Genomic DNA, 58,004 nt, shown 5'->3' on the forward strand with positions numbered 1-58,004 from the left:
GGCGGTGCCGGTGCCATGTGCTCACAGACGCACCTGAGGCTCCGCTGTGGAGGGTGTGAGGCGCAGACGTGGTCCCCGTGTTCCGCTGCTTGTTTCCCGGTCCCGTACTCCTCCTCCGCTCCGCTCAGTTTCGGGTTACAAAAAGCCCAAACCATCCCGCAGAAGTAGATGAAAAACGTGCCCATGACCATGACCATGAGCGCGTAGGACTCGATCATGGCTTTGTTGACTGGAGATGTCATCTCTGAAGAATGCGCAGGAACAATAACCGGGTTTCCAAAGTGTGTTCAGGAGGGAGGGAGGAACTGTGAGACTGGCAGCATCACACATGTGGGCTGGGTCACTTCAGTACCCTCTTCAGCCAGATGGAGACACTCTGGAAAATAGTTATCTTCTCTGTCGTCTAACTATCTAAGACCAGTATGATATCTGTGTGAGAAACAAATGTAGCTTCAATAAACCGAATTTGATTTAATAAAATAAAAAATTGTTATTAAATTTGGAGGATAATTCTAATAAAACCCAAATGGTTGATTGGGTAAATTTGAAGAGGTCACTTCTGGAGAAAAGACATATATGCAGCATGAAGTCAGTCAACTGAACCCCTACATAAAGATCACAAAATTGTGGGAGGAGCCACCTATTAGCTGTTTTTGAGGGCCTCCTCTCACCTTAGGGCACCAAGCTATTGTCTGCTTTGTTTAAGCCCCTACATTCAATATTCCTTAGCATTTTTGGACCAAGAACGTTTATATAATTTAATATCACATGATTTTCCAGAATGACCACAGATTCCTGAATGATAATGAAGTAAAACCAGCAGGAACTGCTGAAGACAATCATCTTTTCAATTAACTTAATTGAAACTTTGTGGACTTTTAATTGAGACCGTTCTGGGCAGAATTTAGAAAAACGGATTAAGTTGAATTTCATTATTAGGGAATTCTGCACAGCCACTTCGTATAGTACAACTGTATGGACTCTTTTAAACATGTGTTATTTAAGGTTAAATCGCGATCCTGTTTTTAGGATTTAGTTGTATTTATGTGTGAGTAAGAAGGTAATGAAACTGTACATTGGTTTCTGTGGAGGTAGCTGGGAGAGCACCTTCACCTTCACCTGGAGGATCAGTCAGCGCAGGTGAGAGCTGTTAGCTGATTGAGCCTCAGGTTTAAAAGGCAGCAGTGGAGCTGCCTCAAAAAAGAAACTCAGACACTCAAGATGGGAGACACACAGAACACGGAAGAACACGCACAGGAGAAACACTAGTGCTGAGCTAGTCCCTTTAAGTTGAAGTTTGTTTGTTTGTTTGTTTGTTTGTTCACGTGTGTGTTTTGGCGCTTGTCCAGGCTTGTCTTAGACCTGCTCTTAGTTATGCTGCAATAGGTCTAGAAGGTCGGGGGACACATGACACTCTGAGCTTCTCTTTCCTCTTCTCAACTGTTATCACATCAAAGAAATTCATATCTCGTCGTTGCATATTACTGACTTGACTTCTTCCCCGGAGTCCCTTTGCCTTATCGTCTGCAGATCCAGGGCCGCAGCTGTGGCCACATCATGGATTAAGATCTGTGGATCGCGTATCAGAGATCGTAATGGTGGCTCCAGTATGACAGATTCTGTATCATGCTGGCTGATCGTGATAATAATGGCGGATCCTTTATCGTGTTGGCATCTGATAATGGGGGTGGACCACGATCGAGGTGGCAGCTGATGATGGATCCTAATGGCGGCAGTGGACAATGACTGTGGACTATAGTGGCATCCGATCTTGATGGTGGATCATGATCTTGCTGGCTGCTGACCGTAGACTATGATTGCAGTAGGACTGCTCGATACATAGTATTTCTCCTCAGACACCATTACTGACAATAATCCATCAATTCATTGACCTTCAGTTATGCTTCAAAATGTTTACCCTTATCAATGCTGCTAAAACCTTTATCTTGATGATGTTCTCCTTTTACACTTGACATCTATTGCACTTCTGTCCGTCCTGGGAGAGGGATCCCTCACATGTGGCTCTCTCTGAGGTTTCTACGTTCTTTTTACCCTGTTAAATGGGTTTTTTAGTAGTTTTTCCTTACTCTTGTTGAGGGTTAAGGGCAGAGGATGTCACACCCTGTTAAAGCCCTATGAGACAAATTGTGATTTGTGAATATGGGCTATACAACAAAAATTTGATTGATGATAATAAAAGATGCTAAAACCTGAATGGTTCGTCTCTGGCTGCTGTGGTGAGAGCCCCGTGGCATGGTCTACTGCCACAGTATCTTCCAAACAGATCAGACTGACGGTGAGTGACTGTGACAGTATTTAAACAGGTTGTTTAAGAAGCCATGAGTCAGTTGTTCTCCAGGTCAGTGTTCACTAACAGACCCATCAGCAACTGGTAGGGCTTCCCTTTTAAGGTCAAACACCAGCAGCCACAACTCCCAAAATACCAGCAATGATCAATGAGTCAGGCTTAATGCCTTTTTTAGGAGATAAATATATTAACCTAAGTTTTAAAATCTAACATTGCTGGGTGGGACATAACTGATTCTAAAAACTTTAACATCCTTTGTGAATTTTGTGAAGATGCTGAGAATTTTCCAATTTTATTCACTTATCTGAACAGTAAGTCTTCTACTAGATACACTTTATTCCTTGAAAAACAGCCATTGTTTAGCAATATCACTATACAGCAAGAAGGCTCTGTGTTTCGAATCCCGGTTTCCCAGCCAGGGGTCCTTCTGTGTGGAGTTTGCAGGTTCTCCCCAATGCCTGCATGGGTTTTCTCGGGCTTCCTCCCACAGCTTAAACATGCAGATTGGGGGTTAGATTGAATGGAGACTCTAAATGAACCGTAGGTGTGAATGTGAGGATATCTGTCTCTGTATGTTGGCCCTGCGATACACTGGCGACCTGTGATGGGTGTACCCGCCCATTGCCCCAATATCAGCTGGGATTAGCTCCAGCCTCCCCAGGACCCTTACAGGATAATTGGTATATGGTTGGATGGATAAGCATTAATACAAATCAAAAGTGAGAAGAACTGACATTATTTTGAGTAGCCTGCAGTATAAAAGTGAATGGGTTTTCCTGTTAATAATTAAATTTGCCAACAACCTTGATTCTTCAACTTTCAAACCTGCAATTAATAAGAACTTCAAGGGCTACTTGGATGTGTTTAGATGTGTCATTTTACAGTTTACATGTTAGAGAGCTACATCGAATACTATCATGTCCCTACAGTGAGGGAAATCATCAGCATGTGCCCTTACATGTTATGGAGAAAACACCAAGCCCGTACCCAGTTCAGTCCTGTTGTTCAAGTTGTATGGTTAGAGGATAATAGTTTTCATCATGTGTAATTTCTTAGACACACTGTGCTACATTGCACATCGTTTTTATTTCATATTTGAAATATAAACTTTAACCACTCTATTGAATGTAGCATCTATCAGAGTTAATTTATTTTTAATATAGCAAGGCCCTAACAGTACAGAATACTGTACAACCTTCAGTTAAATGAGCATAAAGAAAACATGTATTTCTTTAATCCATTAAATATTTCTAAGGCTTGGCCAGAGTAGAGGTGATAAGAGAATACTTTTCTTCTTTCTTTTTCTTATTTTTAACTACTATCCAAAACAAAGCGACAGAACATGTAGCCGTACACCCTACTTCTTTATCAAGCACTTCTTTTTTCCTAAAGGTAAACAATGCCTTTAACTGTGTATTTTTATGTGAAGAGAACATGGAAGGATACAGGCACTGTATACACAAAACAAAGTTATTTCCATGTACTTTATTATGTTCCTACAAGCTACACCATGCACCACTCTGGCCCTATAAAAATGACAAAAATAAAACTGCCCTACTCCATTCTTTATATCTTCATTTCCATTATTGGTAGAGACCTCAAATATTCACATAAAATAATGAAAACTTGTATTGGTGGAAAAAAGTGGTTTGTGATATCCTCAATATCACACTTTTGCATCTTTCACTTTTTCCCCACAATGTGGTATTATAGGGACAAGGCCTAGTGTGTGCCTGATTTTAAAAAAAATTCTCAAGGTTAATGAATTATTGTGTGAGAAAACAAAGATATCACAATGTTAAAGACAGAAAGAAAAATCCCTGGACACGCCCACTGATCTGGATGCACACCAAATGTGAATGGGTTCTTTCCTGACCCTACAGCATCCTTTAAGTTAAGAATAGGTATAATACTTTTCAATATATTAGTGCCAAAACATGGCTTCCCAAACATGATACTTTTGAGTTAATGCAACATTTTAACAATATCAAGGGCCAAAACATATAAAACCATGACCATACGAAAATATTTGACTCTTTCAAATAAATGTTTGCCTTTACCAAGCTCTGACCACTTTTCACGCTGTCCGAATAACCCAACTATCAGCCTGTTTTCACTGCTGAGTAGAGTGCGTTTGCTATGGATCAGGTTTTGTTACCCCAAGGAGTGGTGCAAGTGTGAAATGTTCACATGCAGGGTTTAAAAAGAGCCTGGGGCTCAGTGCAGTGTGAATACTTTATATATGTGTGAATACAACATATATAAATGTCAGGACCTGGTCACAACAGTCTGCCCATACAGTTTGTCCCTGTTAGATTTTGACTGTAATTCCTAAATTATATGTTGACCTTTGCTCTGATCATGTCTTCCAAGTTAAATTACAACACAGCAGCTAACAGATGCACCTGCGGTGTTAGAGGTTACTAATGTATAATGTCTGGATAAAACATGGAGGAAGGACTCGTTAAGCTCTATTTGTTTTTAAAGCTGATAAAGTGGTGGTGCAGCAGTAACAGAGTCTGGGGACGTTTCCACGAGGAGTCAACACAACAGTGTGTAAGATAATTACCATGCTTTTCCTTCACAGAGGCTAGCAACAGCATTGAGAACGGCATTGTGGGAACAGTAGTTTTTCTGTTGGCGTGTCCCCCATCGACGCCCATTGTTTGCTCGCTTTCAAAGAACTACATGCCCCAGCCGCGCAAACCCCCGAGGTCCCGGATGTCTATCGCGCCGGAAGAGAAGAAGGTCCTTTTCCCAGCCATCTTGTGGCTTCATCTAGCGAAGTGTTCGCACCAAGCCTCGTAGAATCGGAGGAAAATCCTGCTGAAGGGGCGCCATCATGCCCGGACAAATGCAAGAAGGTTTTGGCTGTCCCATAACCAATCGGTTCGACCAGTTATTTGACGACGAGTCGGATCCGTTTGAGCTTCTGAAGCAGGCCGAAGCGAAGAAGAAGGAGGCTGCTGCTCTCCCTGGTGCCGCCAAGACCGCAGCCCAGGCTGCCAAGCACCCGAAGAAAGAAACCCAGAAAGAAAGAAAGGTCCCGCTTACTGACAAGAAAGAGGAGACCCAGGCCCCCGTCCCGCTCAAAAAAGATGGTAAGCCCGGTTTCATCGTTTAAGCTCCCGGTCAGGCTGTGTCTGAAAGGGTGTTTAGCTAACAGGCTATGGTGCTCGTTTCCTAGCTAGCGACGGTTCGTAAGCCCCCGTGACATGAGGTCCGCATGGCTGCTTTTGTGTCCCTGTGCGCTGTCATTTATGCGAACAATGACATTTTTACTAAAGTGTGTGGAGCTGGAGGCTGTGCACCTCCAGCTATTCACCGAGAATCGGTTTACGGGCCGACTTGTTTTGGCTCGTCTCCCCATCGGCCTTGTTGAGCAGGTGGAACCCGAAAGCCTCGGTATCCGGAAAAAGTGGCCTTTCCATGCATTCATGTTAAAGTGCCGCAGGGTCGTGAGTGTCTGAGGCCACTTAGTGCTAGATCAGGCCCATAGCTGCTGTTATTTACTGATATTTTATTACGTTTTGATATAAAATAAATAAATGCATTAAAAGTATGTTCGTGCTAAATCCAACTTAATTGGTTATAACTTCAACGTAGATCAATGTTGAACCGCTGTTTTATTGTAATGGCGGTGGATGAGCCGGTGGTTTTGTCTCACTCGGAGCCGAGCTCTCTCACGGTGATGAACCTCGTGGTGACCGTGTGGGGCGTGTTGAAGCTCCGTCTCCGAACTGCCACTTCCCATTGGCGCACATTACACGCTCGTGCATGCGCTTGACCTGCTTCTGCGCATTTAATTTCGTATTTGTGATTTTAGCAGATATCCTCTATGTATATTGTGTCAACATTCAATCTACCACCTTGGCTGTGAAAATGGAGGCCAAGTTTCTGCCCTGATGTGCCAACGTGTGTGCACCATGTTGAATTTACTTCACGCAGAAGTGGAGCATCCAGTGTTAGGTGGAGATCTGTTCTCAGACAGTTAAATGGCCATTATCAGCAGGTCACGCTGCCAAGTGGGCTCATATCTGTTTGCTGGGGAGAAGATGAGACAGGTGCGCCGACTACGGTGCACCCAGCTGCCACTGTGTTCTGCAGGGTGTCTATTTTGGTAGCTGGTGGTTTAGGCCAGGGGTGGGATTGGGTCAGTCACAGTCGACCATGTGCTACACAGGTCGGGGGTTAAAGACTATGACAGTGTTAATTCCATTCAGTGACTCTGTGATTCAGGTGGTCAACACCCGTTGAAACAAAGTGGGAGATGAGTGAACATGCAGGAAACACCTCAGTCCCCATCAAGTTAAATCACAACCATCTGCAAAGTTTCTACCTTACAATTGGTAACACATTTTGTGAACTTGATGGAGACTGAAGTTTTTACTGTTTTAATATTAGGATAACACTGCTGACCAGAAAAAAGTTGTAGGGTATTTAAAAATAGTATTAAAAAAAAATGTACACGTCATTAATCAAAGAAATGGATTTTACCAGTTGATTTAAAAAAAATAAAAAAAACACATTCATTGAAAGTGTGCTCAATTTAGACAGAACAATAACAGTGTCTTCTTTCTCATGTCTGATGCTCAGCTGTGGGTCCTGATCTATCGATCCCATCGGTCCTCTAACCCCACTGTTGTGGTCAATCCTAGGTGCCGGCATGAGGAGAATGGGCCGCAAGCCAGAGGGCGACGGCCCCAGACCCCAGGGTGGCCAGGGCGGCCAAGGCGGCCAAGGTGGCCAAGGCGGCCAGGGCGAAGGGCGTCCCCCCACAGACAGACGGCCTGTGGACAGGCGGCCCCCTCGTCGGTTTGAAAGACCCGCTGGAGAAGGTGGCGAGAAGACTGAGGGTGGCGAATTCTCAGTTGAGAAGTGAGTTCAATTGAACAGTAATTTTGTTTGCATCAGGTTCAGGACGACAACCCCCCCATGTGTGCAAAATGTTAGACTTTTTTCAATGTGTTTAAAGGTCCAGTGTAAGATTTAGGAGAAAGGGATCTGTTGACAGAAATTTAATATAAAATAATCCTAGTGATGTTTTCACGAGTGTTTCATCTAAATTATACAAATTGTTTTATTTACACTAGAATGGGCCCTTTTTATTGAAATACTTTATATTTACATCACGGGGGGGTCCTCTCTATGGAGGCCGCCATGTTTCTTGTAGTAGCCCAGACTGGACAAACTAAACACCCTTTCAGTTTTTATGAAAACTGAAGGTTACCACAGGTTCTCTTTCATGTTTGGAAGGGGAGGATGAGGAGGTGAGGGTTATTCAGCTGCTACATGCATCTTCACCACTTTATGTCACTAAATTCTACCCACTGCAACTTTAAATATGTCTCATCAACTTTTGAGCGAATCACAGCAACACAAAGTAAACTAAAGTACTGTTCAGGTCCTAATAATTTCAGATTAGTGATGGTGTTTATTGTTAATGTGTAAAGTGAGTGCGGGCTGCTCCTGCAAAATGAACACAGGGGAAACCCTGGGGAGTGTTTTCTTACACCCTCCAAGGGTGTGTGTGGGGGGGGCGGGCGCGAGTATGGACAGCAACTGTTTAAGGCGTTGTTTGCAATGATAAGGCTTAGTATGTTTGGCCCCGACTGCTGCATGCAAATTAACTTGATCAGTTTACTTTTTAAGATCGATGCAACAAAAAAAATGAAGTCCAAATCTAAATTTAGACTATCTATAGACAGAAGCCACTATCACTTTGTTTTTCTTTAAATGTCATTTAAGGCAGCTAAAAGAAATTCATATTTTGTTAGTCTTCTTAACTCCCCCCAGCTGAATTTATGAAAATAGGCTGACTTAAAGATAGCCCTGCTTTAGAGCTAAGCTTGTGACAAGCAAAGAAACTTGTACTTTGCCAAAGAGTAGACTGATATTCATCATCTGTCTCTTTAGACCAATCGGTGACAGGCCAATGAGAGGACGTGGTGGTCCTGGCGGCGGCAGAGGGGCCCGTGGAGGCAGAGGACGCGGCATGGCTCGCAGCGATGGCTTTGACTCCCGGGGCAAGCGTGAATTCGATAGACACAGTGGCAGTGACAAAACGTAAGTACTTTTTTAGAATTAAAAAAACGAATTTCACCCATGGTCCGTTAAAGATCTTTGTATGTTTTTATTCAGTACACGTGTAATGATCGTGGCTAAAGCAAATGTTGTTTCAGTAGTCTGAAGGGTGAGGAGAAGCGTGGTGGAAGTGGATCTCACAACTGGGGCACCGTCAAGGATGAGCTCAAGTAAGTGTCTGTATTTACAATGACAAACTTTGCATTATGAGAGATGAGGGAGTTTTAGAATACGTGCACACACACTCCAATGGTGACCATACATATATAACACTTCTGTGTTAGTTTCTCCTCATGTTGTGTTTTTAGAGAACACTTGGTGACGTAATGCTAGTCAGGGAACAGGAGTCACATTTGGAGATGGGTTGTGGGCGTGTTTTTTTTGTATCGGGTGACTTTTTTTCGATTTCATCAGTTTGAGTGCATGAGTTCATCATGCTATATCATCTTAGTATTCACACTGTATCCTGGTTCAAAATAGTGGCAGACAATTTGAGTAAGTATTATTCCAAATACACATACTGTTTATTGGACACAACTTGTAAAATGTATTGTTTGATCTGTGATATTTGAAAATTGCTCAATTCGACCATATTGTAAACACTACATGTGCACAACAGGCATCATGAACCGCAACAAGTTTCAAACTTCACTCCTGGACTCAATAAGCTTAGTGTTTTTGGTAAATATTTTTGAAATGTTGACTTTTGACCATGATTTTTTTTTTCTCCCCTTAAGTGTGCTTGACCAATCAACCAACACTGAAGAGACCCCTGAAGGAGAGGAGCATCCACCGGCTGACTCTGAGAACAAGTATGAATTTTCTTGTTTTATTTATCTTGTTATAAATTACAAGAATCATTTGGAGATTTTGGTTTTGCTGTAGTCTACAATATAACAGAGGGATGTGCAGATAAACCTAAATTTATAATAACATAAGTTAAGTTGAAAGGTTATGTTAAGACTACTAGTAACACTCAACTCTTTGTGTCTCGTTTTTGTTGAAGGGAGAATGAGGTAGAGGAGGTCAAGGAAGAAGGGCCCAAGGAGATGACTCTGGACGAATGGAAAGCCGTGCAAGACAAGGAGCGGGCCAAGGTGGAATTCAACATCCGTGAGGCCAACGAGGGAGCTCAATGGACCAGAGGGTTTGTGCTGCACAAGTCCAAAGCAGAGGTGAGTCAACAACATAGCTGCGAGAAAACTTAACTTTTTATTTTGGTTAACATAAAAAGCCAAGATTTGTCATGTCTGATCGACCTTGATGATGATTGATTATTAGGTTATTTATGTCGAATAAAATAAACATTTCTTTGTTTCTAAGGCAGTAAAAACATTTTGTTTTAATTGCTATCAAAAAGAAACCGACTCATTCTATTAACCCATTAAGACTTAAGCTCCAAATAAAATCACTCGTAAACATAAGAACTGTGTGAAGACACACTTGAAAATCTGAGGGTTTTCTGAAGAGCTGACAAAATTACCAACGTTCACAAAATCCAAAATTCCCGCCCTCTGAATCAGAAAAACACCTTTGATGGCTTAACATTTGAGTTTAATTGTAAATCATTACCTTTCCAATTTTTTGTGAACATAAAAGCTAAATAAACCTGAAAAACTCACCAAGATCCCCCACCCTACCTCCTTCCCAAACATACAAGCTAAGCGTGCTAACAAACTACTTTTCCCATAATGCATTCTTCCTTTCCTGTGAGAATTTCATTGAATCGGGATGTATTTCATCAGTCACATTTCCTAAAAACAATGACACCATGGATGAGATGCACCCAAACATAGCTCCCTGTCTTGAAGATGCATATGTTACATCCAGACTGAATTGTTAAGGAAATCCCTTTAGTTTGTAATCTACCACCCCCTCTTCCTCCAGAGAAGTCCCTTAAACTTTAAAAGTGTTGCACCAGTTTCCTGTGTGACACTGAGGTGTCCAGGGTTAACACAAACATCACTAACTGAATTAGTTGCAAAATACAAGTGCAAAATGTCCCTGAACACTACATGCCCCAAACTCTTCTCCAACGACAGCTGCCTGACATCATTGTGAATAATTTCTTTAATATTGATACAATAAACAAATAGTCTCATTAATACCGACTTATAGTTTTTCACATCTCTATATATGCAGTAAATAAACTTCTGTTTCTCCTTCATTACTTTTTTTCATTCGATATGCAGAACAATCAGTCAATAGACAAATTATTTAGTCCACTTGTTTATTCTGGACATAACATAAATACTGTGGCTCAAGTGAGCTCAGGCTCCCTGAGCCTGTGTGGTAGGAAGATGAGGTTAACGATTGTTGCAGTCAGGAAATGCAGACTTTTTTAATTGAATGTTTTTCTTTTTCTACTTTGTTACATTTTTTCTTTCATCTAAAACGTAATCTGTTGATTAAAAACAAAATGGCTCGTATGTTTTAGAAATAACATCTTGCATTTCACCATCACAGGTTAAGAAGGAGGATGTGATTGAAACCCCTAAGGTTGAGGAGCCTAAGGTAAAAAGTTCTGCTTCTGTTGCACAGTATCTGACATCAAATGACACTTACAAATTAAATAAGGCAAAGCTGTAAAATGATATTAAACTGTTTCAATCAATTTTGTAGCCTCAGCTGGAGGATGAGCACCACTTCCGTAAGCCAGCCAATGACATTACGTCCCAGCTGGAGATCAACTTCGGAGATCTGGGCCGTCCGAGCCGTGGACGCGGGGGACCACGTGGTGGCCGGGGAGGTCGAGGCCGCGGTGAAATCCCTAGGCCGGTCCGCACAGTAAGGACTGACAAGGTAGATACCTCTACAGTTTACTACAGCCCTGTTAAAATGTGGTCATTGTACCTGTTAAGATTAAAAGCCTGATGGATTCTTGCTACTATAACTAACTCTTTCTTGTGTTTGCTTTTCCTTAGCCGTCATCTGTGTCTGTGCCCAACGTGGACGACCCAGAGGCCTTCCCAGCCCTGGCTTAAGCCCTGGCTGCTGCCCTCAGGCCTACAGGAGCCTCCTGAGCACCTCCACTACGAGGCTTGCATGTTCCTGGATCCTTCAGCAAAGTGAAATGATGGAGACGACTGTCATTAACTATGGCACTCAATGTGAGGACTGAGTTTTACCCAATAAAAACAAAACGAAGATGGAAAAAAAAAAAAGTAAGGAGAAAAAAAAAAGTAAAAAAAAAAAATGAAAAGGACTTCTTGCTACTCCGGAGCAACTTATTGGTAGAGGTTTTGTACTTGGAAACAAAGTAGCAGGGATGTTTTCATACAGTATTTTTTTCAGAGGTTATGCATTGTCCATTGATACATTTTTGTAATTGCTGCTTGAAAATATGCATTTTCAAAATGTAAGCATAAGAAGAGTATCTTTTAGCTTGGTGTGTGCCATTGCTTGCTTTCTTGCTTTGAAATAGGCACCGCAGAGCTCCAACCCAAGCTCCTCGGCTCTGCCACACCAGGTATTATTGATGAAGTTACAGCTTCATTCATTGAGATTTAAGGATTTTGTTTTTCTTTAGCACTGGGGTATTGTTTTATATTTTATACAGGAGGTCTATTCTTTTATGATCTTAGGCCTGTAAATCTTGACTATTTTCATAAATTCTTTCAGAGACTGTATTTCACATGGTGCACATAAGACACTGCATTGACGAAATGGCGCCTAAATCTGTATTAAAGTTCTCTTTTTTTTTTTTCAAAAATATTTTTAAGGAGGAACGTTAGGTCATTTTGGAGGAACACATTGGTCATTACTTTGCTAAATTTACATAGATCCTGAGACTTTTGTCAAGTGGATTTATTTGAAGCTGCAGGTTGTTCCATGTGATTTACTCGTATTTGGGGTGCTGTTCACAATCGAGTGTCTCTTCCTCCTCGCACATTTCACCTCTGATTACTCACCATGTGGAAGTCAATCAAAAGTTTTCTTCAAAGTGATTCAGAGAGGAAGTGTCTTGATGCAGCCGTAGCCTCCCTCAGGCCTCCTGACTGTTTACACACTCCACTCGAGCATCCTTCCACAGATGTAAACTCAGCCCAGCGTTCGTTTGTTTCGGCAATCTGTTCTGTGCTGATATTTTCCTCCACTGTTGACTCGCCCTGTAGCTCTCACAGTGGCACCACTGCATAATTGCTCTGAAAGAAATACAGTCGTTCATTGTGTGGAACAACTGAAGTGCTCTACAAATGTGTGAATTCTAGCCCTGCTATTAGAGACCTCTGTCGGTAAATAAAGATGGTCGATAAATTTTTTGCAGCGTCCCTTATTTACCCTGTCCACAGACAAAATGATGTCACAGATGTACTGTTTGCATTGCTCTGCTTGTTGCCAGGTGTATCTCCATACATTCTCCAATATAAGTTAGCTGTGTTTTGAGAAGGAAACTGTAGAGCAGGTATGTGAAATGGTCAACTTTCACCTCCGAATTTTATTTTAAATGTGTCAAAGTTCAACAGGACCTTATGGCCTGTTGCCTGCTGCCAACACAAACTCTTAAAACCCACCCTGACGTTCAGTCCGCTGTTCTAGTCCTGTATCATACCAGGGAACGACAATTCAAAAATTGTTCAAACTAGAATGCTGCACCAAATGTCAGACATTCATAGATGTCAGCTCCCTAAATGTGCCTGATTTTTATTTTTTTCTTCAAAATTCATGAATTGTTCCCTGGTTAATCTTGTTCACAAAACAGACGGGTGAAAAGCTCCTCGGCAGAGATGACAAACTCCATCTAAATACAAACAAGTGCAAAGGATTAAACGTTTTATTTTCAGGGACAAATCAGACTAAGGCTGCACAAGTAAATTAACAAATCAAAAGTTTCTATAAAAGTAAAAATTATATCTAAACATGGTGATTGGTTGAAAATATTTTAAGGGCAGTTCTGAATATGACTGATCCTCCTGTTTCTAGTATGTTGATGAAAATGTAAAGAAAAAGACTTTACACATCCTATTAGTTTTTTCTAGTAACTTTCAATTCAAGCAGGCAGAAATGTATTAGTGGTATTAGTCTATAGCCATTCTGAAAAAAAAAGGATAATGCATACAATTTGAACTTAAGCACATTTAAGTCAATGATTCCTGCTTAGTTTAGCGCTAGACTGTTTGTTTTACAGTTCTGATTACAACAAGTAAAGAGGTAGTTCATGTATGTCCCAGTGTGATCCAAACAACACACTGAAACTTTTATTGTGTCCTTCATTATCTTCCCACCAGAGAGTTCTGGTTTCACATTAGCTGTCCTGAAAGAAGTCACTACAGAAGTCAATTTTCACCGCGTCCAGAGTTAACTTTCCTCCGAAGCCCATGGGCCCGCTGAAGAGGTGGTGACTGGGGAAGAAACCCAGCATCTCCTCCTCCTCCTCTTCTTCCTGATCCTCCTCTTCCTGATCCTCCTCCATATCTCCCAGACCGTGTGATGAGATGTAGTCGACAGTTGTGCTCTGGGTGTGGTCGGAGCTGTCAGAATCCTGGGAGAGGCTCTTGATGTAGGTGGTCGCAGGGTACGGTGGCGTGACGTCTAAGCTCAGGCTGATCTGAGGAGGGAGTTGCGAGGATGCATTTGTAGATGTGGAGATGTCACCGCTCTGCCTGGGCAGCTCCTCAATATCGACCAGGATCGGCTCTTCCTCCTCCTCGGTTGTACTGGAGTTACTGCGCTGCTGCTGGAGGTTCATCTTGCCCTGTTGGGAGGAAGATACAGGCTCAAACCAGGAACAATGAGCCGCAATGTAGCTCAAATCTTTTTCTTCTTATACATAAATACCTTTTCATGGGTACACTCTTTTGCCCACTTGCTGTTTGCAGGATCTGGGACAACATCGAGCATGAGGCACTGGCAAAACACCCAGAACCTGAGAGGGAACGTGGGAAACTGCTCAACAAGATAGCATGGAAACTTGTTCTAGCAAAATGATCATTTATTGTTCATGATGCATCATTTCAATGAGGCTTTCATGGAGCTGCTGTCGCTAACTTACTTCTGGTTTACTGCTGAAAAATGGCACAGGCACACTATAACCACAATCAGGGAGATGGCACCAAACACAAGGACGTTGGTCAGTAGAGTTCCCTCTGCAATCATGAGAGAAACACAGGGAGAAGATTTGAAGTCGCAGCATGTACATTTATCTCCTCTAGTACAGTCAGTCAAGAAAAGCAAGGAAAAAGTGTCTACATCATATGTCCTTGGACAAATCTTGTCTTAATGTGTTTCCATAAGAACTATCATTGAAAGAAATTCTGCTGGAGTCTTAAAGACAAATAGTTAATTATTAATTAAGTCAATGAACATATTTACACATATTTCCCCAAATTGGCACGTGTGCTTACGCTGGATTAGGAACTTCATTTGTTGACCCACAGGCCCCTCTCCCTCAGCGGTGGACGCAGTCATCCACAGGCTGTAGATGGAAGGAGACAGGGGCTGGATCACATATGTCCTGTCCGATGCTGGTATGGAGTCTGAAATACAAACGTGTACACATACAGCAGAGGAGCAATTTAAAGGAGGCTTATCCTGCTCATATTCAGGTTCATAATTTATTTTGGGTTATTACTTGCAGAGATCTACATGCTCTAATGTTCAGAAAACATACATTTCCTCATTCTGTTCATTGCTGCAGCTCCTTTTTTCCAAAACACAGGTTTAAAGTCCCTGTCCTCTCTTTAGCAAAAATAAAAGATTACAGGTTTCCCCTTTCCTGACACATCTCCCTCTACCTCTTAAAATGTTTACACAGTCCCTAACAGCCACAGATAAAACAATTCCTACATTGCTGCTGGTGTCCACTGCTGTTCTCTAAATAGATGGTGTAGTTGGTGATACAGCCCCTCCGCTTGCTCCTGGGAAGCTCCGTCCAGGTCACCTTCACTATTTGTCCCTCGACTGTCTCTTGGAACGAAGGACCAACTTCTGGGGCTGCAACCAACAAACACAACAGCATGGAGGAGTCTGTTAACTTCTGTTCATAACACTGCAGTTTCTACCTGTTAGAATAGTACAACTACCATTACTAAAAGTAATAATAAGCATTATGATGATATTTTGATTCAGTAAATAAGTAAATGATAGTAAAATAATACTAATCATGTATGTATAGCTCCTCTCTGATCCTACCTGACTCCAAAGTTGTGACACCTGAAAACATCATCCTGGTCACTGAGCTGTCGCTATAGAAAACATACACTGCCCCCTCGTAGCATTCAAATGGCTTAATACCTGCATAAAGAAAAATAAAGGAAAACAATATCATTAAATCATTTATGGAAATAAAAAATGACCAAAAACAGATTAATCAAATTTTATTGGTATAGCACATATTCACAAATCGTAATTTGTCTCATAGGGCTTAACAAGGTGTGACATCCTCTGCCCTTAACCCTCAACAAGAGTAGTAGAGGAAAAACTACCAAAAGACCCTTTTAACAGTGGAAAAAACGTTGACACCTCAGAGAGGGCCACATGTGAGGGATCCCTCTCCCAGGACGGACAGAAGTGCTATAGATGCCACGTGTAACCAGCCAACAAACAAAACATTCAGCCTCACATTCACACCTATCGTCAATTTAGTCTGTAATTAACTCCAATCTTAACCCAGACACCAACATGTCTAAAATAATGGTACATCGCTGCCTTTGCTCCCTTGTGTTAATCCATCTGTGTCTATTGTACCATCACATGTTCTACCTGTGATGACTGCATGGTCGTCACTGCCGCCCAGTCGGACCCATCTGAGTTCCTCCAGCTTCTGACCCTCTGGGTGCCACTCAACCACATAGGACGCTGGTAACAGTGCAGTTTCAGGCTCCCTCCAGGAGATGGTGACATTGTGGTTGCCAGTGGTTACTTGCACATCCTGAGAGGACTTGGCTGAGACAAGAGGAGCACAAGTGAATACAACACTGTTCAGTTTTAGTAATGCACAAGCCTGCTTAAACAAGCTGGCTGACACAAGTTTAGCTATTTCTACCTTTTGTGTGATGTGCTGTGATTGTAGCAGGAGGCGACAACCCTTTGGAGTTGCGAGCCCACACAGTCACTTCGCAGTTAGCACAAGTTGGGACAGAATAATTCCTGGCATCCCGGCTGAAGTTAGTGACAAGGTCCAGTCCAGAATCTGGACGGTAAACTCTGACTCTGTACCCTAGGATCTTCCCTCTTGCGATGGAAATGTGCGGCTCCTGCAACCAGAAAAACGTTTAAAGGTAAACCAATGAGTATATCCACATATATTTGTGGTTTTATTGAAAGAAAAGGAAAAGATTTTGTGGCAAACTGCAGGCGCTTCAACATGTGCCTGGGATATGGCTGTAAGTACAGGATGCTCAAAATCAACACGCTGCAGGTTTAGTGTGTAAGACACATCATTTCTGTTCAGCTCCTGGTTTCTTGTAAACTGAAACTGGTGTCTGTACTCAGGTTTCACTTACCTTTCACAGTCTTTATGTGATATTAAATGAATGTAGTTGTGTGTATTTGTGGTTGAGGGTGGGGATGTACGAGTGTGTGTGTGTGTGTGTGTGTGTGTTTGTTTGTGAGGGTGTCACACATCAGAAGTGGTCAAGAGTTGACCTTTAGTTTATGCAGAACATAGTAGTGAAGTAGAAAAGATCGGGATGTGTTTCTATGGCTACAACACTGCACCACACACGCACACAGATAGCGTGAGAATGAGGAGAGGGAACGCATGGAGATGATGAAAAAGCACATCGGTGTTTTGTGGTCACTGTCATGACAGTCTACATAAAAAAAACTGTCATGACTTACCTTCCAGTAAACTCTCAGGGATTTTAAGTCAAACGCAGACTCAGCGTACCATACGTCCAACTCTTTTGCAGGAGCTGAAACAATAAAAAATCACAGTGTCACATAAAAGATTAATATTAGCTGTAGCTCAAAATAGGAATTCTTTGAAAGTGACACATATAATCTGTGCAGGTCTGACACAGATGATAAACACTTCCAAGAAATCTCGTACATAACGTTCTTTCCATTAAAATGACACATAACAGCAAATATTAAGAGCATTTTGTCAAGAATATTTTTACCTCCGCCATCGGTTGGTTTGTTGGCAGGATTATACAAAAACTACTGGGTGGATTTACATGAAACTTGGTGGAAGGATGGGGCATGAGACAAAAAATATGTCATAAAATGTTGGCGCCGATCCAAACATGGTGGCAGTTTAAGTAATTTTTCTAATCACTTTCTTTAACATTTCTTTAATAAAGTGGGCATTTTTTAAAATATTTTAACCAATTTCTCAAAGGAATAATTAATCGATCTTGATTTGGTTAAATTAAAGGACTGATATTCATGAGTGTGTGAAATTTGGTTTGAAATTCAACTGACTGAATTCATCCTGTAACCGACTCCTGCTACAGAAAGCAAAAGTCATTTTCCTCTGTTAGAGCACTGACCTTACACAGGCGACACCAGTGAACATGTGACATGTGATCTCTCAGTAGGGAAGTTAAAGTCCCTCCACCCTGTATTTGTGCACATTATGGAGGAAGTTGTGAGCTGTGAGCACTTCACCTCTCTGGACTGCTGACGCTTTAACATGCTTATACAATTAGACGGGTGGTAAAAATAATAAATGATGTTCAACAACCAGAATGTGGATTTCGTAACCACACATTGGAAATATTTACATTAATGCCAACTGTTTTCCAAAGCAGATTATTTATTTCCTTCCAGTCAGGATTTTAAGTATGGAAATTTAATTACAGTACAAAGACTTAAAGATTGCTTAAGATAAAATCCACCACATTGAAGCCTTAAAGGCACATGGATCCCAGTTGGGAATGGTGACCTTTGTGTTCGCTACCCAGTGGCAATGTTATTTTAGTAAAAAATAGTGCTTTACATTCAACCTTGTTATTGCCCAGCTCAGTGAACATAATAACATTGTTTAATTACTTTGATATTTCACAATTTTATATCAAAGCATATTCTATAAGTCCACTCCACATGATGAGATGATTATATTTGCGGCTGTAAAACATGAGAAAATATGGGTCTTTTATCGGGTTTGACCAAACTTCTCTCTCACCAACCCCTACCAAATCTCAAATAAACAGTCTGTTCCACTTTGGAGTCTTAATTGAACGTAAACCTTGTTGAAATACTCAAACTCAGTTTGCAGCAAAGGGAAGAGTTTTTACTTTAATTCTTTACAAGATGTTTGGTTTGAATACAGGAGAAATGGGGAAGTATGTATTTGAAGGAAATGATTAATTGAATTTGTTTAATCACTTGTGTGGTTTTAAAAAGGACTTTAGCAGCTTAAACTCAGCCATCCTGCCGGGGGGATGACTGACAAACAAATGTAATTTAGCTCATTAATTTAGTGAATAGTGGAACAAAAAAATAATTGTCCCCCCTTTATGAACCCCAATTTAGAAAAAACCTAGATCTGCCACTGCTCAGGGAAGCTGACAAGATTCTGTGTTTAGTGATGACAGCGGGAACTTTCTCCAACTTATCTGCTCCCCTTTTCCAGTTAAGGCTCAGGACAACGAAGATCACAGTCCTCTTCACTTCTGTGCTCGTTTTAGCATCTGTCTAGCCCTAACCCTAACCCTAACAACTTCTCGTCTATTCCCTGTGACTCAGTTTGACCTGACACAGAAAAAGACTCAACTACAGTAATCATAATTTATTCTATTATTTGGGTCTTGTATTTATACTGTTGTATGCACTTTTGCAACTGTGCATATTTTTGTCTTATCACTTGCTCTCAACACACAACCCAGTGAGGATTGTGTCAGTGGTGTATCCTGCAGGCAGACAGTGATGAGCTGATAACTGCCTCAAACCACAGAGATACTGTAAATACTTTCACATCTTTAGACAGAATTCGTGCTGCTTTCATTCAGTAAGAGCAGTAATACCCACACGTTGGATCAGGTAGGAACAGTTCACTTACCCTCCTCCTGAGTCCTGCTGGAAGTGTTTGTGCTCCACTGACTCCACAAGCCGGTGCTGAATCTGGATCGGGCTCTGAAATGGTACAAACTGTAGGGCTCCAGAGAGGAGATGGACCAAGCCTGAACTGTACTCATCTGCACGCTCTGTAAATGAAAAAGAATCACTCATCCATGATCATACTCACGAGTTTTACTTGTGGGAAAATGCCATGTAGTTAAGTCTAGTCTGATTTATTTATACTAGTGCAGTGCCCGTACCCCTTTAGGTTTAAGAAGAGAAGGAGGGATTGAAAGGAGTTTGTGTGAGGAAGACCTTGTGACCTGGGGGCAGAGTAGGGGAACAGTGAGGCAGATCTATGATCACATTGTGAGAACACCTCAGCGCGTTTTGGATGTTTCACTGAGAGTTCGCCTCTGAGCCTATCGGCCTGACACTCATATCTGTTTATTGGTTTGAATCAGACCTACGAGATACGATCGTGCAACGTCGACTTCAAAGGTTTTAAGTAACCGACTGTCATATCTCCTGCAACATCTCATCTCTGAAGTGTTAAAGACGTCTTACTTGATCTGGGTAAGATGTCCATGTCTGTTCTGCTGCTTTGTACTGGATCTGCAGGTGCTGAGTCCTCACAGGCTGCTCCACTGTGAAAACGCACTCCCGGGAGGAGCACTCTGGTTGACCAAGAACAGGAGGTGACGGCGTTGCTGCTCAGATCAACACAGACACCAGAGAGGTCAGATATACTGTCAACACGATGGACACACAAGATCAGTTGTCCTCTTAACTGTAAAAAATCTTATTCTACTGAAACATTTCACAAATTGAAAGGAGGATTATGATTATGAAACAGCATAAACCTTTTGGTTTAGAGTATAAAAGAACTACAAACTTTCAGTCACACTCTCATCATCATTTCATGCCTTGAAACTGTCATTACACGTAAAAGAATTGCACGCTCTTCCTGCAGAAAGTACCAGGTACACACAAAGTGAAGGAGCTCAGCCATGGGTCTTACCGATGTCAGTGAGGGTGTAGTCAACGGTGGCAGACACCACAGGGCCCAGTTCATTGTGGGCTTGAACCCACACGTAGATGAACTGCACAGACCTGAGGACAGTGAACCTAACGGACAGTGAACCAGTTCCCTTACTGGAGACATTGTGTCGCTCTGGTTCACTCGTGTGATTTCCTGCTACAGTTCTCAGCCTGAAAACACAACAAAGCCAACTTTCAATTGACAGTATAAGCAAGGTCATTTTATTATGGGATGTTTTGGTGACATGTTAAATTCAAGTTTCCTTTTTTTTTCAAACTCACCACAGCTCTGTTTTGTCTCTAAGATAAGTGTGCCTTCCTCTGTTCCAAGTGCAGAGCACATCTCCACTTTTATTATTTAAGACCTTGTAGATGCACGACAGGTTTTTAGGACGATCTGGTACATCTGAAGGATGAAGAAGACGAAGAGGAGTTGAATAGATCTTAAATACTGAGGTTTTTAACATTTGAAATTGAAAAACCACAGTATCTATGTGCAAAGCATTACAATGTATGGGATGGAAATATGCCTCAGTTTCAGCCTTGGTTGACTGAGTCTGTTACATGTAGAGAGAATTATGCAATGATGGACAATCTTCATACATTTCCTGATACCAGTCACATTGCTCAGTCTAACTTGATTCATGTCCAGCAACAAAACGACCAAGCCTTCATCCTTAGATGCTTGTGTTAAGAGATGTTTTGTAATTTATTTCTTTAGTTAGTTAGTTAGTTAGTCTAAGTGTGACATGATTTGGGTTTCTTTTGTTTGTCTTTTGGTATGACAGAGAATTACGGCCATTTAAATGTAAAAAATATCTGAGATTACGAGAATAATGTTGTAATATTATAAGAAAAAAGTCAGTATTTTAGGCTACATGTCATTAAAGAATACATTTGTATATATGCAGCCTGTGTTAAAATGCATAGCAACTTGTTAATTCACAACTAACAAAATATATTTTACATCCGCACCAAATTATCATCAAGTATCAGGACTTGGAAAAGATTGTGCAAGAAACTAGGAAGTTCTATCTATGTTCTATTCAAAGGGAAATCTTCTCCAGAAATAATGAGATTGTTTCAAGATTTTAGATTCATAAAGAGTGGAACCCATGCTAACTTGAATAAGCATGGATTATTATTTCTTATTTACTTAAAAATACTTTTCTTTTTTAATCTTAATGTTATGACTTTTTTCTCGTATTACTGTCTTCTCAATTACAACTTTATTCTCAAATTCTCATGAAGTTTTTCTTCATATTCCCCTAATACTCCTTCCTATATGGCATGTTTTTGGCAAGTGTAGGAATTAATTGTTTGCACACAAGTTCTCATTCCCACACATTAGAAATATACATTTGGGAAGCATTAATAATATGACCAGTTACTAATGAAAACAGTAAGTAACAGAAGTAGATATAATGCAAGAATGTGCTATTCTATAAAGTTACAAGTTTCATTGCTTTTCATTGCAGGTTAAGTCTTTTGAAATGGTGGGTGTGTTGTTACTGGATTGTACTTGTTGTATGTATAAAAAGAAAGAATAATCAACTTGTCGCAGTCGGCTAAAAGTATTTGCTGCGCTCGGTCTTCAACATGTGAACAGTGTGAACTCTAAATAAAGAAGAGAAAGCAGAACCAGCTCGAGTTGCTTGAAATGGATTGTAACACCCTGAGATGAAAGTCAACAAGCTGCTGGCTACTGTTGAACTGACATTATAATGCAGTACATGGATTGTACGCTTGGACAGTAGTCCTATTTGAAATACAATAATCTTAAATCTTCCATTAAAATGTGCATTAACACAGTTTGCAGTGAGATAAAAGTTTCAGAAACAGATGTTGCTTCTCTTCATACTCACACCCAGTGAAGATGTCCAGTCCACAGGGGTCCAATGTAGGAGAACAGTTACACTGACAGCTGTATGTCCTGTTCTTTGTTATGTTCACCACCTTAAAATATATGGTTGTAGAATTCAGCTCAGTGTGTTTTTGTGGTGTGGACGGGTGGCCACTGTACATGGATCCCCTGCACTTGCAGTTAAAGGTGCAGTACACCTTAAAACTGGTGTCTCGCTGCACCACGGCTCCAGCGCTGGACCAGATGGTGCAGGACTTCTCACCTAAAAGCAGAAATACCGACTTAGATAGACTGATATTACGTGTCCATAATGTCTTACATCTAATAAGATAGTTAGAGGAATTTAACAGATTAATTATCTGTTGAGTTTAAAGCAGATGTGGTAATGTGGACCTGCATATTTGTCTCTATTTAATCAAACTTTCATCTCCAAATCATAATCAAATCAAAGAAAATATAAATAATGTATCTTACATGCCAACACAGATGTTGGTAATGTGTCCATAGAGAAGTCTGAGCTTACCCATGCAAAGCTGCACCACCAGCAGTGCAGCGGCGATGAGGACGAAGCATGTTTGAGACATGGTGTGTTGTCAGAAACTGTCCAAATTAAAAAAGTGCACACATGCATTAGGTCAGTCATGGTTTTGAAATAAAGCAAATCTGGTGATAATATGAAGGATTAATGATTCTCATTATAAGCAAGAGTTAATATATCCCCATGTATTTTCTATTCATATTAAATAACAGTATTTAAGCAGAGGTTCGAGGACAGACACCAGATTAAATTGCAAATGTCTTCAATCAATATTGAAGAGTAATTAAAAGTAAGTTTCAAAAAACTCAAATCACTCACCGAGACATCACATCCCAGTAAGACATCGACCATGTCCTCTGAGCCTCATCCAGCTTTGTCCGCCATCGTGAGGCGCTCAAAAACATCTGTCTTCACAGCTGCACGTCATGACTGATGTAGTAAAGTGGCAGCAGAGGAGGCGCTGCCATTGGCCCCGCCTCTGGTGTGAAACACTTCAGTCACAGTTCATCAGTGAAGTCTGACACACACACACAAACACACACACACACAAACACACACACACAAACACAAACGTAGCCTATACTTTTCTTGCATTTTTTCTTTTATTGTTGACATATATTTGACATTAGATCATGCAGGTTATACTATATCTTCTTAGCACCTATGGTTACAGCTACAATGTACACAAATCAACACCACACACAATGCAGATGCAAGTGTGGTCTTAAAATCCCATTCAGAGGATGAGAGAACTGAACATGATATAACTCCTCAGATTGGTTGTTTTAAAAATGAACCCGTCAAAGTTACAACAACACAGCAACCCCTCAGATTAATCTTCATCGTTATAATTTCCACGCACCAAAGTCTCTCACTCCGTCAGTCACATCCACACGTGCTGCAGAGGGGGACTATCCCCTGTCGCTGTACCATACTTGTTCACAATGCAAGGCTCAGTAAGAGCTGTTCGACCTAAAACATTTGCAAAGTGAGAGATTTCTTACTGCTTAAGTGTGCTGACAAAGGAGAGACCTTCCTGAAAATTTGATTGCCAATGAGGAAGTGAGATAACTCTCAGGAAGTCTGAAAATAAAGGTGTTAACTGCAGATGGTGCTTGTGTGAGTAGAAGCATAAACATCAGAAGCAGATTGTTCGAACCTCACACAGAGACTAGGTAACAGACAAAACCCCAACTGACGTTTTCGAGTAATTTCACACTTCACTGTTGTCTCGTATTAGACACAGCAGAGGTCACCAACACTCTCAATCTGAAACAGAGAAACATCTTCAGCAGTTAATACGGGACTTGGCACTGACATGTGCATGATGATTAGTTATCATTTCATATTATATAATTTATTAAGGTTCAGTAAATTATAAAGATTACTTTCCTAATGGGGAGGTGGTATGAAGAGAGCAGTGGTGGAGGAAGAGCTCAAAGATTTAACTTCAGTAAAAGAACAAATAAATACACAAAAATGTACCAAAGTAAAATTATCACATTAACTTTTCTACTTGAGTAAAAGTAAGTATGTACGTACTTTTAAAGTATTAAAACTGAATCTTGTTGCAGAGTGTAACTTATTCCCTAATGCAAATATCATTATGCCTTAGCCTCTGCCTTTTCCAAATACATTGTAGATGTGTCACCAGTGATGCTTCCGCTGCAGGTTTGCTTTGCTCTCGTTGCTCACTTTTAAAAATATAAAATACAATGCGAAAAATGTAACGCAATGCTATGTAAAGATGGAAAGTACCGAAATTTGCTGATATATGTAGTGGAGTAAAAGGGAAAAGTAACTGACAATAAATCTACTTAAGTAAAGTACAGGTACATAAAAAATGTAGTACATTGGGAACGTAAATATACTATAGTATATATTATATTATATCCCACCACCAGACAGAGCAGGTTGTGATAGATGGATAAATGTTTTTCATTCATTTTTCAAGTGATCATGTGATCATGAACCCGAGGAGAACTTGTTGTTTTGATCTTTTGACGAAGGTCGAGGAAAAGTCAGAGACTGACAAAATATATTACAATTCTTCCTGAGTGGAGCATGAACATTTGCATTAAATTCCATCTCAGGATGTCGTGACCACAAAAGTCACAGATCATCAAAATCCTCAGGGTACATCATCTGAGAACAATGAATGTTAAACAATACAAACAAACACACAAACAAAGAGACCCATCAACATCGCCATCCATAAGGCCATGCTGCTAACACCACTGAAAGAATTATTACTCTTAGTAGCACATTTAGTAACTCTTCATTGTGTGTGTGTGTGTGTGTGTGTGTGTGTGTGTGTGTGTGTGTGTGTGTGTGTGTGTGTGTGTGTGTGTGTGTGTGTGTGTGTGTGTGTGTGTTTATGTGCCCTGTTTGTGCCGGGCCTGTGTGCCCCTATACTATGCACCATAACCATCCACACATGCTTTCTATTATATGCTCTTGTTTCTCCCTTCAGGCTGAAACATCTGTGATACAGATGTTTCAGCCTGAAGGGGTGTGTGTGTGTTTGTATGTACTTTTTGGGGTTGTTTTTATGTGAAGCACTTTATGTTATTTTGTTTGTATCAAAAGTGTTATATAAAGTATTCTTTGTAAAAGATGGTACAAACATAACCACAGCCAAACATTTATCATAAGGGCCATTAATCAAGCTCAGTTTATACAAGTTTATCATTAAATAACTAGCTTTTAACAGTTACAGATGATTGTTTTCCAGTGATCTCACAAAGTCACACATCTCAGGAGAAGTGGTGCTTGGGTAATGCTTTCTTGAACGTCAGTTTGGTGCAGATTGTCCTGTCTGTGTCGTCCCCACGTTCCAGCTACCTCTATGTGTCACAGAGTGTAGTAACCTGAGGGAAGTAACCTCCACTCAGCATCATCTCAGCTGTATTCTGGGACAAACAAGTGTCTGCCATGTCAGGAGTCTGTACGTCACCCTGGTGTAACTTCAGGGAGGGACAGTCCACTTCAGCCTCGCTCTCAGTCCCCCTCCTCCCCGTCGAGAAGCCTCTACTCAAGACATCTGTTGCTTCAGGAGTTTTAGGCCTCAAAATGCCACCAACAGAGCTGAGAGTCGGTTCCAGAGGTGAATCAGAGAAATCCATCTCCACACTAGAAAGCAAGCCTCCGAGTAATCCTCCGATTTCACTTAAACATACTTCCTCCTCGACATTGGCTGGTATGTACTTTGGCTCCTCTTCCACTTCCAGAATAGCAATATGAGGTTTGTAGCTAACATGTTCCATCTGCCTTTCAACAAGCATCGTCCCAGTATCAGATGGTAGTGAAGGTGTCTCCGCTGTGGTTTGTCCTAATCCAAAGTGGAATCCTTCTACATGGATGGCGGGATACACGTTGTCCCTCTCCTCCCAGGAAATCATACTGATGGGCGACAGCAGAGGGTCACTGTCGCTGGAAACGAAGGACAGTTCACCTCTGTCCTGCTGGAGACCAAAATAACAAAGCATAGTTAGATTTGATTGGCTTATCCAATGGGTTTAATATACAGCAAATGTGGTGGACAAATATACGATGGCCCCAAAGTGCAAATCATGTCAAATCACAAAACACAATGGTATATAAGAAAACATTATGGCAGTAACGCATAAAGAAAAGGTAGATAGGCTAACAATTGACAAGGCTCATGGCTGATTACAAATTCGACTCGAAACTGCATCATTTACAGCATGTTTATAGCCTATATGTCCTCTGATATCCTCTTTCGGAGCTGCGTTCACGCATGGATCACAGAGGACAATTAGGCTAAAAACAGGGTGTAAATGACACCGTTTCAGTCGGATTTGAATGTCGGGGCTTACGGTCACTTGGATGACACCACAGGAGCAGTATAGAGGCACGTTGTGTTTTCACTGTTGTTTTTTTTACGTTTGAAGAATCGGTCACCAATTACTTTAATTGTATTGAATTTGGCTGCAACACTGGCAACCCCTAAAACTGTTTTGTGGACTCAAACACTTCACTCACCCCTCCATCGGCATAGTGGTGAGTAGATCATTTTCACTTTCTTTAACATTGTGAGATGTGGGATTGTGAGGCATTTTTCAACATTTTTGTTGATTTCTCAGAGAATAATTTTGGGATCTTCATGAGGAAAATCAGACATGTTTAGGACACTGATATGTAGGAGTGTTTGCAATGTGGTGTAGATCCAAATAAGAATCTGGATCTAGTGAATTTGAATGTGGTTTTATAAAGGGACTGTTTGGCCTTGCAGTCCTTGCATGCACTCTACTGGGTGCCATTTTTATTTCCAATTGTGTTTTGGGATTTATTGTTTGTGATTTGCACTTCAGGGCCACCGTACAACACACTGTGTGAAGTTTTTTCACTTCCAGCCGATCCCAAAGTTTTTACCAACACAATGCAGCTGGATGTTGTCAAAGTGAAAGCAGGACCTAATAACTCACATCACCTTCTATTACAGCACAGAGTGGTAGACCTCAACAAACTCAAGAGTTAGTTGGTGTTAATATGTTTAAAACATTCTAATAACGTATAATTGTGCTGTTGTTGTTGGTGATAGTTGCAGATTCTAGCTGTTGCAGTGAAAACAGTTCACACAGAAAGAGGGAAGCATGAAGGTGAACACAGTTGTTTACCTCCAGTAGTCTGATGGCATTACTGTTTTCTGGTTTTGGTAAGTTTTCAACAAGCCAGGCAGGTCCCCAGGAAATACACCTCTGTTTGATCCTGACACAGAAAGACAGATAATCTTAACAGGACTGATGAAGACAGTTCAGTATTAGCTGCAGTCAAAGGGTACGTTTACAGAATTAAAACACAAAACGTCTTATCTGCAACTGAAAAGGAAACTTGATGGTGATGTCATATGAAACCCACAAATCTCCATCAGAATCACGACTGTGGCCCAGTGTTTGTGAAATGGTTAAAGTTTCTCTTCATGTCAGTCATGTGAGTTCTTATCGTGATGTGCGGAAGTGTTTGTGTGGTATTTCATGAAACTAGCCACAGTGGCATCGATCTCGGTTACCAGAAAAACTAAATCTATGATCATTCAAAATCCTTTGCAGGATAACCATATCACAGTTATGGTATTTTATGGTTATACCTTAACTGAATATTTGCACTATGATTAGATTATGTCTGATGTTTTCTATGAAACAATAATAGATATTAAAGCCATATTGTTTAATACCTTTCCCTCACACAGCTCCAGCACATCAGGTTGGCTGTGATTGCTATGAAGAAGGTGATGATGAAAACAATCACAATCACCAGGCCGGCTAGAAGAGATGAGAGACAGTTTAGTACACTAGTTATCACAAGGTTAAGACTGTTTTCCCAGTTAAAATCTAATTGTGCAGCAGGAGACTGACCTACAGGAGCTGCAGGCTGGGAGACAATCTGGCTGCCTCGCGGTCCTTCTCCTGCTGAGGTGGACGCAGTCAGCTGTAGAGCCAGAGTTCCGTCAGGACAATCCAGCCACATCTGTCTGGGGCCAGATCCAGAAACCACCACTGAAGAGAAGTGAAAATAAATCCGTTTTTTTGTTAGATTGGCACAATTACAAGATTATTTTTGGCCACTTTGTGGCAGCAGAGAGGTGAACATAAGACTGATATACCTTTTTAAGTTGAAACCGCAAACTTGTTAGCTAACATTTAATCATTTGCATATCTATTAGATGTAGAACAACATATGCATACATTTCAAGTTATATTTCTTGTCACCTGAGGAAGGAGGTTCCACTAGTCACTTAGTCTCTTAGCTCTGTTTTTGGTCTCCACCAACTCCTGAGGGAAACACTCTATCTGGTTCTGCTAAATGCAGCATGACATTCACCTGCTACACAGCAACTGTGTCTAGCAAAGAGCATGGAAATAATGGATACTAAACTGAAACTAGAAAATGCATTTTGTGAAGAAATTGCAGTGGGATTGCTGGCTTGTATCTGTATAAAGACACTGTTGAAGTAATAGGAGTTGGAAATTTAAAAAAGGATGATGAATGCAAGCAGTGTTTAGTGTCAAATACAGGCCTTTAATATTTTTGAACTAGTGAAATTATATTCATGATATAGATAATCTCACGACCTCTACCTCTATATCAGCTTTTGTGTGGATTTAAAATTTGCATTCATTTATCTGAACGTGTGAAATTGTAAAAAAAATTGATTGTCACAAATTCAAGTTTGTGAGTATTTTATAACATTTAACAGCTGTAGAAATACTGTGTGTATGTGTGAACGTTTTGTGCTAGTAGTCATGTCACCTATAAATAAATATATATATATACATTATAGCTGAAATATGCTGAAGTAGTAAAAGAGAGGAAAAGGTAAACTCTCAGGTGCCTTTACACAATGACGTTCCAGAAATAGTGGCTGGTTACTAACGACCTTTACGGTTGCATGTGTGCATGTAGCCTCGTGGCTTCCTGTTTGTGGTCAAAAGCCAGTTCTAGAAAATATGATTCACTGAAGATACTGTGAACATGATGATTACGAGTCTGCTAACTATACCCATCATCTGCAGTTCCCAGTTATATGTTGAGATGATACATATTCTAACAGACCTTCGGACAGTTTAACCACAACAACCAGTTCAGATATAGGATGAATAGAGATATAAATCAGGTTGTCTGTGGTAAAACTACCAAAGTTAAAGTGTGGAGATGAATTTTCTTTATCAGTGTTGAATGAATGAAGCGCTGTCTTTGTTGGAAATGGAGACTAATCCCACCTTTTGTTTTTCTTTTGTTTTGTGTACAACGTTTGACATTACTGGAAGTGAGAGCAGAAAAACCCTGCTGATGCACTGAAGCATTGTGGGAGGGGAGTATTTGTGGAATGCTTGTTGCACAGTTTCCATTATGTAACAGTGAAAGACAATAGACGCACACTACTGCTTATATGGTCTCCCAGACACGTGTGCATAGACACTAGTGTGCTAGAAAAAGCCTTCACCCCACCAAGGTAAAATACACACACATACACCAATGAGCACCTTGATGTAAGAGAACAGGAAACGACGCACGGCAAAGTTGTGTTTCCTTCGAACCTTCAGTTCAACACAAAGAGTCATTTTACTGTGAAGAATCCTGTCAAGCTCCACAGATTCTTAAAAAATCTACTACTGACATTGGTTTAAAGTTTGAACTTAAAGGTTAGGTTCCCAAGTGGTATGTTGTCATGTGGACAGTTTTTCCTTCTTATTACAGGATAGATTAAAAAATGTTACATACTTATGTATGTTTCCATCTGTGGAAATCTGACATTTCTGTTGCCACCACAAGATTAAGAAAAATAACTTAGAAGATAAATATACTCAATCCTTTATAATATAGACATATTTTAGATTAAAAAAATAGCCCACAACTGATGATAAATCTTTTCTTGATCATTTGAGTAATTGTGTTTCCTGGTAATTGCCAACATTTGAGAAGAATGTCTATCACAATGCCCCAATGCCCAGGTGATGTCTTTCAATTGCTTATTACATCTGACTTACAAAGTAAAACATTCACTTTTCTATTACACATCATAAAGAAAAGAAGCAGATCCTCACAAACAAACCTGCAACAAGTGAATCATCTTCAAAAATGACTTAAAAGATTATTATTATCGAAATAGCTGCTGATTAATGTTCTGTCTGTCTTATTCACATATGTTGGACAAACACACACATAAGGACACAGCAGAACTGCTCACCCCTGAGTGTTGTGCGGTTGGAGTCCAGTGACTGGACGTAGAGGGTGTAGTTTGTGACGAAGCCCCTCCGCTGGTCCACAGGCAGCTTGTCCCATTGGATCAGGATCCGCCTGGACTCATGAACCAGAACCAACAAGATGGGACCGGACACAGGTCCTATAAAAAAATAAAAAAAATAAACACAATGACATAAAGAGAGGATGGGGGATGTTTATCATCTTCATCCTCTCATTGAAAATGTTCCATCTCTATATTTAAAAGTGTGTAAATAAGCAGGTTTTGGGGACATGCTGAGTGTATGAATCTCACTCTGTTCTTTGGAGTAGACAAGGCCGGATGATGGAGCACTGACACCTCCAGTGGTCACAGCGTACACAGAGATGTTGTACCTCACACCTGCAGTCAGACCTGAAACAACAGGAAAACTAAACCCTCTCAACTATAAATATTCACACAAGTATTTAACAACACGTATGAACTTTGGATTCAGCTTAGTAACGATTTACACATTTAATTTAAATGCTCAGTGAGTGTTGTAATTATAAAGAGCACAAACTAATGTAATTCACCAAGTAATCACAAGAGGTCACTGCTTGATCTCAGTTGAAGTCCTTGTGTGTGTATGTGTGTGTGTGTGTGTGTGTGTGTGTGTGTGTGTGTGTGTGTGTGTGTGTGTGTGTGTGTGTGTGTGTGTGTGTACCTGTGATGGAGGTGCTGTTCTGATCTTTGTCCAGCTTGTTCCACTGCAGCTGTGTCGCTGGTACACTTATCCACTCCACCACATAGTGCCGCAGTTCTCCTCCAGATGTGGACCAGTGTTTGGTCCCCGGCCACGACCAGGAGACGAGCACAGCCCTGCCGTTAGCTGCAGGAGCCAGCTCTCTCAGTACAGGCCCAAATACACCTGAATAGACAGAATCACACTTTATTAATAACTTTTTTAAACTTGCTTTGTTAGGTTCTGTCTTCTGTTTTGGATCTTTGAGTACCTGAGTGTGTGAGTGGCACATCAGCTGCTGGAGTGGACCCATATGAAGTGACAGCACTGACGCTCAGGGCCTGAACCTCCGCTGGTACCATAACTGACCTCTGGCTGGAAGTCTTGGGACAGGTCGCTCCTTCTTTCTGGTCAAAAAAGATTTTGTATTCTTGAACCACGCCACTGTAGTCGTCTGGATGTGGAGGCTGTGGGGAAGAAGTCCAATCGTCACGTCAGTTTTAGTTTTCGCCATTATCCAGTAAGAGCGTTAAAAGAATATTTGGAAGTTATAGACAGTTTGGGAAATGTGATATGATGTCCCTCTATAGCCGACTAATTAACATGTTACATCTTTCTTGTCTAATTTGTTCAGATAAAATAAAATATAATAAAAAAAATCAGACTATTTTTTGGGGGAAAGAAAGAAAGATCAAAATCTTCTTATCACATACACATACAAGTGGAACAAAACATTTAATGATTCAACATATTTTCCAAAATCTTAAACTGATTCTTTAATCAACAAGCAGTGCAGACATCCTGTGTAGAACCAATTGCATCTATTTCTGGTATTTGACATACTTTTGTATGATGAGATCAGTATCGATATAAAAACCAGTTCTAATAAATGTCACACATTACCTTCCATAAAACAATCACCATCAATTGGCTGCTGAACGTCCTCCACACGTGTAACTGCTGAGATGGACCTAATGACAAGATGTGGGTTGCGAGTGACGAAAAACTTGTTATGGCATTATCAGTTGCCTTTGTTACGTGATATATAAAAATTTTGAGGTTGAGACTGCGAGCTTGCCTTTTCCAGGACTTCTCCCCGTCACAGACGAGCTCCATCTGCTGCAGGACGGCCGCTTGCTGGAGGTCGTCAGTCCTGATGTCGAGTTACACGTCCTGATCTGGAACTCGTATTCAGTCAGAGGCCTCAAGTCATCCGCTCTTATCAAACCCTCACTGAGCTCTGTTGTCTCTCTGGCTTCCTATAAAACACCAATAGATCAGGTCTCCTGCCCACTGTCTGATAGAGGCCAATGCTGCGAATGGGGACAAAGCTTTTATTTTACCCAGGAGCCCCTGTGTGTGAGGAGCCTGATGTATGATCTGAGAGTCACCGAGAAATCCGAGGTATTCCACTTCAGCACTGCTGCTGTGGAGCTGTTCTCAAACTCTATGTGTAGAATATGAGGGGTATCTGGTATCACTGCAATGCAAGAGGACATGTGCCGTGTGATGAGTTCTAAGTGCAGCCAAATATCTCCTGTACACACTGGAACACTCATAACAATAACTGACACAGTGGCATACTATTATCCAATTAGAGAAACAGTTTTGCTGATGGTCAGGACACATCAGTCAAACTGTAACGGTTCACAGGATGACTCATTTCCTCAGAAAGTAGATTATAAATGTCACAAATTACTTTTTTTTCAAGCTGTGTAAATGAACACTCGTTCATAAAGACGTGTTGGACTAAAGGGAGGGCTTACCTATATCCTTCTCACACAGGATGAATGGATCAGACTGTGATGCTCCAAAGTGGTTGTAAGCCGTGATAATCAACTGGTATTTAGTGTTTCCATTGACAATTCCTCGTGGTATTGTGATTTCTTCAGCATCCTGGGTCTGATTTAACCATTGTACCTGCGCCCCATTTTCTCTGATGAAAATAAGTTTTGCCGTTATTAAAAGCATGGTACTACTCAAAGAAATAAAACAACAGCTTCATTGCGGTCAGAATAACACCGCACCTGTAGACTGAAACGTTGTAGGTAGTAGAGAGGTATGTTTCAGCTCCTCTCTTCCAAGAGCAGTCGATGAAGGCTGAGGCCCTCGTCGTTTCACAAGTAACGTCTCCAGGTTTATGTGGTGGTACTTGAGGAAAAAAGATGGGGGATAAAATTGATAATTAATGAAAAGCAAGCCATTGCATGAAAATTGCTGGTTGAGAAATGTAAAAGACCTCTTTCCTATGGTTTTGGTTCTGCACGACAAATCAGAACACCTTGTTAAGCCCTGAGGCAAATTGTGATTCGTGAATAAAGGCTATATCAATGAAATTCGCATTGATTGTATAATTGACAAAAAAGTGTGTGATGATAATAATGGGAGATAAACTACGAATTTTAAAATCAGCTCATTTAGATGTTGCACAGCTTCTTCAAATTTAAATGTTTCGTATTACTATTATGATTTTTCCCTTGTTAAATTACAAGGGAAAATTTACATTCTTGTAAACTTTTACATTATTCTCGAAATCACTGAATTTTTTCTTCTTCATATTGCTCTAATACTTTGGCTTGAAATGGGTCACCATTATATACATGTGTCTTTATTTTGAAATCATGATTTAGCTTTTTTGTATGTCATATTGGATGGTATTATTAAAAAATATCGTAATTCACTTAATCTACTCTTCTACTTTTATCTGTTGAGTGCTTCCTTCCCTTCTTTCAGAAGAACTGGGTTGGACCAGCTGTGACTGGAGTTCCCCAGTTATAAATCATACTGTTGAAGCCTCATATACAGACACATCTCACTGTCAAGTGTTTTGCAGATCTAAAAAAAAACATTTCTATGGTTTCCACCAATGAAGAGCTGTATCCCAATAAATCAATTAAGCCTCTCTCCTACATACTCCTAGTAAGACTGGAAACTTTTTAATAACCATGATGAGAAACCACTATTTTACTATTTATCTAATTTATGTTTGTAGTATTCTGTATTTGCACATAAATTCAATTTGTTATTTCCTTTTAATTAAGGCTCAGTGTGAAGGATTTAGTGACATCTACTGATAAAGTTGCAGATTGCAACCAATTTAATACCCCTCACCTAACCCTGCCTTTCCAAACAGTAGGAGAACCTACAGTGGCCTTCAGGTGACATAAAAACACTAAGGAGCCAGTGCTTGGTTTTTACATTCTGTGCTATAGAAACATGGCAACATGGTGGACCTGCTCCTTATGTAGATATAAAGTGTTCTAGTTTCAGGTGAAAATACACTAACAAGAATACAACGTAGACCTAAATCCTCCACACTGGACCTCATTCTGTAGACATCAGAGTCAAGTGTACATACGGCCGCCATGTAGATCCAGTCCACTGACAATCTTAGTAACATGACGACTTTTCAGTTTGCAGAGCACGTAAGATCGTGGTATCCGAACATTGGTCAGATTAAAGATCACCGTGCTGCAGTTGACTTCCTTCCAATCCTTCACTGTCTTGTTGTTCAGATCCAGGGATATTTTGAACCTGGAAGTGAGTAACATAAACTGCATCTGAGCTTTAGTTTCTTCTCTCAAGAGGAAGAACATCACAATTTTTTTTTCGAGATACAAAATGGCCTATTACATTGTACTGTATTTCTACCTTTCATAGCTCTTCTCGCAGATATGGATGTGGCAGTACACTGTCAGGTTTGAGCCAATGAGGAAGACTTTCTTCCTCATTGAGCCAATGAGGAAGACTGGCTCGACTGTCAGGTAGCCAAGTTCTCTGTAGGACAGGCAACCGAGCAGTGGGGAACCTGTGCACACAAACACACACACACACACACACACACACACACACACACACACACACACACACACACACACACACACACACACACACACACATATATGAAGACTTTGCAAGGTGCCTTCTGTACATAAAACCACACTCCTTATCTTTTTTTGTATTAGATTTTATTATAAATTATTTTAATGTATATTTCATCTATCTATCTATCTATCTATCTATCTATCTATCTATCTATCTATATTACTGTCTTTACAAGGAGGCCCGTCAAACACAGGTTTGATACAGAATGTGTGGCTTTGCATGATTATTTTACTGTTACAGAAAGAAATTCAAAAATGTTCTGTCTCGCCACTGTGGTCAGAGCTTAAAACACAGGGTGTAAAACCTCAACAGCCACTGGATACAGTAATGCAGTTTTCTCACAGAATCAGAAACTGAAGCGCATCACGATAGATGGTATAATGCGGATAGACAGACAGACTCACGCTGGAGGGAGAAATTGAGAAGTATGATTATGCATCTCCAAATACTCGAGGAGAGGTTCATCTCAGTTCATCTTTGGTTTCCCCCCAAAAAGAAAATCAATCAGGAGCTGTAAACAGAATTTATTCTTATTATTACAAAAACATATTTCATGGTAAAGAATGACTTCTTTCATACCTCATTTGTATGACGCAATGTGTAAAAACTTACCTCAGCCATGTAGAGCAGACTTTCCAGTGAAAATGTGGAGGAGACAGTTCTTCAACTGTTTCCTTTTTTTCTCTAATGTGAATTTGTATCAGATAAGAAGATCAAGCAGCTCCACTCATCGTCTCTGTGACATGTTCACCTCACATAGTCACTTTTCTTATCATCCAACAAGATGTTCGACGTAGTCACAGCTTTCTTCAGATGACTTGCTCTGTGAGATGCATCTGACGACAGTAATCTGTGTTGTGCAAAATGAAATGTGTTAAAGAGGCCACTGACCTAGTTTGGTGGTATTTCAGTGAAGCCAGAAACTTTGAACATTTGTTTGAGTACTTCACTGTCCTACTTCAGTCACCTGGTTTTCATCACCACAAACTTTTAGATGACTTATAACAAGTCAGTTTGCTGAGCACCTGCTCTCAATAAACATGCTGCTGCTGGCACATAATGAACATAACATGTGATGACTCCAGTCATCTGTGAGAATGATGCTGATCGTAACTTCACAGCAACCTCATTATTATGATCTGCTTTATCTTTTTACTGGTACTGACCCTTTCTTACAGTATTTCAAATTGTGCTGAGGCAGGAAACAAAACAAATGTTATCAGAGGAAATGTAGGTTCAACAAACATCTTATTAAATTATAATTCACCTGTATCTCTAACTGATAATACATATAAAATCTGTTCTTTGAATGTTGATCTCAAACTTACATTCTTAGCTTGAAAGAGGCCACTTCTCTGTAATAAAAATGCTGTGTATCCTTTCTCACTGAGCTTGTTACAAGAGAGGCATAAAATTTAGACTGTTTGAGGAAAGAATTGTGCAGACTGAGACCTTTCAGCTTCATGTAGTTTGTGTAATTTCCTTTCGCTTGTTATTTTCCATCTCTACCTTCAAAAAGCTTTTCTGGGAAAACCCAAACGTCAGAGGGTGTGTGTTCATGTAGAGATAAGAGAGACCTCAAGCTTGAGGTTGGTTAAAGTTCATGACGGCTGTGCCTTAAAGTTAAAGGTTCATGAAGGGGGAAACAGATAAAAGGGCAACTTTTATATATGTCAATTATAGAAGTCGGTTGTTGATGCACGAGGATGGCCAAAAGTACATGAGTTAATTAAAAATGTCTGTCCCGCTTCACACATCACAGATAGACGATTTATCCAGTCAACTGAATGGTGCAAACTAAATTCCTTATAGCAGCAGGTATCACACAGTGTCAGGCTGGTAAGCAGCAATCAGAGTGGTAGCATGGCTCTCTGGGTTTTTCTCACCTGCCAAACCTCAGACTCTAACCACCATGTGAACACACAGGGGTCTGAGAGAGAAGCATAACTGTTATTCATTATGACACAAGTCAGGTTTTAGAAAGTCTGACAAAATCTACTGGAAATCAAGGTAGAAAAATACTTCCCCTTCGTCGCATATTTGAATAGAACATTATTTTAATAATATATAATAGCTTTTTTAAAAAAGGCTAGTGATTGAGATGAATAAAATAACTTCCAAATGGTGCTTTACTCAAACTGTAGGAGAGGAGTAATAAATCAGATTTTAACAACATATTTTAACATAGAGGTACAGATACATAAACATACGTGGTGCAGACAGTTAGTGAGTCCCAGCCTCTCATCACTGCTGGGCCCCATGTTATTATGAAGATTATTATATTCATATTTAAAGACTAGGAAGACGTCTGCCAGTTATTACAGCTCTTTATTTACACTGTGTATAATCACCCTGTCTACATATTGTTAGGCCTTGTCCACATAGCATCATCATAGAGCATATATACAAAGTATACATATCATCATTACTATTATATTATTGTTATCATACTCAACATTAATATCATTATTATTATACCATCACAAAACAACTAAACCATTATAGTTGTCTCTTACTATACTATTATAAACACTACTGTATCACTATTTTACTATTATACTAATAATATATATGTATATAGATATGTACACTTTTACTTTTACCTATATGCTCTTGTTTTTACAGTTAGTAATACAGTGATAAATGCATGATTTTTATGTTATATATTGAATATATATTCCATACTTACTCACAGTATGTGATTAACTACATAGCCACTGCCACTAATCTGCTGTTTTTTTTTGGTTTATCCTTTATGCCAATCACCAGTGTTCATATGCACGTACAACGTATGTTGTGTTTACATGTGACACTATTTTTGCACTTAAGCCTGAGGATGAATGAGACTCTATTGTGGGACGGCACCGAGGCAGTAGGGTTTGGGACAGTGAGTGGCTCCCTGCTTGTACTCCAGACAGGGCTGCTCTCCTGCAGCTGCCCTGAAAGAAAACCTCTGAAGGAGGGAGGTAAAGAAGATAAATAACTCCATCCTGGCAAGCTGTTCCCAAAGAAACACACACTTACCTGTGAATACACAATACTGCTGATTAGTTTGATTCATGAAATCTACAAGGGATTCACTTTGGTCCTATTAGGAACAGCCTTACAATAAGGTAGATAATCTTCTCCCAACTGTCTTATCTTTTGTTACACAGCCAAACAACTGATGGCAAGTAATTGTATACAATATCTTATTTTAATTCTCTTCACAAAGCTCTTGGATAGATCAACATAGAACTGAGTTTCAGAGGGTTGTAACTTCGGACTGACCCGCGGAGAAGGGGAGGAAGGCCTCTCTCTTTCTGAATTGACCATCCTGGTCCAAAAGTGTTGAGGGTTGAAGGAGAGTGGCGTTTACCACATGGACTCATCATGTAGGACTAGAGTGCAGTGTGGGTAAAACCATGGTGCCCTTCAAAAACAGAGTAATAATAAACTTTGATCAAACTTTGTTCTGCACATTTAACCCTAATAATCATATTATCTGAAAATACTGATAAATCATCACTGATAATTTTGTCAAAATGCCTTAATCTTTTAAGCCCATGTGGATAAGAAGTTTCTATAACGCTCCAAAAAATCTGAACATCTACAGCAGCATGATTAAGATCATATGATCAAAAGCTCCAGCTCCAGACCCTGACGTGCTTTAAAAGTGATCAGTAAAATCTTTAAATCTATTCTAAAATGGACAGGGAGCCAATGAATATGGGGACTGTTGGACCTTGGTGGAGGTATGAGCTCTCTGAATGCCTTTCTAGTTATAAATTCATATTCAGTATATGAATCCTGATTGTTTTCCAAAATATTAAATGAGCTTTCTAACTGAGAAATAAGAAAATGCTCTTATAAAACAGATCTTCCTTGAATGTGCATTCTGTACCTTTGGGCTTGTGTACTTGTCGAGCTTGGTGTCCTTGTTTGTCGTGTGAGCCACATTAAATGATAGGATGTCACCCATTCTCTGAATCTCGTGGATGACTTCATCACTGTAAGTCATGTTCTCTATGTCAGTCATGGAGGGCTGTCTAGATGAACCTACCACAACATCTATCTCAGCCTGGACTTTGTCTGCGCACAGTGAAAATGAAACATGAACATGAATCTGCATGGACAACACATCCCACTTGGCAGCATATACTAGAGTCAACGGCCTACTATTGGTTGTATTCTTGTATTTAAGTGACTTAACCCTTGTGTTGTCCCTGCTTCCCCCGGGTATTGGCCCCCTCACATAGCCCACCCCATATTAGGATGCACACGTAGGGCAATAGACAAGTGAGCAGCTCTTGCAGATGTATTTGTTACACCCGCGGCACATGGTGTGAGTTTTACAGTCCTTTTTCCTGGGGCATATCTGACACCTCTTCCTCTTACTCGCCCCGAGCGGGGCTGCTGCTAGGGCTATGGAGGAGGCCGGACACTCGGGTCGAGCGTCGTAGTCAAGAGCTCTCTGTGGGGTGGCGGCAGCGGCTTTTACAGCCTTCACAACCGCGGCGGACGCGTCCGTGCGGGGGATGCGCTCCCTTCGTGCGATGAACGGAGTCACGAGAGCCTTTCCCAGCTGCTCTAGGAACACCCTCCGCTTGATCCAGTCTGGGTTGATCTCTCTCCATATCATGAAGGCGTTGTAGGAAGAGATGTCGAGAATGTTGTGAAAGACGACCAGGGGCCAGCGCGCGGTCATCCTCCTGCAACTGTACGTTCCGATCACCTTGTCTAGGTTGTCCACGCCACCTTTGTTGCGGTTGTAGTCCAGGACGATGACCGGTTTCCCGTCCTCGCGGTCGCTGATGTTGGCCTCGGGGTGCCGTGTGCTCAGGAGCACCACATTCCTGTTTATCTTTGGGATGTAGGACACAAGAGTGGCGGTAGGCATGAATGCGAACTTGGATGAGAACACCTCTCTTCCCTTGACCGCGAGCAGCCCGGTCGGGAGCTCGGGCTTGTTTTTCCAAACCGTGCTGACCACGGTGAGCTTCCTCTCCAGGAGCTGCCGCGCGAGTTCGTAGGAGGTGAAGTAATTGTCGCACGTGACGTTACGACCGTGCAGTCCCTCCATTACATCGAGCACTACCCGCAACCCCTGGTTCCGTTCCGGGCGTCTGCCGCTCGGCTTTCCGGTGTACACTTGCATCTTCCAAGCGTAGCTTGATTTCGCATCGCAGGCCACCCACGACTTGATCCCGTATTTCGCCGGCTTGCTGGGCATGTACTGACGGAACGGACACCGGCCTAGGGAGAAAAACAGGAGGAGAAGAGATGAGAGGAGATGAGACGATGACGAGGACTAGCAGCCGCTATCTACATAACATAACATAACATAACATAACAAGACCTGACCCTTTGCTACATGTCTTTCCAACTCTCACCCCATTTCATGCTAACACTGTCCTATCAAAGGAAAAAATGCTCCAAAAATATCTTAAAAAGAAAATGTCTAAAAGGAATTACACTGACCACTTCCATTTCAATAAGTAAAGAGTCGATGTAGTCTCTTGGTGTTGAGGGGTTGAGAGTTTCTCTGTGTTCTGTTATCTTGCTCTCAATATAGTCAACAATCTCATGTGTCAGACTGACTATCCTCTTGTGAGGTCCAGGCAGCCACTTCATGAGCCAGTGCATCGGGTTGAACATCTACAGAGAAGTAAGAAGTGTAAGGTACTACACACAGTCTCACACCCTTTCCACCTTGATGACGTCACAAGGAGCGCCAAATGGACACTCATTCATATCACATTTCTGCTTTCTTCTAATGTAAATAATGTTGAAAATAACTGATGAAGTCTTGTTAAACTAAGCTGTGTTTTATTGAATTAGTTAAAAAACTGACTGTGGAGCAAGTGAGAAAGAATTGGGCAATTTTCGTGGAAAAGAGATAAAATGATTTTTAAGCATTTCCCTAAGTAGTGGGTATCTCATGTGTGCAGAAACAAAACCGAAGTCTGGAAAGCCGGGTTTTCACAGCCATGTCATTAGTCCATGCCATGTAATTATAATTTCAAAAAGGGGGGGGGGGGGGGGGGGGGGGGGTGGGGGGGGGCATAGACAAAACGCAGATTGCAGTTTCACACGGGGTGACTGTGGCTGAGGGGTAGAGTGGTCGTCCTCCAACCTGAAGGTCGGCAGTTCGATCTTCCCCATCTACATGCCGAAGTGTCCTTGGGGAAGATGCTGAACCCCGAATTGCCCCTCATAGAACAACAAAGTGCTGCTAATAGATGCACTGTATGAATGTGTGTGTGAATGGGTGAATGTAGAACTGTACTGTAAAGAGCTTTGAGTGGTCATCAAGACTAGAAAAGCGCTATATAAATACAAACCATTACATGAGAACATACAATGTGTAGGGGCTACAGCCACAACATGGGGATTTGAACAGTGAAATCAGAGCAGTAAAAACAACAACAGCTGTAGATGGAAAACGCTTTGCTAATCTTTAATGTCTCAGTTTGTGTTTCTCTCTCTCTCATCTCCTCCAGGTGTGTGCTCTTGCCAGCACCTCCACTGGCACAGCTGAAACCGCTCCGGAGTCAGGGAGAGGCAGAAAAGTGAATGCAGCATTTTGTGACATTGTATTAGTGTGTGAGTGGGTGGATGTGGCTTGTAGTATAAAGTGCTTTGATTAAGTGATAAGAGTAGACCACTATCTAATTTATGTTTGTGTTATTCTGTATTTGCACATAAATTCAATCTGTTATTTCCTTTTAAAGGGGACATAGCATGCAAATTCCACTTTGTTAGTGCTTCTACAGGTTAATGTGGGTATCTGGCATGTCTACCAACCCAAAAACTCTGGGGAAAAAACACTCGCGCGTTTTGTTATAGTTCCTCTAAGTCAGAAACGTCATGCTTGAGCGACTCGATTGCGCTTCCTGGGTATTGTGTCGTAACAAGGAACTGGAAGTCTCCCTACATGGTCTTGGCCCACCCCACCCCCGTCCCCCCACACTCGTTACTTCCGGGTTTACACCGGAGGCAGCGAGGCAGCGAGGCTGCGCAGCGCCGTTCCCAAGCACGCAGCCGGGCTGTTCACACGGGACAAGCATTTCTCCGCTGGTCAGCCCGCGATTCACTCACATGTGGCATTTGTCTGGATCGTTGGGACTGGGAGGCTGCAGCAGCTGCTCGGGAGCGACCGCTCGCTCTCCCGTGCGTGAGCTGGAATTTGTGTCAGCGCCACACAGCCAGCAGTGTGGAGGACTTCCGCAGTGTTCAGCGCTACTGTAACCCCCGAACCCCGACATTCAACGGGTACAACAACAAGCGGAGAAAGCAGAATCGCGGGCTGACCTTATATATACAGTCTATGGGGCTGACCAGCGCGGAGAAATGCTCGTCCCGTGTGAACAGCCAGGCGGCTGCGCGCTTGAGAACGGCGCTGCACTGCCTCGCAGCGGTCTTCCACACTGCCAGCTGTGTGGAAGACTTCCGCAGTGTTCAGCTCTACTGTACGCCGGGTTACAGTAGTTACGCCGGGGTACACCGGACGCGGAAGCGCCGCTGCGAGGCAGCGCAGCGCCGTTCTCCAGCGCGCAGCCGCCTGGCTGTTCACACGGGACGAGCATTTCTCCGCTGGTCAGCCCCATAGACTGTATATATAAGGTCAGCCCGCGATTCTGCTTTCTCCGCTTGTTGTTGTACCCGTTGAATGTCGGGGTTCGGGGGTAAATGATGGTCTTCATAGTCCCCCCCCCCACCTCTCTTTCTCTCTCTGTCTGTCTGCTTGTGTGCTTGTAGTGGATGGGCAGAGGGGGACATTTAATTATGTGATTGGGAAAATTAAAACTCCAGGACAACAAGGGGAATACAAAGTATGGGATGCATATTTGATAATTTATATCATATAAAATATGTAATTTATATCGTTTAAAATCGAGGGGGGAGGGGGGAGCTGGCTCATTAGCATTTAAAGGAACAGGCACTCAAAACAGGTCACTCTGTGGAGGGCTGTTTTATACAGGGTAAAAAGGGTGCTGTTTTATATGATCCTTGTGGTATTTTGACCAAAGTATGTTACAGACATTTCATTAAGACCCCAAGGAACCATATCAACTTGTGGTAAAATGGGCATGCTATGTCCCCTTTAAATAAGGTTCAGTGTGAAGGATTTAGTGACATCTAGTGGTGAAGTTGCATGTTGCAGCTGAATACCCCTCACCTCACCCTCCGCTTCCAAACATGACAGAGAACCTGTGGAGCCTTCAGTTGTCCATAAAACTCAAAAGGTGTTTAGTTTGTCCAGTCTGGGCTACTGTAAAAAACATGGCAGCTTCCAATGTAAATATAAAGTATTTAAATATAAAGTTGCCCATTTGAGGGTAAAAACGACAAATCATACAATTTAGATAATTACACACCAGTGAAAACATAGGATTATTTTATATTTATTTTGGCCAATAGATCCCCTTCATCTAAATCTTACACACTGAACCTTTAAGTCTGGATTAGTGGTCTGTGTGGTCCTGTCTGTTTTCAATGAGGGCTTCTCTCACAAGTTTGTATCCATTAATGAACACAATCCTTCCAACGAAGAGGCAGGGATGTTAATAGTTTTCATATTTCTCTGCAAACTGAACATTCAAACTTCATGATGCATGACTTCTGGCCTCTTTCAACGTGGCATTGTTGAGTGTTAATGGTTAACTAATGAAGCAATGCCAACTATCTGAACTGATCATACCAAAGGTCCTTTGTGTAACAAGCGATACTCACTCATTGTTAGTCTGTCTGTGTGTGTTATTTTTGCTTGGTTTTGTTTTGGGTAGGAGGGGATGTATAGCTTCATCTTATTAAAGTCTGATGCTGATTGTTTCTTTTGGAAAATATTGATGTTAATACTAGAGCTATTTGAGGGCAGAGATGTGGGTTTCAATTGTCCCTATGCACCCACTACATTGCACAATGACCTACAATGTTGCTCAAATATTGGTAAATTCCAGAAAATGTATAAAGAAAGATTTATGAAAAGTATGAACTTATTGAGTAATATTTACGTTATGATGAGGGAAATCGATTGCCAAAAGAAGGGGTTTATAGTTTATGGTATATGGTGGGGCCTTTTATGGTTTATATACAGAGGACACAGTCTCCATTCCTTCACTTATCTATGATTAGATGTTTTAGAGCGATATAAGCGAGCTGCCGTGACTAAACACAGCTCCGATTATTAGAAACCTATCTGCTGGTCTTTCTGTTTTCCTGTTTGCGTCAGCAGCTCGTCCTGCCAATGAATCCATCATTGATTTGTTTATATAATACAGAACAGTCCAGTGTTTTCTTCCAGTCCATTCTTTGTTACTTATAGATGTTTGTTTCTGGCTCATTATCCCCTTGGAGGAGGTTTGACCTGCGATGGAGATAAAGACAGAGAACTGACACTAAGCTCTAGAATAAGATCAAATATAATATCTTTCAATACATATTCTTACCTTATGTTATTTACTTATTCATTGATATTAAGTGATCACTGAAAAGTATTTTTTTATCTGAATTATTTGGAGGACCTTGCTGACATGCAGCCACATGCAAACAGTCAGCAGTCAGCTGGAAGAGCTCAAGCTTCAGTCTTGTTTTTCACTTCACAAAGGAGGCCAGAGGTCCTGAGAGGCCACCACCGTTACATAACATTTCCTGAGAGCCTGTTTTTTCCTGGTCTCCTCCATTTCGTACTCACATGTGAGGGGATCAACAAGGATTTTTCAGAGGGCTGTTTGAAACATCTTCATTATGATTTTTCAAGCTATTTTTGATTGCATGGACTTTACTGGTTGGCTCCTGTTTGGTTTTGCATTGTTGCTTTTGACTGATGTGATGAGAAACTGGAGGCCTCACAACCTTCCACCTGGACCATGGGCCCTGCCTTTTCTAGGAAATGTCTTCACTGGAGTTGACTTCAAAACAATGGAGAAGGTGAGATGAACACTGACACTTCATAGAGAGTGTGCATGAGCACAGCAGAGTCGCTCTTTAGTGTCCATGAACAAATTAGAGAAAGTATCTATGTCAACATGACAACCACATTGGCCAAATATTTCACGTACAATGTAAAGCATCTTCATCATTACAAATCTTACTGCTTCCTTTTAAATCTTTTCCTATCCTGGCTCCCACATACACCTCCTCCATCCCTATAAGATGGTTCATAAGGTGTCTCTGTTTCTGATTTAACCTCTGGTATTACTTGTTATTATTCTTGTTTATATATTTAAACAAACAAGAATAACAAAATATTTATATGGGGACCATGGAATATGCACGTGTTGTGTAAACCCCAATTTGCTTATGTTGCTACTAAGTGGTATTGCCTTATGAACACACATGCAGTACACTATAATGTGCACCAGATGCACAGTGAGGGTAGGTCTGTCTGCCTGTTGAGAGCTGGAGGCTTGTCATAGCAACACACAATTGTACAAGTGGTATGTACCAATTTTACTAAATCCTGCTGAGGAAAGTAAAAACAGTATGGATGTTTTAATGAGCCAATGAACTTGTGGGAGAGAGAAAGAGAGAGAGAGAGAGAGCAGTGGAGCAAGGAGTGCTGCAAATATCTCTACAGTAGCATGGGAACAAAGACATGGTGGCCTATAGAGTATACTATGAGCCAGAGCAGGAGACCACAACATGAGATTCATACAAAGATTGGTGAAAAGCTGTCCATGCTTTTCTGAGTTATTTTCTACACAGACACACACACAGACACAGACACAGACACAGACACACAGACACAGACACAGACACACACACACACACACACAGCGTAATGACATCAGGAGGAATGTTTTGTTATCATTTGTCAATTGCATATCTGTACATGTTCAAGTATTTAACTCAAACAACATTTATCGGGGAAATTGATTTGGTCGTTTTTGCATAATCCTTCTAACAAACAAACAGACGCAAATTAAAACATAACCTTCTTGGTGGAGGAAACAATTGTAAACTGCATCAACACAGGTTACAACATTAACAAGGTGAAACTAACACTAATTAGCCCAAACAATAGATCGACACAAAACTCTTGTTGCAGCGGTTGAGAAGTTTAATGTTTGAATTTGTGGTTAGCAATGATGTACTTGGCCATTGACAATTGGCATTTCTTCTGAAAAAATATCTGTGTTTCTTTTCAAAACATCCTCTCTCTTGATGAGTAATTTTTATTTTTGAACCCAGCTGGCTCAGGAGTATGGGCCAGTGTTTAGCTTGAGGAGAGGCAGCGAGAGGATGGTGTTTATTTCAGGACACAAGATGGTCAAAGAGGCACTCGTCAACCAGCTGGACAGCTTTGTGGATCGACCCATCGTTCCTCTCTTCCATGTTGTCTTCAAGGGCCTCGGTGAGTTAATGAATAAATGTTGCAAGAGATGTTTTTTCTCCAACTAAATCGTTTTTATGCTGTGTTGAAGCATTTGACTAGAAATCATGATATCGACAACCAATGCACATGCAACTACTGGATCATTTTTGAATGCCACATCTGTGTGGCGATAAAACGTTGGCACCGACATCTCATCCCTCCCAACAGATCTCCAGTACAGGAGAGGTTAGAGAGTCACAACTGTTAACTGTATCTGTTCAAAGTACTGTAGGTTGTCATTAGTGACAAGAGTTCAAACACATGAAAAGGCAGCATATCAATAAACTCTGCCCAGTATACACGTTATTCTGAAACTACATGCATGAATCTTTGTTCTGTTTGTCAACAAGCTAATGTGACAAGTTCACAGGCATCGCACTGAGCAATGGTTACTTGTGGAGGAAACAGAGGAAGTTTGCCAACACTCACCTGCGTCACTTCGGAGAGGGCCTGAAGTCCCTGGAGAAATATCTTGAAGTGGAAAGCAACTGTCTCTGTGAAGCGTTCAAAGAGGAACAAGGCAAGCAGATACAGTAGCTTTGCGTAAATTATTTGTGATTTTTCCAGTGTGATTTATCATTTGAGTTGAATTGACTACTGTATATTCCCAGGAAGACCCTTCAACCCCCACTACACCCTGACCACTGCAGTCGGTAACATCATCTCCTCTGTGGTGTTCGGGCATCGCTTTGAATACAGTGACGAAAGCTTTCGCAGGGTTCTGGAGCTGGACAATGAGGCTGTTGTGCTCGCTGGTTCTCCTCAGACTCAGGTAATTCCTGTATGAAGTATTATCTTGTGATCAAAAAACAAACTGTGCTGCTCATCTCTGTCTTTACTTAATTATACTACAACCAGGAAAGCTCTCATTGAGATATAATATCACTTCTGCCAGGGAGTCTTGTTCAAGACGGGCTGCAAATTAATGAATGACAAATAACACAAAAAGAACTAGAACACTGTGAACAGACTAAATCACAGAACAGACACTTACAGGAATTAATGAATCAATGGGATAAAATCCTATGGATGCAATGATATTGTTCAGTGAATACTGATTTTAAAATATTTCTAAACATGCTAAGAGAGGGTAATGATTCCCGGTTTAAAACACCTTGCAGCTCACATGGAGCATGAAAGAAAAAGTATTCAATCAAACCAGCTCTGTTCAGGTGGTTAGGATTTAATTTCAGATTTTCTCTTATTGTAGCTATAAGTGTTGCCGTAACTTCAGCACTAAAGCAAAAAAATAAAAAAGGATACAGGTGGTCCCTCTATAAACCACAATGATTTTCACTGAACATTTTCATATAATTTACAGTGAGGCAGCATGATATGCTACATCCAGTTTATTTTAAGACAGATAGAGATGCATGCATAATCTTATACCAAATTGAATATAAAAAGGTACTTTGGACATATACTTTTCTAACAGTAAAAGGAAAACATTTTCAAATGAAAATAGAAGCCTTGTCTATGGCTGACTTGAGACTGTGTCCCATCAAACAGCTGTATGATGCCTTCCCTGGCTTGTTGAAGTACCTGCCAGGGCCTCACCAGAAAGTCCACGCCAACTACGCACAGATCACAGAGTTCCTGAGGAAGGAAATAGAGAAGCACCAAGAGGAGTGGAACTCTGAAGACCCTCGAGATTTTATAGATGTATACCTGTCTGGGATTGAGAAGGTATGATCTTTATTACGCTTTCAGTAAGTGGGATTTTGTTAAAATTTGACATTTTTTCTCCTCGTGGAAATTTTAACAAAGAAACACTATTAATCAGCCCATTATCATAACATGGACAAAACAAGAAAACAGTATGAATATCTATTTCTTCCACTGTTAGAGACCTGACCTGCGCACCCACACAAGCGTTTTAAAAAATTTCAGATTTCTACTCAGATTGAAATCCATCCTTCCATGCCTATAAAATACTTTTACACTGATCAGCCACAACATTTAAAGTAGTTACTGGTTTGAAAGAGTTTATTCTGAACCATCGGAAAAGTTTCATTAAAACAAAAAATTATTTACAACTGTGTCATACCTAAACGGAATCGTTTTATAGTTGCTCAGCACTGGTGCCATAACAACCCAATAATCTCTAATACTGTTTATGTCAGTTGCTGCATTCATGATGAGCCAACAGCTTCAGTGAGCCATGCTGAGAGAGAGTGATGTCTGTGTCTTTATATTCTATTGGGAAATTAAGATGTTAAAGTCCTCGATGAGAATGACTAAATGAATAAATATCATGTTCCATCAGTGAATTGTAAAGTATGAAGGCCACAGCCCTGTGAGTAATGTTATAAAATAACCTGTTTTATTGTTGACTCATTAGAATAAAGATGATCCTCAGGCTGGCTTCAACATTGAAACCCTGCTGATTTGCACGCTTGACCTGATCGAGGCCGGGACGGAAGCAGCCGCCACCACTTTACGCTGGGCGCTCGTATACATGATAAACTACCCAGAGATACAGAGTCAGTCAATTCATCCTCATTAATTATGTTCAGGACTGGAGTGCTGTGTTTAATGGCCAATGTTGTGGTACTGGCTCTGCTTCCTCACTCTGCAGAGAAAGTCCAAGAAGAGATAGACAGGGTTATAGGACAGTCTCGTCAGCCAACTATGGCCGACAGACCCAACCTGCCCTACACTGACGCCGCCATCCACGAGACTCAAAGGATGGGAAACATTGTTCCGATGGGATTTCCCAAAATGGCGAGTAAAGACGCGACACTGGGAGGATACTTTATACCCAAGGTAGGAGACTGTTGTCCACACTCACCCAGATGAATGTCAAGTTGTGAAATTTGCAAATGATTCATTCACAGCTGGTTAAAAAAGCATTGCATGACTCTTTCCAGGGCACAGGTATAACTACACTGCTATCATCTGTGCTGTTTGATAAGAATGAGTGGGAGACTCCAGACACCTTCAATCCCGAGCATTTCTTGGATGCAGAGGGTCAGTTCCGCAGGAGAGACGCCTTCTTGCCATTCTCAGCAGGTTCGTTCTATACTCGTTGATTTCTTTAAAACTCTTTGTCTTACAAGAGTTGCTACTAAAACATTTATAATAGGTTGTAAATGCAGAATCTTCAATCTCATCTGTCTCCGCCCCCCAGGTAAACGTGTGTGTTTAGGGGAGCCCCTGGCCAGAATGGAGCTGCTTCTGTTCTTTACGTCTCTCCTCCAACGCTTCACCTTCTCTCCTGTTCCTGGAGAAATGCCCAGCTTGGAGGGTGTGCTGGGCTTTACCCATTCACCAGACGAGTTCAGGATGCTCGCCATACCCCGTTGATGGCTCTCCATCATCCCATCCAAAACAGAAGCATCAATTAGCAGGACGTCCACAGTCTTCTTGCGGCCACAAAATCAAAGATTTGTATTCGTATAATTGTGTAAACGCATCAAAGGTCCATCATCTTAAGTGAAACAATAAGACAATGATTGTATATCGAACTTGTAATTGAAAAATACTGAGAATGACTTGAGTTCCGTGTGTAGATAAAAAGTAAATAACCATAATGACAAAATTCCCTGTCGTCTGGGTCTTTGGCTTAAGCACACTCAATTCCTGTTCATTTGGTTCTTGCAGCAAATTTAAGCCATTATTTCCACGGTCCACCCACAGCCGGGTTTTTTAAAGTTATTTAGAATGTGAAAACCTGTTTTGTTGTTTATGATCAAAACTTAACCGACAAAACTTTAGGTAACGTTTTACCCAAACCACTCCTCTCTGTTGTTTTAGTGTACTCAGTGGTTAGCCTGAATTATTCATTAGAATTTTCCGTTCCACAGTATATTTGCTGATCACTGATGTGACAAGCTTTTATATACAGGTCCTCAGGTACTTCAGTAACAAGCTCACTACCATATGAAAATCAACAGTTGATCCATTAATTTAATGAGCTCATACTGACTTGTTATGTTATAAGACATAACAAACAGCTCTTGAACTTTAGATCTCTTAATGACCCCTAATCTAGATAAGTTGGTTGTTAAACTTCAACTTTTACTTACTTATATAACAGTGATTCCACAACGTCCTTATCAAACTCTAACTTCAATAATAAATAATCATTACAATTTCAATAGGGCCTCCGCACTGTCGGTGCTCGGGCCCTTATAATACCAATAACACAAACCCCTCAGAAATAGTTGTTGCCTATGTTTATTTTTGTTTTAGTTGTTGTCTATGCCTTGTTTTAAAAAACACAATTTCCCCTTTCACTTTCTTGTAACAGATCATAGTTCATGTGATTCAAATGGATCCCAACAACTACACAAAAAACTAAATCTTCATTCACCACAAATGTCTGCATCTCCCCAATATTTGAATAAATCCCCACATTCTCATAACTGCAATTCAAATTAAGAAAGAAAAAGGACAGAAAGTTTAAATTACTTTTTGTTAATGAGGGACTATACAAAGGATGTAAGTTATAACATATTTAAAAAGAAGAAGTGTAGCTATATACACTGAAATTATTGTGTTGCTCAATATTCCTTGTGTTTTGAAAATCAATTCCTACCATTTCTAAGAAACTGGAGATTTGTTTCATGAGCTTCTACTTTGAGGGATAAGTCTTTCAATGTATACAGGTGAAGTTCAACCTTTGGATCATGATATGGATGAGACTTGGCTTTGACCAAAGTGTTGAACAAGCTCAAACGTAAAATAATATAAAAATAGATATAAAAACAGAGAAAAAAAAAAAAGCAATAAACATTAAACATCATAAATAATCTAAAATAATTGACAATAAAATATTGTACGAGAACAAATGAATTCAAGGTCTCAAACTCAGCTAGAATTGCAAGGTAGAGAGAAGAAGCTGGTCTTTAGCAATGATTTAAAGGTTTCTATGCTCTTAATGGTTCTAATGCGAACAGATCAGCTGTTAGAGGAAACCACTGCAAAGGTCTTTTATGCTGCAGTGGATTGGCTCGTTGTTTGCAAGTGAGTTGGTGGGAAACCAGGAACCGTGGCGCCACGCTCGCGCAGCCAAACACTCAGACCATGTCCTAAAAGGTGACATGCTATTTCTACACCATGCCATGACAGCTTGTTGGTGTACACTACTGTACATATGCAATATATGTATAAGTACACTGAAACACTGCGTATGTTTTGCACACAGTGACGGAAAAACTAAACAAAGTTTGTGCATAGTACTACTGCTTTAAGTTTCCTCACATCTACCCTGACAAAGGTCTAGTTTGTTGATAGAAAGGAAGGCGTGGGTTATCTGTAACTGGTTACACAAGTACAATGTCAGCAACTTTGTACAGACTCTGTACTGATTGTTTTAATTGTGTTGCTGACCAAAATAAAAGGGTTGACACTAATGTTACACTGGTCAGAAGAGAAAGTATTGGAAAAAACAGACCTTCCTCCCGGTGCTGCTTCGGCTTTTGAAACCATGTGGCTTTATGATTTTTTGCTCAGTTTCGACCTTAAGGGGTTGTTTCTGTTCCTGTTTATTTTTATTTTAATCGCAGATTTCATCAAACACAGGAATCCACCAAATTATCCTCCAGGACCGCCTGGTCTGCCCATTGTGGGGAATTTCTTCAGTATGGACAGCAAACATCCACACCATTATTTTACCAAGGTACAGTATACAGGTTTCAACTTACACAGCTTTTAAGTTATTTAAGTGTTCATTTATTAATAAATATCATTAAATCTGTTAAAACAGACCCATTCTTATACATTTAAACTTGGTTGGTTTTAATTGAATTAATAGAACATATATATATTCAGTTGAATATTCATATTGTTTCTGTCAGGAAAGTGGCATATGTGCTTTATAACAACATGTATAACTTGGTCAAACAACTTGAAAAAATTTAATATTTGATTCCTTTTTAGAAAGTCATTAACAGAATGAAACCTGAAACAATGCTTTACCTGATAATCTGTTATTTTTATGTAGAAGGATAGTTGACACGTTGTCATTGTGCATTAGCGGGTATTGTATATAATTTAAATATTTAAAAAATACTTGGCTCACCAGAATCTTTCCCTCTCATGTCGGCAGCTGGCTGATGTCTACGGGAACGTGTTCAGTGTCCGCCTCGGGGGGGAAAAGATGGTGTTTGTGACTGGGTATAAGATGTTGAAGGAATCCATAGTGACACAAGCTGAGAACTTTGTGGATCGACCACACAGTCCGATGTTTGACAGGATATACAAAGGCGGCTCAGGTGGAAACATCCCTCTCTTTCTTTTGTCCAGTGCAGAACAGAAGTGACTTCCCGCAAGTTGATCGCTCTTTTATTCCTCTGCATGCTTGTGTGTAGGTGGTCTGTTCATGAGTAATGGTGAAACATGGAAGAAACAGCGGCGTTTTGCTTTGTCCACCTTACGCACCTTGGGTCTGGGCAAAAGTCTCATGGAGCAGAGCATCTGTGAGGAGATCCGGTACCTGCAGGAGGAGATGGAGAAGGAGAAAGGTGGTTAAAATGCAGCATACAATAAGCTCATAATCCCACATGAGGAGTTGTCCTAACATGGACTCCTCTCTTCCAGGGGAACCTTTCAGCACAGCAGGCCTCTTCAACAACGCTGTATCCAACATCATTTGCCAGATGGTGATGGGAAAACGCTATGAGTACAGCGACCACAACTTCCAGACCATGCTGACATATCTGTCAGAGGTTATAAGGCTGGAGGGCTCCGTTTGGGGTTTCGTAAGTCAATAACACACATAAAGTTTAATCATTGCCAGAGAGGACGCTCTCTGGTGGAATTGAAGGGGTCAATTCTCCGTAACCAGGAGGCCTACGTCTCTGGTCAAAATTTCAAAGGTAAAAGGAAATGTTAACTTTGTTCCCTCTGCTGTTTTCTTACATGTAGCTGTATGAATCATTCCCCAACGTGATGAACTACTTGCCAGGTCCTCACAACAAATTATTCAGCCACTATATTGACCTCCAAGACTTCATGAACCAGGAGTTACAGAGGCACAAGAAGGACCTGGACCACAGCAATCCCCGGGACTACATTGACACTTTCCTCATTGAAATGGAAAATGTACGTGGCCAGATGTGTTTTACATAGAGTTTTAGCCCTCTCTCTCAAACTGCTAATCATTCACCGCTATATCCACTCTCTGAACAGCACAAAGACAATGACCTGGGCTTCGCTGACCCTAATCTGATTATGTGCTCTGTGGATATGTTCCTGGCCGGAACAGAGACAACTGCCACCACATTGCAGTGGGCTTTGGTTTATCTCATCAATAACCCTGAGATCCAAGGTAGGTCACATGCAAAGATGCATAGAAAGCTGTGAAATAGGAAGGAAACAGAAGTTTGCATCTATCCATACTTAGTAACTTGCTAATACTTATTAATACAAACATCAGCATACGGACACACTGATACACACAATGCTAACATGATCATGTTATGCAGGAATTATGATATATGATCAACTTCTTTGTTAAGGTTGTTAACATGCTAACATTGGCTAATTAATTCAAATGCGAGGGTGATGGACTAAAAGATTAACCTGATAATGTTGCTACTTAAAATGTTAAAGGATAAACAAAGTCTTTACAATACATCCTAAGGGAATCATGACCATGAGTACTAAATGAATCCATCCATGTTGAGTTGTTCTGGACCATAGACTGTATCAAGATGGACAACACATCTCCACCTCCTCCTATTATCCAGAAATGAGGCAGAAATATCCTGGATACATACGGCCATCTTGCACATCTGGAGCCAGAGTCTTTGCAGTAGCATTCCAGGGGGTGGAGCTGCAGTAGCAAAGTCAGGCAGATACACAAGCTCGACCAATCACAAGTCAATCACAGCTTTCAATCATGATGTTTCAGCCCATCTTTACAGAGCTTAACAGCATGATTACAAAGTAAAAAATCCCATTCACTTTCTGAATAGATATTTTGATTACCAGACAATATTGTAATCATCCAAGGTAGACTTACAACAAGCTACAAGCTTGTGAAACGATGTTATATGCTCCTGTAGAAGACACAAGTTCATATATCAACTGTGTTATAATAAAAACATGTTTTATTTGCAATGTCAAGGAGAAGCACTACATGGCCCTCAACCTTGCTGATTGGTGGAGCTCGCTATTGCTATGGAAATGTTAACAACAACAACGAATACAATGTTGGCTTAACTTGGCTACAATCTGCAATGATCCGATTGTTCAGCTTTACACTAGGTTAATATACTAAACACTATACGAAACATTATATATGACACAAACTACAATATATTGCAACACTATATTAACAACATGGTTAAAATTCCAGAAGAAGTACGCTACAGGTTTTTGGAAAGGGATCATTCATGTTGTACAATTGATACATTAAACGTGACACCATTAAATGGTGTGCCTTTCGGCATTCAATAAATTTTGTTATCAGAAAAAATATTGAATATTAAATAATAACTTTAATTGATTAAAGTTACCTCGGTGCACCACCCTTCAAAGGAAGGGAAAAGATAGCCAATTTATTGATTAAGTTTCATGAAAGTACTAACTACAAATTTGGAACTCTGATTAACAATTAAATTAATAACTATTACCAAAATTAACATATAGATAGTTAGCAAACTTGAAGGATATAGAGTTCTTGACAGTGTAGAGGTTGGCAAAATTCACACTTATGCAACATTCATTAAAACAACATTTGTGAAAGAAAACATTTATTATGAAGATATTATATAAGTATAAAAACACAAATTACTAACGGTGTATATACAGATGGGTATGTGAGTATGCGTGTGTTTGTCTGTGCTTTCAAAATGGCAGCAGGCCACTATTTAGATAATGGGACCCCCCACCCTGGAAGGTTTACGACATGTGGCGGGGGTCAGAGAGATGTGTGGGGCGATATGCGTGTGTGTGTTGGTGCCAATTTAGAGAAAGTAGCTGGTTGCATGCAAAGAAAGACTGTGAAGAGCATAACATAACTAGCATTAACTTTCAAATAACTTATAACCAAATATCACAGCAACACAAATCAAATCACACGGAATCGAATAAACAGTGTTTGCATAGCCTAGTATGATTATTAAGCTCAGTTGTGTTTCCCTTCCATGAAAAGGGAAAAAAGGTTGATGTGCTGTTCGAAATCCAGTGAAGTCGTCTTGCTGGTTTATGGCTCCTGTTTTTGTGGTTCTGCTGTGCGATGCAGCTCTTTGCTGAAGTTCTTAGGCAGGCTCTTGCGTCGCTGCCTTTTGGAAGGTTTTCGCAGTCTGCATCTAGACAGGCCCGCTTGAAGGTTGGTAGAGCTTGGATTGGAAGGAGGTTTCCCTGGTGAGGTGAGCTGCAAGCTGCACCTCTCCTCCATTGAGGTGGAGCAGAAAGAGAGGTGTGCTCCTCTCGGAGAGTTGAGTAGAAGAAGAGTCGAAAAGAGTGAGAAAGTGAGCTGGACAGCCACACTTCTCCTCTCGGAGAGTTGAGTAGAAAGAGAAAACACATGTAGGCCACAAATACCAGGTCTCAACATTCATTTTAGTTTGGGTTACGTCTCATCTACCAACATGGAGGAGGCAGGATTTATGTCCTATACTGCTGCCATCCACTTTTTGGTAGCCATCATGTCGTCCAACTTACAGTCTATGGTCTGGACCAAAGCAGCGGACTAATCTACTTATCAACATTGCCACCTTTAAAGCGGTGTTGAATGATAGGAACTATTAATATGGCTTATTTTATTTTTCATCCGTAGAATAACACTTCAGGAATCAGATGCAACAAAAAAGCAAATGGATTAGCAGTAGCTAATATATATGTGTGTCAGTGGCAATCTAACAGACATGAAGACAGGATCAAGATGTTTGATGGCCGACCGAGGCATACAGTTTTTAATGTTTCCCCCTTGCCATAAGCTAAAACCATTCATTTGTTGAATTTCTAGAAAAAGTCCAGGCAGAGATAGACGGAGTGATCGGACAGAGCCGTCAGCCCACTATGGCCGACAGACCCAACATGCCCTACACTGACGCTGTCATCCATGAGATCCAGAGGATGGGAAACATTGTTCCTCTGAATGGACTCAGAGTAGCTGCCAAGGACACAACACTGGGTGGTTACTTCATACCTAAGGTACATTGTCATTTAAAGTCAGAACATTACATCTTTATATAAGAAAGAGAAATGAAATAAGTGAGTGTTGTTGTTGCAGCATTGCTTGGTGTTAACCTATGAATCGTGTTTTTTAGGGTACGTCCATAATGCCCATGCTGACCTCGGTGCTGTTTGACAAGGATGAGTGGGAAACTCCGGACACTTTCAACCCCGGACACTTCCTGGATGCTGAGGGAAAGTTTGTGAGGAAAGAAGCTCACCTGCCTTTCTCTGCAGGTACACCATGCAGATTAACCTCCATTTTAAACATGACCCAGAATATACATCTTGTGCTCTTACACCTTTGTGTGTGTGTGTGTGTTTGTGTGTGTGTGACGCTTCAGGGAAACGTGTGTGTCTTGGAGAGGGCCTGGCCAAGATGGAGCTGTTTCTGTTTTTGGTAGGTTTACTTCAGAAGTTCTATTTCACGGTTCCTGACGGAGTAAAGCTGAGTACAGAAGGAGTTACTGGAACGACTCGAGTGCCGCACCCCTTCAAGGTTCATGCCAAGTCTCGCTGAATTAGGCGACATCTCACTGAACCGTTTTACACTGAATCAACGTGTAACTGGACAAGACGCAAGCAAATCACAGGAGAGACAGCTCATTCTGATGCTTTCACTGTTGTATGATCATGTTCTTAAGACCTGCTTAGTCTCTCTGCCTGTACATTTAATTCTGTGTGATGGAGTTAGTGATTTGTAAATTTAGTTCAGTTTAAAATATGTTTGCTTTTGTTTAATTAATGAAATCATCGATTAATAATAGACTGACAAGGTAAAATAAATAAATAAAATTAAATGAAAAATAAATTGTATGATAACTGATTGGTTTATGTCACATTTAGGCTGGTGACTTGTTTTTGTCATTTAATTTCTTATTAGTCTTCTTCCTGTAGTTGCAATTTTCTGTGAATCAAGCAAAAGGTCAAACAGTTTAATTCTACATCTGCAGATGGACTCAAAATACACATCACCTGGTGTGACATGTACAATGAGTGAAGTACAGACATGAGAGTTGTGTTCTTATAACGAATAGCCCCCTCCCACAAGGGAAAAGAAGGTATCCATCACCTTCTTTGATGTTTTATCAGGGTGGGGACATCATGGCTTCATTTACAAAACAAAGACCCTTGGAATGCATTATTTGCTCAGAGGCATCATTAAGTTTCAGGCTTCAAGAGGCCATAAAGATAAAGTCCCTGAGCAATAATTGTGAACCCTAAGTTAACCCACAGTTAACCTTTTAGATACACAAGTCTGTTTATACATCATCACATTCAAAATGCAAAATTTCCATTACACTTCCCAAAAAGTCAGCTTACATTCATATGACTTAAAAATCACTAAAACTGCTCCAGACATGCACTGATTTCCGCAGTTCCTCCGTATTTTCTCTGCAGGAGGTGCATGTGTGAACGCAAAT

At 40.8% G+C, this 58,004-nt stretch overlaps 5 protein-coding genes, 1 long non-coding RNA gene and 1 pseudogene across 12 annotated transcripts; 3 read left to right on the forward strand and 4 right to left on the reverse strand.

Moving 5' to 3' along the window:
• Nucleotides 1-5,016: 5,016 nt before the first annotated feature.
• serbp1a (SERPINE1 mRNA binding protein 1a) lies at nucleotides 5,017-12,652 on the forward strand. 4 transcript variants are annotated; one of them, XM_034584211.1, is made up of 9 exons: nucleotides 5,017-5,409; nucleotides 6,967-7,186; nucleotides 8,225-8,374; nucleotides 8,491-8,562; nucleotides 9,130-9,204; nucleotides 9,396-9,567; nucleotides 10,859-10,906; nucleotides 11,015-11,194; nucleotides 11,317-12,652. In XM_034584211.1, exons 1-9 carry the CDS (start codon nucleotides 5,151-5,153, stop codon nucleotides 11,374-11,376), a joined length of 1,236 nt encoding a protein of 411 aa, XP_034440102.1. In that variant the 5' UTR covers nucleotides 5,017-5,150; the 3' UTR covers nucleotides 11,377-12,652. The 4 variants fall into 4 exon arrangements, with proteins under 4 accessions (XP_034440102.1, XP_034440105.1, XP_034440106.1 ...); XM_034584214.1 differs by having other exon boundaries at nucleotides 8,494-8,562; XM_034584215.1 differs by having other exon boundaries at nucleotides 8,494-8,562; nucleotides 9,399-9,567; nucleotides 11,317-12,649.
• Nucleotides 5,762-8,879, reverse strand: LOC117760852. The gene is made up of 3 exons (XR_004613740.1): nucleotides 8,788-8,879; nucleotides 8,004-8,006; nucleotides 5,762-5,774 (listed from the first exon to the last, which is right to left on the reverse strand). It is a non-coding gene; the product is annotated as an uncharacterized LOC117760852 (long non-coding RNA).
• Nucleotides 12,653-13,408: 756 nt separating the features above from the next.
• Nucleotides 13,409-23,195, reverse strand: il12rb2 (interleukin 12 receptor, beta 2a). 2 transcript variants are annotated; one of them, XM_034584191.1, is made up of 16 exons: nucleotides 23,098-23,195; nucleotides 22,765-22,852; nucleotides 22,243-22,503; nucleotides 20,660-20,783; nucleotides 20,358-20,548; nucleotides 19,904-20,046; nucleotides 19,338-19,482; nucleotides 17,174-17,247; nucleotides 16,377-16,587; nucleotides 16,094-16,276; nucleotides 15,524-15,625; nucleotides 15,179-15,325; nucleotides 14,737-14,868; nucleotides 14,385-14,478; nucleotides 14,171-14,258; nucleotides 13,409-14,087 (listed from the first exon to the last, which is right to left on the reverse strand). In XM_034584191.1, the coding sequence occupies exons 2-16, from the start codon at nucleotides 22,823-22,825 to the stop codon at nucleotides 13,638-13,640; spliced, it is 2,406 nt and encodes an 801-aa protein (XP_034440082.1). In that variant the 5' UTR covers nucleotides 22,826-22,852; nucleotides 23,098-23,195; the 3' UTR covers nucleotides 13,409-13,637. The 2 variants fall into 2 exon arrangements, with proteins under 2 accessions (XP_034440082.1, XP_034440081.1); XM_034584190.1 differs by having other exon boundaries at nucleotides 16,094-16,282.
• A 2,164-nt stretch (nucleotides 23,196-25,359) lies between these two features.
• Nucleotides 25,360-36,440, reverse strand: il23r (interleukin 23 receptor). 3 transcript variants are annotated; one of them, XM_034584177.1, is made up of 18 exons: nucleotides 36,422-36,440; nucleotides 35,706-35,943; nucleotides 35,498-35,604; nucleotides 34,860-35,016; nucleotides 34,567-34,742; nucleotides 33,236-33,359; nucleotides 32,975-33,144; nucleotides 32,552-32,688; nucleotides 32,287-32,467; nucleotides 32,112-32,179; nucleotides 31,480-31,675; nucleotides 31,191-31,394; nucleotides 30,800-30,898; nucleotides 30,491-30,646; nucleotides 28,158-28,298; nucleotides 27,977-28,064; nucleotides 27,420-27,510; nucleotides 25,363-26,243 (listed from the first exon to the last, which is right to left on the reverse strand). In XM_034584177.1, the coding sequence occupies exons 3-18, from the start codon at nucleotides 35,556-35,558 to the stop codon at nucleotides 25,626-25,628; spliced, it is 2,667 nt and encodes an 888-aa protein (XP_034440068.1). In that variant the 5' UTR covers nucleotides 35,559-35,604; nucleotides 35,706-35,943; nucleotides 36,422-36,440; the 3' UTR covers nucleotides 25,363-25,625. The 3 variants fall into 3 exon arrangements, with proteins under 3 accessions (XP_034440070.1, XP_034440069.1, XP_034440068.1); XM_034584179.1 differs by lacking the exon at nucleotides 36,422-36,440 and having other exon boundaries at nucleotides 25,360-26,240; nucleotides 35,706-36,357; XM_034584178.1 differs by lacking the exons at nucleotides 35,706-35,943; nucleotides 36,422-36,440 and having other exon boundaries at nucleotides 25,362-26,243; nucleotides 35,498-35,673.
• A 1,501-nt stretch (nucleotides 36,441-37,941) lies between these two features.
• On the reverse strand, nucleotides 37,942-43,639 carry LOC117760542 (annotated as a pseudogene).
• Nucleotides 43,640-44,711: 1,072 nt separating this feature from the next.
• LOC117760836 (cytochrome P450 2J2-like) lies at nucleotides 44,712-49,993 on the forward strand. Its single transcript, XM_034584206.1, has 9 exons — nucleotides 44,712-45,005; nucleotides 46,269-46,431; nucleotides 46,823-46,972; nucleotides 47,064-47,224; nucleotides 47,962-48,138; nucleotides 48,794-48,935; nucleotides 49,031-49,218; nucleotides 49,323-49,464; nucleotides 49,583-49,993. Exons 1-9 carry the CDS (start codon nucleotides 44,823-44,825, stop codon nucleotides 49,756-49,758), a joined length of 1,482 nt encoding a protein of 493 aa, XP_034440097.1. The 5' UTR covers nucleotides 44,712-44,822; the 3' UTR covers nucleotides 49,759-49,993.
• A 1,829-nt stretch (nucleotides 49,994-51,822) lies between these two features.
• On the forward strand, nucleotides 51,823-57,284 carry LOC117760834 (cytochrome P450 2J2-like). The gene is made up of 9 exons (XM_034584200.1): nucleotides 51,823-52,075; nucleotides 52,505-52,670; nucleotides 52,767-52,919; nucleotides 52,996-53,156; nucleotides 53,323-53,499; nucleotides 53,587-53,725; nucleotides 56,372-56,559; nucleotides 56,676-56,817; nucleotides 56,925-57,284. Exons 1-9 carry the CDS (start codon nucleotides 51,884-51,886, stop codon nucleotides 57,098-57,100), a joined length of 1,494 nt encoding a protein of 497 aa, XP_034440091.1. The 5' UTR covers nucleotides 51,823-51,883; the 3' UTR covers nucleotides 57,101-57,284.
• Nucleotides 57,285-58,004: the final 720 nt, after the last annotated feature.

Source organism: Hippoglossus hippoglossus, chromosome 4 (genome assembly GCF_009819705.1).
Source record: "Hippoglossus hippoglossus isolate fHipHip1 chromosome 4, fHipHip1.pri, whole genome shotgun sequence".
Taxonomy (NCBI): domain Eukaryota; kingdom Metazoa; phylum Chordata; class Actinopteri; order Pleuronectiformes; family Pleuronectidae; genus Hippoglossus; species Hippoglossus hippoglossus.

Bases quoted from the DNA above. Each gene is read 5' to 3' on its own strand.
- LOC117760834 (XM_034584200.1), top strand. From the start codon at position 51,884: ATGTGGCTTTATGATTTTTTGCTCAGTTTCGACCTTAAGGGGTTGTTT. The intron at 52,920-52,995 runs GTGGTTAAAATG...CCTCTCTTCCAG, and splicing joins GGAGATGGAGAAGGAGAAAG to GGGAACCTTTCAGCACAGCA. The intron at 56,560-56,675 runs GTACATTGTCAT...CGTGTTTTTTAG, and splicing joins GTGGTTACTTCATACCTAAG to GGTACGTCCATAATGCCCAT.
- il12rb2 (XM_034584190.1), bottom strand. From the start codon at position 22,825: ATGTCTCAAACATGCTTCGTCCTCATCGCCGCTGCACTGCTGGTGGTG. The intron at 14,479-14,736 runs GTAAGCACACGT...TCATGATTGCAG, and splicing joins AATGAAGTTCCTAATCCAGC to AGGGAACTCTACTGACCAAC. The intron at 14,088-14,170 runs GTATTTATGTAT...TCCTCCCAACAG, and splicing joins AAGAGTGTACCCATGAAAAG to GGCAAGATGAACCTCCAGCA.
- serbp1a (XM_034584211.1), top strand. From the start codon at position 5,151: ATGCCCGGACAAATGCAAGAAGGTTTTGGCTGTCCCATAACCAATCGG. The intron at 10,907-11,014 runs GTAAAAAGTTCT...TCAATTTTGTAG, and splicing joins CTAAGGTTGAGGAGCCTAAG to CCTCAGCTGGAGGATGAGCA. The intron at 11,195-11,316 runs GTAGATACCTCT...GCTTTTCCTTAG, and splicing joins GCACAGTAAGGACTGACAAG to CCGTCATCTGTGTCTGTGCC.
- LOC117760836 (XM_034584206.1), top strand. From the start codon at position 44,823: ATGATTTTTCAAGCTATTTTTGATTGCATGGACTTTACTGGTTGGCTC. The intron at 46,432-46,822 runs GTGAGTTAATGA...ACAAGTTCACAG, and splicing joins TGTTGTCTTCAAGGGCCTCG to GCATCGCACTGAGCAATGGT. The intron at 48,936-49,030 runs GTCAGTCAATTC...CTCACTCTGCAG, and splicing joins AAACTACCCAGAGATACAGA to AGAAAGTCCAAGAAGAGATA.
- il23r (XM_034584178.1), bottom strand. From the start codon at position 35,558: ATGAACCTCTCCTCGAGTATTTGGAGATGCATAATCATACTTCTCAAT. The intron at 34,743-34,859 runs GTAGAAATACAG...ACTCACTTCCAG, and splicing joins TGCGAGAAGAGCTATGAAAG to GTTCAAAATATCCCTGGATC. The intron at 27,511-27,976 runs GTATTAAACAAT...TTTCTGTGTCAG, and splicing joins TGGAGCTGTGTGAGGGAAAG to GATCAAACAGAGGTGTATTT.